The following is a 63,649-nucleotide window of genomic DNA, read 5'->3' as shown; positions in this document are numbered from 1 at the left end:
CCCTGTTCCTTCATATTACAGGCATTATGTCCCTGTTCCTTCATATTACCGGCATTATGTCGCTGTTCCTTCATATTACAGGCATTTTGTCCCTGTTCCTTCATATTAAAGACATGATGTCCCTGTTCCTACATATTACAGACATTATTTCCCTGTTCCATCATATTACCGGCATTATGGTGCTGTTCCTTCATATTACAGGCATTTTGTCCCTGTTCCTTCATATTACAGACATGATGTCCCTGTTCCATCATATTACCGGCATTATGTCCCTGTTCCTTCATATTACCGGCATAAAGCGCCTGTTCCTTCATATTACAGGCATTATGTCCCTGATCCTTCATATTACCGGCATTATGTCCCTGTTCCTTCATATTACCGGCAATACGTCCCTGTTCCTTCATATTACCGGCAATACGTCCCTGTTCCTTCATATTACCGGCATTACGACCCTGTTTCTTAATATTACCGGCATTACGTCCCGGCTCCTTCATATTATCGGCATTACGTCCCTGTTCCATCATCTTACCGACATTTATGTCCTTGTACTTTCATATTACCAGCATTATGTCCTTGTTCCTTCATATTACCGGCATTATGTCCCTGTTCCTTCATATTGCAGGCCTTATGTCCCTGTTCCTTCATATTACCGGCATTATGTCCCTGTTTCTTCATATTACAGGCATTATTTCCCTGTTCTTTCACATTACCGGCATTATGTCCTTGTTCCTCCATATTACAGGCATTATGTCCCTGTTCCTTCATCTTACCGGCATTATGTCCCAGTAAACTCATCTTACCGGCATTATGTACCTGATCCTTCATCTTACCGACATTATGTCCTTGTTCTTTCATATTACCGGCATAATGTGCCTGTCCCTTCATCTTATCGGCATTATGTCCCTGTTCCTTCATATTACCAGCATTATGTCCCTGTTCCTTCATATTACCGGCATTATGTCCATGTTCCTTCATATTACAGGCATTATGTCCCTGTTCCTTCATCTTACCGGCATTTTGTCCCTATTCACTCATCTTCCTGGCATTATGTCCCTGTTCCTTCATGTTACCAGCATTATGTCCCTGTTCCTTCATCTTACCAGCATTTTGTCCCTATTCACTCATCTTCCTGGCATTACGTCCCTGTTCCATCATATTACCGGCATTATGTCCTTGTTCCTTCATATTACAGGCATTATGTCCCTGTTCCTTTATCTTACCTGCATTTTGTCCCTATTCACTCATCTTCCTGGAATTATGTCCCTGTTCCTTCATATTACCAGCATTATGTCCCTGTTCCTACATATTACAGACATTATTTCCCTGTTCCATTATATTACCGGCATTATGTCCCTGTTCCTTCATATTACCGGCATAAAGCGCCTGTTCCTTCATATTACAGGCATTATGTCCCTGTTCCTTCATCTTACCGGCATTATGTCCCAGTAAACTCATCTTACCGGCATTATGTCCCTGTTCCTTCATATTACCAGCATTATGTCCTTGTTCTTTCATATTACCGGCATTATGTGCCTGTCCCTTCATCTTACCGGCATTATGTGCCTGTCCCTTCATCTTATCGGCATTATGTCCCTGTTCCTTCATCTTACCAGCATTTTGTCCCTATTCACTCATCTTCCTGGCATTACGTCCCTGTTCCATCATATTACCGGCATTATGTCCTTGTTCCTTTATATTACAGGCATTATGTCCCTGTTCCTTCATATTACCAGCATTATGTCCCTGTTCCTTCATCTTACCTGCATTTTGTCCCTATTCACTCATCTTCCTGGCATTATTTCCCTGTTCCATCATATTACCGGCATTATGTCCTTGTTCCTTCATATTACCGGCATTATGTCCCTGTTCCTTCATATTACAGGCATTATGTCCCTGTTCCTTCATATTACCGGCATTTTGTCCCTATTCACTCATCTTCCTGGCATTATGTCCCTGTACCTTCTTATTACCGGCATTATGTCCCTGTTCCCTCCTATTACCGCATTATGTCCCTATTCTATTACAGCGTGTAGAATAAACCAGAGACGGCTCCTCCAATAACCAGGCAATTACAATAACGACTAAACACACTAGAGTTTGCGGCTACAATAACCTTGCACCAAAAAAAAGAGAAAGCCAGTGGATTTTTCAAATGAATTCTGTTAACCCAAATGGCCTAAATGAGAGTTTTAATTTTGGTTGCTTTTTGTGAATAAGAATTTTTCAAAAAAACCCTTAAAAAACAAATAAATATTTTTGATATTTTTTTGATACATAAATAATTAATTAACCTCTACTGATAATTCATCGCAAGTACAGAAGAAGATACTTCAGTAATTCATTACGCTAAATAATTCATACCCCTACCTATTTCCTTTCTTTTCCTGTAAAAAATAAAAATTGGCTAAGTACTATTTATGGATGTCATTTCAGTATATGGAAGATGAATGGGAGATAAATATCCATATAATATATACATAAAAATCATGTACTTCAGATAATAAAATAAATATCAACAAATTAAGTACAGTAATCTTCTATAAATTCCATATATGATATTAGAGAAATCTTTCTCGTCATATCTGATTGATCGATGTACATATATATATGGAAAATAGTTTGATATGAATCAATTCGAGGTATAATTGATATCCATATATATTTTGGAAATTCACAATCTAAATAGATATAAGAAACTAAGAGCAATAGTTAATACTAGAATAATAACACCACTCAATAATGATTTTTCTCTGGTTTAGAGATAACCTTGAGCCTCAGGACAGATATTAGGAATTGATCTACCTGTCATTTACACACTCTTATAATCAAAACAATCCTATTGGCCCCCTTGACTGTCACTCAGCACACATGATATTTAAGGGCGTCAGAATCGGCGGGTCACACCCCAAGAGGAAGCCGGAATGCCGGCGAAACGCGCGTCGGGTGTCCAGTCATATTAATGAACTCAATGCATAAGGTCCTAGCCTAATCTAATGCTACTACCAACAATAAATAAATAATTAATAGTCAGCAAAGACTCACATGTAGAAGCGCTGCTCCCTGTAGGAGAGCGGGACGTGTATCTTGATAGACGCTGCAGGGTGAAATCCCTGACAGCGCGTACAAAGCCAGCTGACTTGCAGAGCGGGCTAATCAGACCACCAATAGTGCTGCTATTCACGGCTTTTTCCGTAAAAACGGAGATATAAGATAATAAAAAGCAAGCAGCCTACTAAGGGCATGCCCCCACGTGGCGGATTTCCTCCGCAACTGTCCGCATCAATGCCGCACCTAATCCGGGTTGCGGATTACGGCTGCGGATCTGCCCAAAATGTGCATTAAATTGATGCGGACTAGCTGCTGCGGACTGCGGGAAAAGTGCTTCCCTTCTCTCTATTATCAGTGCAGGATAGAGAGAAGGGACAGCACTTTCCCTAGTGAAAGTAAACGACTTTCATACTTACCGGCCGTTGTCTTGGGGACGCGTCCCTCTTTCGGCATCCAGCCCGACCTCCCTGGATGACGCGTCAGTCCATGTGACCGCTGCAGCCTGTGATTGGCTGCAGCCGTCACTTACACTGAAACGTCATCCTGAGAAGCCGGACTGGAGACAGAAGCAGGGAGTTCTCGGTAAGTATGAACTTCTATTTTTTTTACAGGTTGCTGTATATTGGGATCGGTAGTCACTGTCCAGTGACTGCCGATCGCTTAACTCTTTCAGCACCCTGGACAGTGACTATTTACTGACGTCTCCTAGCAACGCTCCCGTAATTACGGGAGCCCCATTGACTTCCTCAGTCTGGCTGTAGACCTAGAAATACATAGGTCCAGCCAGAATGAAGAAATGTCATGTCCAAAAAGCAAGACGCATCCGCAGCACACATGACATGTGCATGACAGCTGCGGACTTCATTGCGGAATTTAGAATCTCCATTGAAGTCAATGGAGAAATTCCGCCATGAGTCCGCAACCAGTCCGCCACTGGTCCGCAACAGACAGAGCATGCTGCGGACACCAAATTCTGCTCCGCAGCCTATGCTCCGCAGCGGAATTTTACGCATCGTCTAAACGAACACTTCTAAATAGAAGTGGAAGTCAATGGAGAAACGGCTCCGCTGCGGATTAATGCTGCGGAGCGTCCGCAGCGGAATTCAAGTGAAATTCCGCCACGTGTGAACCCAGCCTAAGAAAGCATACTACTAAGCGTAATCCTAATTGAATATACAGCGCTCACAAAGCACGATGATATACACAAGCGGCCTGGTCAGAACATAGCACGTTAATATATACAAGCGGCCTGGTCAGAATATTGTAATCTGCTGCTGTTCGCTGCCTTTCATAGAAAACAGACAGCAAGTAGCCCATAAATAAAGCAGATCATATAGTGACATTTTATCTGCAAATAAGCGAAACATATTGCTGCTGATCCCAACAATGAGGATCGGTGGTGCATGCTTTATACAACACACAAGCTATCCAGCCTAAATACCGCATAGTGCCACTGTGAACAGCCTCTTACAACTCAAGGAGGGAATTCATTAAGAGCACATCACAATCATAGCATTCTCTATAGTGCTCATTCACACAAGTTACCGCACCGTTACTACTTCTGTCAGAGGTAGCCAGCGTGGTGTAACAATACAATGTGGACTGCTGAAGGAAATGAAAAATTGTATAATAGACATAAATAAAAAATAAATACCGGCATTATAATTATTGCAACTCATCCTATTAATATGGATTAACAGCAAGTGCTGATATATGCAGTAAACATAAGAGAACTCTAAATAACTGACAATATCAATGAAATAGCAGGCTTATAGTGACACAATCGGTGCACAGCACAAAAGAATTAGATATAGTGTCTGTTTATCAATTGATAATGTCTCTAGACTAGTAAGCTTATAGTAACATATTCAGTGTACAGCACAGAAGGAATAGATACAATGCCTAGTTACTAATGGATAATATCTATAAAATGGCAAGCCTTTAGTAATACATTTAGTGCACAGCACAGGAAAAGAATTTGATACAATGTCTATTTACTAACAGCAAATATTGTAATTGTCAGTGCACACAAAACTGATACAATGTTTCATGATTGACAGCAAATACTGATTCACACAGTGCATACAATACACCAGTGTGATCAGATTTATACTTACCCCAGCAAGCAATAAAGTCCAACCTTATTGTTGTATGATAGTAGCATACATAAGACAAATGTTGTTCTTTAAGTGCAGGACAAGGGGTCCTCTGCACTGCTAAATATTTGACCTACATTGAGAAATATATAGAATTATTTTAGAATTATTTTAACTCCAATATATTAATAAAATTTATTATTTTCAATTTCTAATAGGAACTACAATTCTTTTCCCTATTTCCAAAATAATAAATAACATTAATTGGTGGTATACACCTTTGTGGTTCCCCAAAACTCACTTTGTATATATAAATAAGTGAGGGTATCTGCAAAATCTCTATTTTGACCAAAAAAAGAAACAACAACGTTTGCCCCACCTGTATTACAATAATCCGGAACAGACAAGAATCTATAGTCTGCTCCACCTGTAATACAATAACCCGGAACAGACTAGCAACTATAGTCTACTTCACCTGTAATACAATAACCCGGCACAGACAAGAAGCTATAGTCTGCTCCACCTGTATTACAATAACCCGGAACAGACGAGCAACTATAGTTTGCTTCACATGTAATACAATAACCCCGCACAGAATAGACACCAGAGTCTACTTCACCTGTATTCATAAAACCCAGCACATACGTATTGATTTAATACAGATGGAACAGATTCTAGTGTACTGTAACAGACAGGACATTAGAGTACGCTCCACCTGTGTTACAAGAACCCAAGTCCCAGCACATACAGTACGCTAGAATCTGCTCCACCTGTGTTACAATAACCCAAGTCCCGGCACATACAGTACGCTAGAATCTGCTCCACCTGTATTACAATAACCCAGCACAGGAAAGAAACCAGAGACTGCTCCTTTCGTAATAGAATGACCAGGCACATACAAGACACTATAGTCTGCTTCACCTGTATTCAAATTACCCAGCACAGACAAGACACCAGAATGCTCCTATTTTACTACAATGAGCCGGAAAAGACTAGAACTAGAGCAGGGGTGTCAAGCACTCGGCCTGCGGGACACAGAGCCGCTAATACAGGCTCTGCTCCGGGATTCTGTGGAATTCCCTGACATCGCTGTCCATATATGGACAGTGTTGTCAGGGTCTTCCCCAGAGCGGAGTCCCGGGCAGAGCGCTAGTATAAGCTCTGCTCCGGGATTCTGTGGAAATCCCTGACATCGCTGTCCATATATGGACAGTGTTGTCATGGTCTATCCCAGAGCGGAGTCCCTGGCAGAGCGCTAGTATAGGCTCTGCTCTGGGACTCTGTGGAATCCCCTAACATCGCTGTCCACATAAGGACAGTGATGTCAGGGGCACAGCTGGAGTCCCAGACAGATTGCTAGAATCGACTCTGCTCTGGGACTCCTGCTCTGGGCAAGCCCCTGACATCACTGTCCATATCAGGCACTGTGGCAGCATCTACCGAGGGCACCGTGGCAGCATCTACCGAGGGCACCGTGGCAGCATCTACCGAGGGCACTGTGGCAGCATCTACCGAGGGCAATGTGGCATTATCTAGGGGTGTGTGGCATTATCTACAGAAGGCACCGTGGCAGCATCTACAGAGGGCACTGTGGCAGCATCTACAGAGGGCACTGTGGCAGCATCTACAGAGGGCACTGTGGCAGCATCTATAGAGGGCACTGTGGCAGCATCTATAGAGGGCACTGTGGCAGCATCTATAGAGGGCACTGTGGCAGCATCTATAGAGGGCACTGTGGCATTATCTAGGGGTGTGTGGCATTATCTACAGACGGCACTGTGACAGCATCTTTAGAGGGCTCTGTGGCAGTATCTACAAAGGGCTCTGTGGCAGCATCTACAGAGGGCACTGTGGCAGCATCTACAGAGGGCACTGTGGCAGCATCTACAGAGGGCACTGTGGCAGCATCTATAGAGGGCACTGTGGCAGCATCTATAGAGGGCACTGTGGCATTATCTAGGGGTGTGTGGCATTATCTACAGACAGCACTGTGACAGCATCTTTAGAGGGCTCTGTGGCAGTATCTACAAAGGGCTCTGTGGCACCATCTTAAAAGGGGCTGCCCAATCATGACATTTGTGTGTCTGCCAAACGCTTAGCGACACTTAATTGCTGAAATGCAGCCCGTCAACTTCTATTTATTCATATATGTGGCCCACTTACCCGGCCGAGTTTGAGACCCCTGAACTGGAGGCTGTTCCACTTGTATTTGCAATTACTAGACGAGACACTAGAGTCTGCTGCTACTCTTCTACAATAAACCAGCACAGATAAGACACCAGTCTGCTCCGCCTGTACTACAATAACTTGACAGAGAACACACTTCAGTCTGCTTCACCTGTATCACAATTACACGACATACACTCAAGACACCAGAGTCTTCTTCACCTGGACCAATGAGGACAGCGCCACCATCTACACGAGGCAAAAGTGAATATATAGGTCATGAGTAACGCAGCAGTTCTGCACCCCCCAACCTCCCTACGGCTTCCTCTTCAATGTTTATCCCAGCTGTATATGAATTCATAATGGAGATTGTCGCCCCTTCCTGCTGGCTAGTTCTCTGTACAAGCAGAGCCACTTATCTGGCGCAGAACGTTTACATATCGGAGATCAGCGGTGAGAGCTCTGTTCTAAGGACCATGTGGGCGGCTCTTAAAAGAGCCTTTGTGGTTAAATGTGGGATAAGCGGCGAATGTTTATCTGAAGGGAAAGAGTGCCTTAGTGCTATACTTGCTGGCGAGTGATCCTCCGGCAGGAAAACACCTCCTCGTAGCGGCGCTGCCGGACGCCGTTTGTGCCGATGCCTGCACGTACAGGAGTGGCAGAAACTCACCGCTGAATATCCGCTCAGTTGCTCATAGCGCTGTATAAGCGCACGAGCAGTGGATCAAACAGCGGACTTGCGGTGTTGCTTCCTCGGCGTCCAGCTTGCTGCTGGGCAACGTGCTTTCCGCAATCCTTGGAGAGAGGGCCAGTGTTTTCTTAGCTGCTGTCACTGCTACTAATGTTACCAGATTCTTACAACAAACAATAAGTCTGTTACTGGGACCAACTTTGACACAAGTATCGGCTCGTATTGCTTCGTATCTCATTCTGCCGGACGGCTGGGATTAATAAGGCTGCTGGCAATAAATCTAGTAACCTCTAGTACTAATAATGAATCTGTCTGCTGTCCCTATATAGGACTCACTTTATTACAGTAACGCGTGCAGCTTCTTGCAGAGCAACATTTAGTGAGACGCATTCAATGAATGAAAAAGGAGAAACTGATGCAGCTGATACGGCATTTTACAAGAGTAAAACCCAATGTTGGAGGGGCCGTGTTTTCCAAGCTGCTCTCATTGCTACAAATGTTACGAACGAACAAACTAGCAATTTGTAGCACCAAGTTCCACATAAGTATGGACTTGCATTGTCTTGTATGTCACTTTGCCAGACTGCTGGTATAATCGCGCTGCTGGCAATACAATGACAGGAAACAGAATGCACCTATTTCTACTTCGTACTAACACTGTGCGTTGTCTATACTTAGGACTCCCCTCATCCCACTAACGCATGAAGTTGCTGCAGAGTAACATTTAGTGAGACTCATTAAAGAATGAAAAGGACAAATTGATGCAGCTCTATTCAGAAGTAACATCTAATATCAGAGCTCCAATAGTGCGGTACTTGAGGGAGACGAACATTACAGCCCAGTTTGTTCCCTTTATGCCCCCACTTTTGATATTTGATTTATGTACCTTTCCCTTTTATTCCCCTTCATCTACGATAAGTCACAATGCTGAATGGGATTTGTTCATTAAATGGGGTGTTCTCTACACAGGGACCGTTCACCCCTTCCCTGTTAGGTAGAATATACCTCTAAGCTCGTTGTTTTATTGATCTATAATTTTTCTTAATTCGAGAGATCCTTTGATCCGTGCGCTTCTTGCCCTTCTCTTCCCCTCCCTTTTTCATTTGTTCACATTTAGTTGGTGGTGTACACCAGGGCAGAATTAGAAGCTAAGAGTCCTTGAGAGGAATGGTTTGTTACCCGAATAGCGTCTCCTGTACATATAAAGCATTGCCGCAGACCCCTCGTAGGACTTCTCCTTTGTAGATTAGGAACTGCTCTTATCCGTACATGACGCGGGGATGGAATCTTAGCCTAAACACCTGGGATGATGGTGGTTATACTCCAGGAGGACCGATTTGTGACAAAGCTCTTGAGACTGGAAGATATAATTTAAGACACTATGTAGTCGGGGGCGAGTTGTAGATCATGAACATGAATCACTGGAGTAGTTGTACTATTAATGTGTTCTGTACAGTATAGTTAGTGCACCAATGAGGACAGCGCCACCATCTACACGAGGCAGTAGTTAACTACTGCACCGCTCACCAGCTCCTGTGATCGGATAGATTTAAATCCACCAACAGAGAACAGACTCGTGGGAACCACCAATTAGCTGCCCTGGGAGTGGCTTATGACGAATCCATAGGTCACATGACTTGATCTTCCAGTAGAACAGCGGTCAGACAGCGTTGCTCATTTGCATAGCCCGTGTATAAATACAGCAGCGGTGGGAGGGTAAAGTATTCCGTTATCTCAGTTGTGAGGAGATTGCAGTGTGTTATCATGCCTGAGCCCGCCAAGTCTGCCCCGGCGCCCAAGAAAGGCTCCAAGAAAGCCGTGACCAAGACACAGAAGAAGGACGGCAAGAAGCGGAGAAAGAGCAGGAAGGAAAGCTACGCCATTTACGTGTACAAGGTGCTCAAGCAGGTCCACCCTGACACCGGCATCTCGTCCAAGGCCATGGGCATCATGAACTCCTTCGTCAATGACATCTTCGAGCGCATCGCAGGGGAAGCCTCCCGCCTGGCTCACTACAACAAGCGCTCCACCATCACCTCCCGGGAGATCCAGACTGCCGTGCGCCTGCTGCTGCCTGGAGAGCTGGCCAAGCACGCCGTGTCCGAGGGCACCAAGGCCGTCACCAAGTACACCAGCGCCAAGTAATGTGCCCCGTCCCTGCAGTAAGAACACAAAGGCTCTTCTAAGAGCCACCCACCTTGTCTACAACAGAGCTGTGCCTGCTATTGTCTGGCCTCCCGCTAGTCCCCCTGTTCTATGTGCGGCCGCTCTCGTGTCGGTGCAGATGCTGCTTCATACATTATGTGGCTGCCGGACAGGGAGGGACATTGTCGCGTGTGATGAAGCCGGAACACGGATCCTGCGGGCAGATGACCCGTCATAACTGTCCAGAAGAAACGGAACATTGTACATTAGGAGACGGAAGGAAGCATGGGACATCTGTAAATAACAATGATGAGGGTAGTAGTCAGATTTATAACAGATGCCAGGGAAACTGCTTGACGCCGATAGAGAACAAGCAATCACACTGGCGAGGACTGGGTAAAGGGTGGTTATTGTAATACAGGTGGAGCAGACTCTGGTGTCTCCTCTGTGCCGGGTGTTGTAATACAAGTGGAGCAGACTCTGGTGTCTCCTCTGTGCCGGGTATTGTAATACAAGTGGAGCAGACTCTGGTGTCTCCTCTGTGCCGGGTATTGTAATACAAGTGGAGCAGACTCTGGTGTCTCCTCTGTGCCGGGTATTGTAATATGTCCCTGTTCCTTTTTATTACAGGCATTATGTCCCTGTTCCTTCTTATTACCGGCATTACGTCCCTATTCCTTCATATTACCGGCATTATGTCCCTGTTTCCTCATCTTACCGGCATCATATGAAGGAACAGGGACATAATGCCGGTAATATGAAGGAACAGGGATATAATGCCCGTAATATGAAGGAATAGGGACATAATGCCTGTAACATGAAGGAACATGGACATAATGCCTGTAATATGAAGGAACAGGGACAAGATGCCGGTAAGATGAGGGAACAGGGACAAGATGCCGGTAAGATGAGGGAACAGGGACCTAATGCCGGTAATATGAAGGAACAGGGACATAATGCGGATACTTTGAAGGAACAGGGACATAATGCCGGTAAGAGGAGGGAACAGGGACATAATGCCGGTAATATGAGGGAACAGGGACATATAACCGGCATTATGTCCATGTGCCCTCCTACAGGGGACATAATGGCAGTAATATGCGGGGACATGGACATAATGCCGGTAATATGAAGGAACAGGGACATAATGCCGGTAAGATTTGGGAACAGGGACATAATGCCGGTAATATGAAAGAACAAGGACATAATGCCGGTAATATGAAGGAACAGGGACATAATGGCTGTAATATGAGAGAACAGGGACATAAAGCCGGTAATATGAAGGAACAGGGACATAATGCCTGGAGGATGAGGGAACAAGGACATGTAACCGGCATTATGTCCCTGTGACCTCTTACAGGGGACATAATGCCAGTAATATGAAGGGACAGGGACATAAAGCCGGTAAAATGAAGGAACAGGGACTTAATGCCGATAATATGAAGGAACAAGGACATAATGCCGGTAAGATGAGGGAACAGGGACAAAATGGCGGTAATATGAAGGAACAAGAACATAATGCCTGTAATATGAAGGCACAGGGAAATAATGCCTGGAAGATTAGAGGGACAGGGACATATAACCAGCATTATGTCCCTGTGCCCTCATACAGGGAACAAAATGCCAGTAATATGAGGGGACAGGTATATATAGCAGGTAATATGAAGGAACAGGGACATATTGCCGGTATTATGAAGGAACAAGGACATAATCCCGGTAAGATGAAGGAACAGGGACGTAATGCCGGTAGGATGAGGGAACAGGGACATAATGCCGGTAATATGAGGGAACAAGGACATAATGCCGGTAAGATGAGGGGAAAGGGACATAATGCTGTGTAATGTGAGGGAACAAGGACATAATACCGGTAATATGAAAGAACAAGGACATAATGTCGTTAATATGAAGGAACAGGGAAATAATGCCGGTAATACGAAGGAACAGGGACATAAAGCCTGTAATATGAAGGAACAGGGACATAAAGCCTGTAATATGAGGGAACAGGGACATAATGCCTGTAATATGAAGGAACAGGGACATAATGCCGGTAATATGAAGGAACAGGGACATAATGCCTCGAAGATGAGGGAACAGGGACATATTACCGGCATTGTGTCCCTGTACCCTCCTACAGGGGACATAATGGCAGTAATATGTGGGGACACGGACAATACTACGGCGTCTTGTCTTTTGCCGGCTTAATGTAGTACAAGAGGAACAAACAGTGTCTGTTCCCTCCTCTGTGCCAGGTTCTAGTTATACAGGTGGAGAAGCCTCTAGTGTCCTGTCTGTGTCCGGGTAATGTACTGCTGGAGGAGCAGGTTCTGGGGTCTGGCCTGTGTCAGGTTATAGTTATACAGGTGGAGAAGTCTCTAGTGTCCTGGCTGTGTCCGGGTAATGTACTGCTGGAGGAGCAGGTTCTGGGGTCTGGCCTGTGTCAGGTTATAGTTATACAGGTGGAGTAGTCTCTAGTGTCCTGTCTGTTTCCGGGTAATGTACTGCTGGAGGAGCAGGTTCTGGGGTCTGGCCTGTGTCAGGTTATAGTTATACAGGTGGAGAAGTCTCTAGTGTCCTGTCTGTGTCCGGGTAATGTACTGCTGGAGGAGCAGGTTCTGGGGTCTGACCTGTGTCAGGTTATTTTAGTAAAGGAGGAGCAGACTTGTGTCTTTTCTGTGCTGGGAAATTGTAATACAGGTGGAGCAGACGCTGGTGTCCTGCCTGTGCCGAGTTATTGTAACATAAGTAGAGCAAACTCTGGTGTTTCCTCTGTGCTGGGTTATTGTAACACAGGTGGAGCAGTTTCTGGTGTCTCCTCTGTGCCAAGTTACAGTAAGACAGGCGGAAGACACTCCGACATCTCGTCTGTGCCGGGTTACCCTTCTGGGCTCTCTGCAGCTCCAGGTCGCCCCCGCATCGGACAATCAGCTTCCCGCACGTTAGACATTGTGGTAAAGAATCCTGTGATAGTGACAAGTGCCGGGAATACAGGGAACGAGCTCCCGCAAACACATTTATCTTGTCCGATCACAGCGATGTGCAGATCGGCAGAACTATGGCAGAGATCCCGGGGCCTCCTCCCGGCTCCTTCCCAGCATCTCTGCCAGTGAAGGCTAGAAATGAGTAGGGGGAATGTCAGGGAGGGGGAAGTCACGTAGTGAGCCCGCTCGCCCGGCCGCTTCTAGTCGGTAAAGGGCTCTTATCCCGGGCAGGGAAGCACAAGGGGAGAGCGGAGCTTCACTCCTGTCAGATGAGGAAAGGGAGGACATGTGATCAGTGTCAGCCAGTAGACGCTCAGGACAATCGCAGCCAATCACCGAGCAGCCGCTGTACATATAAGAGGCCCCAGCTCCGTCCTCAGTGTTTCCCTCGCAGGATTATTGTTTTAGTGTATTCCCGTGTTATACGATGGCAGAGACCGCACCAGCCGCCGCTGTCCCTCCCACCGAGCCGGCCGCCAAATCCAAGAAGCAGCCGAAAAAACCTGCAGCAGGGGGCGCCAAGAAAAACAAAAAACCCTCCGGTCCCAGCGTGTCCGAGCTCATCGTGAAAGCCGTGTCCGCCTCCAAAGAGCGCAGTGGGGTGTCTCTGGCCGCCCTGAAGAAGGCTCTGGCTGCTGGAGGATACGATGTAGACAAGAACAACAGCCGCCTGAAGATGGCGCTCAAGACTCTGGTGACCAAGGAAACCCTGCTCCAGGTGAAAGGCAGCGGCGCCTCCGGCTCCTTCAAGCTGAACAAGAAGCAGCAGGAGACTAAGGACAAGGCGGCCAAGAAGAAGCCGGCGGCTGCTGCCAAATCCCCGAAGAAGACTCCGGCCAAGAGCCTGACAAAGGCCAAGAGGCCTGCCGCTGGCAAGAAGGTGGCGAAGAGCCCCAAGAAGCCAAAACCTGCCCCCAAGAAAATAACAAAGAGCCCAGCAAAGAAGGCGGCCAAGCCCAAAGCTGCCAAGAGTCCGGCTAAGAAAGCTGCCAAGAGTCCGGCTAAGAAAGCTGCCAAGAGTCCGGCAAAGAAAGCGCCCAAAGCTGCCAAGAGTCCGGCTAAGAAAGCGTCTAAATCCAGGAAGACCGTGGCGAAGAAATAACCGAGAGCCGCCCGTTTCTTGTCCCACAAAGGCTCTTTTCAGAGCCACCACCTTCTCCCCGGCAGAGCTGTATGATCACTGGCCGCTGTTTCCTCCGGTACAGACAGCAGCGCGATCCTGAGATAAAGGAGGCGCCATCATCGCGTGTGCACGGAGGAGCTTCATGTCCCTGTTACTCTATGACACGGGTCATTTCTGGTCATTGCGCTGGACGCCATAGCTGCTGTATCCGGACCTCCACAGTGTCCGTCCCGTCACTATGGTGTAACATCCAGGCAGAGTTTATCAGGTCACAGTCCACCAGGTGTAATGTGTGAATAAGGACCGGGGCAGCAATAGACTTGTAGCTTACAGCACAGGATCCACGTGAAGGAGGCCGATGGTTTACACTCTCTCCGGTGTAAATAGAGCACAATGTCCCCTCCTCCTCCTCATTACACGTGGTGGATGGTGACCCTTATATGCTGCCTCTGGATGCGGGGCACAGTGTCCTGTGTAAGGATGGGGTGGGGGATTGTCCCTTTGTGTGATCTATAAAACTCTGCAGCGGCGGATGATGGGGAAGTAGTCTCTTATATAACGCTGTGTACGTGATCTGCGGACATGGAAATACAGTGAGCTGTTACTGATGACAACTATTTCGCAGAGCTGGAGAAATGATCTCATTAACGCCCCCTGCTGTACAAGCTGCGTCTGGACATCATGTAAACCGGTGTCCGCCTCTTCGGAGCGGTGATTGGTCGCGAATATCACATTTGCTTTGTCGGGCGCATATTTTTATGAAGAAGCCAATAGAATGTAGGGGTGTGCCTTTCATGGACCAATGAGGACACGCTCAAGTGTATAAATACTCTGCTCTGTCCTCTCCTCGTATCAGTCTACAAGTGTGCACGTTGTTCTAGAGCTATGGCCAGAACAAAGCAGACTGCGCGTAAATCCACCGGCGGGAAAGCGCCCCGCAAGCAGCTGGCTACTAAAGCTGCACGGAAGAGCGCTCCCGCTACCGGCGGAGTGAAGAAGCCTCATCGTTACCGCCCGGGCACAGTCGCTCTCCGTGAAATCCGCCGCTACCAGAAGTCCACGGAGCTTCTTATCCGTAAGCTGCCCTTCCAGCGCCTGGTGCGAGAGATCGCTCAGGACTTCAAGACCGATCTGCGCTTCCAGAGCTCAGCAGTCATGGCTCTGCAGGAGGCCAGCGAGGCTTATCTGGTCGGACTGTTTGAGGATACCAACCTGTGCGCCATCCACGCCAAGAGGGTCACTATCATGCCCAAAGACATTCAACTGGCCCGCAGGATCCGTGGTGAGAGGGCTTAGGTCTGAACCCGGCACCGACTACAACACAAAGGCTCTTTTCAGAGCCACCAAATCCTCCCTCAAACGAGCTTAATCCTTTTCCTCCGTTATTCTACCGCGACTCCCGCTGGCTTCTCGGTGCTCTGCTATTAATATGTGGAGATGCTATGTTAACCCTTTCAGTGCTTGGCGCCATTTACACTATAACCAGTCCCCGTCTCTAGCGCTCACGTTATCCGGCCCTTTCATCAGTCCTGTCATGTGTTATGCCGGGTGTCTGCGCTGTATTCATCACCTCCCTCTCCGGCTGTATCGTAGCGATAACCCGCCCCACTCCTCACTGATGACCGTACATCGCTCTTCCTATAATAACCTCCGCTGCTGCTGCTATGAATGACGCCGTTATGTGCGGCTAATGATCCACCGCTTACCAGTGTGTGCGGAGTCCTTGTTCCCTACTCCTTGTAAAGGCAAACCAGGCGCAGCGTGTAGGGTGGGGAGCAGGTATCCTCCGCCCGGTGTGAACACAAGCGCAGTGGAATTATACTCTTATTCTGTGAGGTCATGATCATCGGGTGTAGTCCCGGTCACCGTTGTAAATCAGAGATCTAAACTCATTAACACTGCCCGAGTCCTCTCCTCCCTATTCATTCTATAAAACCGTTGTGGTGCTGGTGGCCTAAGGGGTGATCTGCGGGCACACAAATCCTGAACCTGACGGCAGATGACGAGCAGCCGCCATACTAATCCAAGACGTCACGCTTGTTCCTTGTTTTCTTAACATTACTCTTTAGATTTGGGGCAGATAGAGATTACACAGCAGTCGCGCTATAAGCGGGAAAAGAGCGGCCGGTATTGTAAAATGTGAGTGAAATTCAAAATCTGAGTTAAGCCAATCAACGGGAGGGGGAGGGATTGGTAATGTGAATTTACTGAGAGAAACGCCCCGGAAGTGACATGTATTACAGTTCTCTCTCTGGTCCACCCAAGGTCTATATAAAGACGCACCCCGCGGTTGTCGGTACAATAGTTCTCTTTAGCTCCAGCTTACAGGATGTCTGGTCGTGGTAAAGGAGGAAAAGGACTCGGAAAGGGCGGTGCCAAGCGGCACAGGAAGGTGCTCCGTGATAACATCCAGGGCATCACCAAGCCTGCAATCCGCCGTCTAGCTCGCAGGGGAGGCGTCAAACGCATCTCCGGTCTCATCTATGAAGAGACTCGCGGCGTCCTGAAGGTTTTCCTGGAGAACGTCATCCGTGACGCCGTCACCTACACCGAGCACGCCAAGAGGAAGACCGTCACCGCTATGGACGTGGTGTACGCGCTCAAACGCCAGGGCCGCACTCTCTACGGCTTCGGAGGTTAATTCCGCTCCTGCTCAGCTCCATCTTACACAACACAAAGGCTCTTCTCAGAGCCGCCACATCCTCTATAGATCAGCTATGATGTCTGCTGGTGACCGCTCGTGTATCATCTGAGCAGTGACCTTCTACTTCTATATACACGGGGGTAGGGGCTTCAGTATCACGTCGGTCTTCCAGTGAGGAGCCGGATATGTGGACTGCACTATGTCCCCTAATAACGTCCTAGAAGCAGCTGCCTGAATTGGGTCTTAGACCAGGGAATGTTAATCTGAAGGGAAAGAGTGCCTTAGTGCTATACTTGCTGCCGAGTGATCCTCCGGCAGGAATACACCTCCTCGTAGCGGCGCTGCCGGACGCCGTTTGTGCCGATGACTGCACGTACACGAGTGGCAGAAACTCACCGCTGAATATCCGCTCAGTTGCTCATAGCGCTGTATAAGCGCACGAGCAGTGGATCAAACAGCGGACTTGCGGTGTTGCTTCTTCGGCGTCCAGCTTGCTGCTGGGCAACGTGCTTTCCGCAATCCTTGGAGAGAGGGCCAGTGTTTTCTTAGCTGCTGTCACTGCTACTAATGTTACCAGATTCTTACAACAAACAATAAATCTGTTACTGGGACCAACTTTGACACAAGTATCGGCTCGGCCCGTATCTCATTCTGCCGGACGGCTGGGATTAATAAGGCTGCTGGCAATAAATCTGTTAACCTCTAGTACTAATAATGACTCTGTCTGCTGTCCCTATATAGGACTCACTTTATTACAGTAACGCGTGCAGTTTCTTGCAGAGCAACATTTAGTGAGACGCATTCAATGAATGGAAAAGGACAAACTGATGCAGCTGATACGGCATTTTACAAGAGCAAAACCCAATGTTGGAGGGGCCGTGTTTTCCAAGCTGCTCTCATTGCTACAAATGTTACGAGATTTTCAAAACAAACTAGCAATTTGTAGCACCAAGTTCCACATAAGTATGGACTTGCATTGTCTTGTATGTCACTTTGCCAGACTGCTGGTATAATCGCGCTGCTGGCAATACAATGACAGGAAACAGAATGCACCTAATTCTACTTCGTACTAACACTGTGCGTTGTCTATACTTAGGACTCCCCTCATCCCACTAACGCATGAAGTTGCTGCAGAGTAACATTTACTGAGACGCATTCGAAGAATCCAGTGAGACTGGAAGATATAATTAAAGACACTATGTAGTCGGGGGCGAGTTGTAGATCATGAACATGAATCACTGGAGTAGTTGTACTATTAATGTGTTCTGTACAGTATAGTTAGTGCATCAATGAGGACAGCGCCACCATCCGCACGAGGCAGTAGTTAATGTGTAGGTCATAAGTAATGCAGCAGTTGTATACCCCGACCCTTACTCATCAGAGATCAGCGGTGACAGCTCTGTTCTAAGGACCATGTGGGCGGCTCTTAAAAGAGCCTTTGTGGTTAAATGTGGGATAAGCGGCGCTCACTTGCTCTTGGCGCTTTTGCTGCTTTCGGTCTTCTTGGGCAGCAGAACGGCCTGGATGTTGGGCAGGACGCCTCCCTGAGCGATGGTCACACCACCCAGCAGTTTGTTGAGCTCCTCCTCGTCATTGAGCACGGCCAGCTGCAGTTGACGGGGGATGATTCGGGTCTTTTTGTTGTCCCGGGCGGCATTTCCGGCCAGTTCAAGGATCTCAGTGGTCAGATATTCCAACACAGCGGCCAGGTAGATCGGAGCGCCGTCGCCGACCCTCTCAGCGTATTTGCCCTTGCGGAGAAGTCTGTGCACACGACCGACAGGGAACTGAAGTCCTGCCCGGGATAAAAATAATATTACATCTTTGTAATTTAATGGTCTCATTTATTTTTCTACTTGATTTATATTGACTCCTGCACCCTATAACGAAGCAGTTAGGTGCTGAGTTCAGTAACACTACAGTGCCAGCCCATGCACCTGGGTTTGAAGCTTGCTGCGTGCCGCTGGTGTGGTAGATGGCATTCTCCTTACTTATGCAAGTTTCCTGGGGATAGAACCTGCATGTTCCTGACTCTTCTGCTGGCAGAGAACTTTACCAGTGCGCTACCTCTACTGTTGAGAGCCAGCTGCAAAATATTCCAAAGATGACATGTTCTTATTCCTGCTGGAAGTGATCTTTACATTTGGTCTTGTGGGGACAATAAGAAAGTCCAAATATCAACCAGTGCTGGTGGCAGGGTGCATGATCAGTGTGTAGCCAGTGAGTGTCTTCTGTGTGGTCTCTGGTTCAAATCCTAATGTGTGGCCTTAACCAAAAGATACCTTGATGGGTGGTGTTTATAGTGGTGTGGATGCAGCACAATGAGATTGTCACTGCTTAAGAAAGTTACTTATGTGAAGAATGTTACATATACAGCTGTCACTTTTTTGAGAAAGCTGTACTTAGCTACTTTTTCTAACAGTATTCTCACTCTCACAGGTATCATAACCCAATACTCCTTAGGAAAGGGGGAAGTACCCCAAGGTCACCAGGAGGACAACATGGGGATTAGAACCCACATTGTACAGCAGTGACCCCTGCACTCAACTCAGATCACACAAGCTGTGAGCCAGCTGGACAGCAGATACACAATAACACATTTATCAACTCTTTAAAAATCAGGGGTAATCAGACTTTCAACAAGAGAAACGCTACATCTCATTAGCGCTTTTAAGACTGGAGACACAAGGTGGAGATCCTGGGGATAGAACCTGTATGTCCCTGACTCATCAGCTTCCTGCTAATTCACGAGCAGATAACTTTACCAGTGCGCTACCTCTGCTGTCGAGAGACAGTCGCGAATTCTTCCAAAGGTGACGTTCTTATTCCTGCTGGAAGTGATATTACATTTGGTCTAATGGGAACAATAAGAAGCTCTAGCGAATAACCTGAGCTGGTCGTGTGGTACTTAACCAGTGACTAAACAGTGAGAGTCTTCTGTGCAGATCCTGGTACAATTCCTGATGTGTAGCCTTGTCTGAAAGGATACCTTACTGTGTGCAGGCAGAATAATGAGGAGGTTACTGCATGAGAAAGGTACTTATGCTGCTGAACCATCTTACTTTTCTACTACATTATTGCAGATTTCAGCAATATCCTCATCACTGAAACAAGTGTCACATTTCATCACGCCATAGATGGTGCTCTATGGGAAAGGGGGAAAGTTGAATTATGAGCACATAAGCTGTGAGCTCGCTGCTCAGTGGCTCCACCAGAACATATTATTCATTCATAGAAAAGCGCAGTAACCTGACATTCAACAGAACTCACTTTAGACCGAATCAGGGAACAAGTGGGCTGCGGGCTGCGGACTGCGTGCTGGGGGGCTTAGGGTTTAAGTGCTTAGGCCAGGAACCCTGCAATGTTAGTGCATGTCCCTGTCTTAGATCAGCTAGAATCTCTAGTAGTATTCTGACATTTCACGTTCTTAAAATATAGTAGAGATAATGATTTATTTCAACCTTTATTTCTTTCATCGCATTCCCAGTGGCTCAGACGTTTAAATACACCAAGTTTTTTTTTTTTTTTTTTCAATTCTATTTTTATTAAAACGTTTTTTTTATTACAGATAAATAGACAAACAATGGAGCACAAAGTCATTTGCTGACCCCGCAGGGCGGCTTAAAAAACACATGATATCTCAAAAGCCTGTGTAGCTAAGAAATCTTATGTACCAATAACAATAGTTGAACAAAAGCAAAAGTAAAAATACAAAAAACACAATTGTATAGACATATATTTTATATAGTACGGAGTACAAAATGCGGTCGAGACCAGACCGCTTAATAAAACATAATGAAAAGAAATGGAAGCAAAATAAAAAGACGGAGGGCGACCTCCAATCAAGGTGTCGTCTGTTATGGAAGATTATTAGAAGTAGCAGGAAGGTAAATATGTAGCATCAATAACCATAGAATTAGAATACCCAAGGTTATAGGCCAAAGAGATATCATTATATGTCGCTATATGAGTAGGTGGGAAGGACAGCACACAGGTTATAAAACAATCAGTCTAGATAGTGAGAGAAGGAGTATGAGAAGCCCCATCCTGTACATTTTATACTTAATCTACCTGTCCCATGTGCGGAAGATCTTTAGTCTATTACCAGATTCCCCCCAAAAAAGTTCTTAGAACCTCCTTCGATCCAACATTGGCGGGAAAAGGTCCATTAGTTATACAGATGTCTCCACTCCTCCAGAGCCAACTTGATGGCCAGTAACTCCCGATCCCCAATAGAGTAATTGCGCTCTGCAGAGGAGAAAAGTCTCGAGTAATAGCCACATACTACTGCCTTTCCCTTGAGGCTTCTCTGGAACAGAAGTGCACCTGCACCAACAGAAGAAGCGTCCACCTCCAACGAGAACTGCCGAGTCACGTCAGGATGATGGATGATGGAGGATCGAGGCTGAAATGAAGGCATTTTTGAGGCTATTGAATTCGGATTCTGCATCTGGAGTCCACACCTTGGCGTTTATACCTTTCTTGGTAAGGGTAGAGATGGGGGCCGTCAGTGAAGAGAAGTTTGGGATGTATTGCCAGTAGAAGTTTTGTACGGTGTATGGACCGCAGGCCCTGAGGACGTGGCCACCCCGGAATGGACTTTACTTTCTCAGGATACATCTTGAGACCCTGATCCGAGATGATGTAGCCCAAGAAGGGCAGAAAATTATTTTCAAAAGTGCATTACTCCAACTTGGCATACAGGCAATTCCCCCTTAAATCACAACAGGGCTTGACGGACATGCCTCCGATGTGTCATCTGATTTGGGGAGAAAATCAAAATGTCATCGAGATAGACCACAACAAAAACATAGAGGAGATCTCAGAAGATACAATTCACAAATTCTTGGAAGACCGCTGGAGCATTACACAGGCCGAAGGGCATCACCAGGTATTTATAGTGCCCGTCCCGGGTGTTAAATGCCATCTTCCACTCATCACCTTGATGGATTCGGATTAAGTTGTAGGCCCCGGGGGGCGTGGCTTAGGCATGGCAGTGTGAAGACGTGTGTCTCTGCAGCTCCGGACTCACCCAGCCGAAAATCGCCTGACAGGGCTCACTCACCAGTCCCCGACTCAGCATGACCAGGGGGAAATATCGCAGGAACCTTCCAGACACCTCGGGCACCTCGTCAATCGGCCGGTTCCTCCGGTCCACGCTGGACGGCGTTCCTCAGCGGTCCTCTTCTTCTCCTCCTGCAGGCCGCACCCAGACCCCGCCGCCTCGTGGGCACACTCCGCCTTCTTCCTCTGCTGATCAGATGCCAACCGGCAGCTGCTCCCGCGCCCCTGGAGGGGAGATGGCACCTGTGGAGAGAGGTCAGCGTGGGTCAGAATTTCGAGGGCCGTCCCCAGGGGAGGCTGTTCCCCTTCTCCAGCCCCAGAAAACACCCGGACACGGGGTGACGACCATGGCGCCACCAAGCAGGGTGCATGAGGCAACATTTTTACTGCCCGCCCAGCGGCAGGCGACAACGCAGGATAGCCAGCAGAGTCAGGGAATGCCAGACATTTTCAGGGGGACCCCCACCCTCACCCCACCGGTACACCTGGGGGAATATCACACCGGCCCGTCCCTGGCCTCCCACTCTCCATGGAACGGACCCTGGCGGAACTTTGGGAGATGGTCAAAGTACTCCCCACCAAAACCGACTTGGATCTCCGCCTCAACCGGTTGGAGGAGAAACATGACAGGGCCATTGGCGCGGTCACACAAGACGTGCGTGATCTGGCCACGAGGGTGGAAACCTTGGAGTGCCAGCATTCTATATCCTCCCTGGACATCTCGGTCCTCTCTCAATCTTTGGCTACTCAGGGTACGCAACTACGTGACCTCTCCCTGCATTTGAATGATGTCGAGAATAGGCGGAGGCGTAACAATTTGAAACTACGGGGTTTTCCGGAGTCTGTACCCCCAGATGGACTTTATGATGCTGTGACACACATTTTCAACAAACTCCTAGATCGCCCGCGGGATATGCCCATAGGAATGGACATAGTTCACAGGCTGGCGGGCCCCCGGAACAAAGAATGTAACCGACCCAGAGATGTTATCTGTAGAGTGCATTTCTACAAACAGAAAGAGGAGATTGCCCAGAGAGCTTGGGAAAAGGGGGCTGTTCCTTTCAACGGTACCGAGATAACAGTCCTGCCAGACATCTCAAGGCTGACACTCTCCATGCGCAGAACTATCCGCCCATTATTGGAAGCAACAAAGGCGGCAGGAGCAACCTACAGGTGGGGATACCCCTTCCACATCATCCTTCGCAGACAGGGAATGTCATTTGCGGTCCGTTCTAAAGATTACCTAGAGGAGGCCTTCCGGTTCCTGGAGATCCCACCAGTGCGGTTACCAGACTGGACTGAACCCCCAGCACCGTTTGCTCTGAGAGGAGGACCATACCCAGACTCGGTGTCTCATCTTCCGTCTCGCCCAGGAGCTGAGCCGACTGAACCCCGATCTCCAGAACGTCGATCCCCGCACCGAGACCGTGAAAGCGGGCTCGTTGACCCTCGTCCTCCAGGACGGCGTTCTCCGCGGAGGGACTGACTGATCTTTGGCGTTCTTATGTGGACATTTATTTGTCACTCACTCCACCTTTTTCTTCCATAGGGCTCTTGGAGGGCAGTGAAGACAGAGTCGTTGTTGGTGTTGCTCTTAGGCCATTTGTATTGCTGTGGGCCTGTGGGGAGGGGTGGTCTTTTCCGGTTGGGGATGTTTTAATTGTTTCACCTGTTTCACCAAGGAGGGGATGGTGGGCTCCGGTAATAGTTGATTTGGTGAGTCCGGGGCTGGGATGCAATTTATTTGAGATATCTAGTTGACTACTGGTTTACTGAAACGCTGTCTTTGCATTGCTGTCTTTCCTCGTTCTCTGTTAGGGTTCCGTGTAGCTGTGTCGTACTCAGAGGTCTTCTGTGGGTGACATAGCACACGTTGAGTAGTGGAGAGATTTCGAACTCCGACTTTAGAGAACTTGTGTTTTCTGGCACCTTCTGTACTGCTGCTCATGTACAGGAGCTTTTCTTCTTCTTTTTCTTCTTCTCATTCTTTTTCTCTCTCCCCCTTCCCCTCTGTCCATTCCTAAGTCCGCTATCATGTCTGACATTACGGTTGTCTCCCTGAATACGCAGGGTCTGAATATTCCTGAAAAGAGGTCCTCCATTCTCCGACTTCTGTGGAAAAGAAAAGCACACGTGGCCTTTCTGCAGGAAACCCACTTTCGGGCGGACTGCATACCGAAGCTCACGGACTCCAACTATCCTGATGGGTATCATAGTGTATCCCCTGACTCCAAGTCCAAGGGGGTCTCCATCCTGATCTCGCGTTCTCCCCATTGGGAACATGTGGAGACTTGCACGGATGGAGTGGGCCGGTACCTTTTCGTGAAGGGTAAGTTGGATAACACATTGTACACACTGGCCTCATACTAACTCCCTAACACTGGTCAAGTGGCCTTCTTGGATAGAGTTTTAGGGGTACTGGAAGGCTTTCTGGAAGGCACCTTAATACTGGGGGGGGATTTAAATGTCACATTGGATCCCGTATTTGACACCTCGCGAGGGCACTCCTCTCTACCCAGGGCAGCTCACCGTCGTATATGACGATTGCTGCATGAGCACCAACTCGTAGATGCGTGGCGGGTCCTGCATCCCTCAACCAAACACTACATGTTTTATTGAATTATTTGAATTTATTAAATGATAGTTTTCCTAAATAAAAAACACTGCTGTAATCTACATCGCAGCGCCGATCACATCATGTACAAGATAGGCCACTTATAATGTGGTGACAGCCTCTTTATTACTAGGACCACTGTTATCTACATTACAGCGCCGATCACATCATGTACAAGATAGGGCACTTATAATGTGGTGACAGCCTCTTTATTACTAGGACCACTGTTATCTACATTACAGCGCCAATCACATCATGTACAAGATAGGCCACTTATAATGTGGTGACAGACTCTTTATTACTAGGACCACTGTTCTCTAGATTACAGCGCCGATCACATCATGTACAAGATAGGCCACTTATAATGTGGTGACAGCCTCTTTATTACTAGGACCACTGTTCTCTACATTACAGCGCCGATCACATCATGTACAAGATAGGCCACTTATAATGTGGTGACAGAGCCGCTTTATTACTAGAACCACTGTTATCTACATTACATCACCGATCACATCATATACAAGATAGGCCACTTATAATGTGGTGACAGCCTCTTTATTACTAGAACCACTGTTATCTACATTACATCACCGATCACATCATATACAAGATAGGCCACTTATAATGTGGTGACAGCCTCTTTATTACTAGGACCACTGTTATCTACATTACAGCGCCCATCACATCATGTACAAGATAGGCCACTTATAATGTGGTGATAGCCTCTTTATTACTAGGACCACTGTTATCTACATTACAGCGCCGATCACATCATGTACAAGATAGGCCACTTATAATGTGGTGACAGACTCTTTATTACTAGGACCACTGTTATCTACATTACAGCGCCCATCACATCATGTACAAGATAGGCCACTTATAATGTGGTGACAGCCTCTTTATTACTAGGACCACTGTTATCTACATTACAGCGCCGATCACATCATGTACAAGATAGGGCACTTATAATGTGGTGACAGCCTCTTTATTACTAGGACCACTGTTATCTACATTACAGCGCCAATCACATCATGTACAAGATAGGCCACTTATAATGTGGTGACAGACTCTTTATTACTAGGACCACTGTTCTCTAGATTACAGCGCCGATCACATCATGTACAAGATAGGCCACTTATAATGTGGTGACAGCCTCTTTATTACTAGGACCACTGTTCTCTACATTACAGCGCCGATCACATCATGTACAAGATAGGCCACTTATAATGTGGTGACAGACTCTTTATTACTAGGACCACTGTTCTCTAGATTACAGCGCCGATCACATCATGTACAAGATAGGCCACTTATAATGTGGTGACAGCCTCTTTATTACTAGGACCACTGTTCTCTACATTACAGCGCCGATCACATCATGTACAAGATAGGCCACTTATAATGTGGTGACAGAGCCGCTTTATTACTAGAACCACTGTTATCTACATTACATCACCGATAACATCATATACAAGATAGGCCACTTATAATGTGGTGACAGCCTCTTTATTACTAGAACCACTGTTATCTACATTACATCACCGATCACATCATATACAAGATAGGCCACTTATAATGTGGTGACAGCCTCTTTATTACTAGGACCACTGTTATCTACATTACAGCGCCCATCACATCATGTACAAGATAGGCCACTTATAATGTGGTGACAGCCTCTTTATTACTAGGACCACTGTTATCTACATTACAGCGCCGATCACATCATGTACAAGATAGGCCACTTATAATGTGGTGACAGACTCTTTATTACTAGGACCACTGTTATCTACATTACAGCGCCCATCACATCATGTACAAGATAGGCCACTTATAATGTGGTGACAGCCTCTTTATTACTAGGACCACTGTTATCTACATTACAGCGCCAATCACATCATGTACAAGATAGGCCACTTATAATGTGGTGACAGACTCTTTATTACTAGGACCACTGTTCTCTACATTACAGCGCCGATCACATCATGTACAAGATAGGCCACTTATAATGTGGTGACAGCCTCTTTATTACTAGGACCACTGTTCTCTACATTACAGCGCCGATCACATCATGTACAAGATAGGCCACTTATAATGTGGTGACAGAGCCGCTTTATTACTAGAACCACTGTTATCTACATTACATCACCGATCACATCATATACAAGATAGGCCACTTATAATGTGGTGACAGCCTCTTTATTACTAGAACCACTGTTATCTACATTACATCACCGATCACATCATATACAAGATAGGCCACTTATAATGTGGTGACAGCCTCTTTATTACTAGGACCACTGTTATCTACATTACAGCGCCCATCACATCATGTACAAGATAGGCCACTTATAATGTGGTGATAGCCTCTTTATTACTAGGACCACTGTTATCTACATTACAGCGCCGATCACATCATGTACAAGATAGGCCACTTATAATGTGGTGACAGACTCTTTATTACTAGGACCACTGTTATCTACATTACAGCGCCCATCACATCATGTACAAGATAGGCCACTTATAATGTGGTGACAGCCTCTTTATTACTAGGACCACTGTTATCTACATTACAGCGCCGATCACATCATGTACAAGATAGGGCACTTATAATGTGGTGACAGCCTCTTTATTACTAGGACCACTGTTATCTACATTACAGCGCCAATCACATCATGTACAAGATAGGCCACTTATAATGTGGTGACAGACTCTTTATTACTAGGACCACTGTTCTCTAGATTACAGCGCCGATCACATCATGTACAAGATAGGCCACTTATAATGTGGTGACAGCCTCTTTATTACTAGGACCACTGTTCTCTACATTACAGCGCCGATCACATCATGTACAAGATAGGCCACTTATAATGTGGTGACAGACTCTTTATTACTAGGACCACTGTTCTCTAGATTACAGCGCCGATCACATCATGTACAAGATAGGCCACTTATAATGTGGTGACAGCCTCTTTATTACTAGGACCACTGTTCTCTACATTACAGCGCCGATCACATCATGTACAAGATAGGCCACTTATAATGTGGTGACAGAGCCGCTTTATTACTAGAACCACTGTTATCTACATTACATCACCGATAACATCATATACAAGATAGGCCACTTATAATGTGGTGACAGCCTCTTTATTACTAGAACCACTGTTATCTACATTACATCACCGATCACATCATATACAAGATAGGCCACTTATAATGTGGTGACAGCCTCTTTATTACTAGGACCACTGTTATCTACATTACAGCGCCCATCACATCATGTACAAGATAGGCCACTTATAATGTGGTGACAGCCTCTTTATTACTAGGACCACTGTTATCTACATTACAGCGCCGATCACATCATGTACAAGATAGGCCACTTATAATGTGGTGACAGACTCTTTATTACTAGGACCACTGTTATCTACATTACAGCGCCCATCACATCATGTACAAGATAGGCCACTTATAATGTGGTGACAGCCTCTTTATTACTAGGACCACTGTTATCTACATTACAGCGCCAATCACATCATGTACAAGATAGGCCACTTATAATGTGGTGACAGACTCTTTATTACTAGGACCACTGTTCTCTACATTACAGCGCCGATCACATCATGTACAAGATAGGCCACTTATAATGTGGTGACAGCCTCTTTATTACTAGGACCACTGTTATCTACATTACAGCGCCGATCACATCATGTACAAGATAGGCCACTTATAATGTGGTGACAGCCTCTTTATTACTAGGACCACTGTTATCTACATTACAGCGCCGATCACATCATGTACAAGATAGGCCACTTATAATGTGGTGACAGACTCTTTATTACTAGGACCACTGTTATCTACATTACAGCGCCCATCACATCATGTACAAGATAGGCCACTTATAATGTGGTGACAGACTCTTTATTACTAGGACCACTGTTATCTACATTACAGCGCCGATCACATCATGTACAAGATAGGCCACTTATAATGTGGTGACAGACTCTTTATTACTAGGACCACTGTTATCTACATTACAGCGCCAATCACATTATGTACAAGATAGGCCACTTATAATGTGGTGACAGCCTCTTTATTACTAGGACCACTGTTATCTACATTACAGCGCCAATCACATCATGTACAAGATAGGCCACTTATAATGTGGTGACAGACTCTTTATTACTAGGACCACTGTTATCTACATTACAGCGCCCATCACATCATGTACAAGATAGGCCACTTATAATGTGGTGACAGACTCTTTATTACTAGGACCACTGTTATCTACAGTACAGCGCCGATCACATCATGTACAAGATAGGGCACTTATAATGAGGTGACAGACTCTTTATTACTAGGACCACTGTTATCTACATTACAGCGCCGATCACATCATGTACAAGATAGGCCACTTATAATGTGGTGACAGACTCTTTATTACTAGGACCACTGTTATCTACATTACAGCGCCCATCACATCATGTACAAGATAGGCCACTTATAATGTGGTGACAGACTCTTTATTACTAGGACCACTGTTATCTACATTACAGCGCCGATCACATCATGTACAAGATAGGCCACTTATAATGTGGTGACAGACTCTTTATTACTAGGACCACTGTTATCTACATTACAGCGCCAATCACATTATGTACAAGATAGGCCACTTATAATGTGGTGACAGACTCTTTATTACTAGGACCACTGTTATCTACATTACAGCGCCAATCACATTATGTAGGAGACAGGGCACTTATAATGAGGTGACAGAGCCTCTTTAACCCCTTAAGGACGCAGACACTTTTAGACCATATGACACAGCCTCATTTTTTAAATCTGACATGTGTCGTCACTTCATGTCGTAATAACTCTGGAATGCTTTTACCTATCCAAGCGATTCTGAGATTGTTTTCTCGTGACATATTGTACTTTATGTTAGTGAAAAAATTTCGTCAATAAAGTCAATATTTTTTGTGAAAAATACCAAAAATTAGAGAAAATTTGCAAAAATTAGCATTTTTCTAAATTTAAATGTATCTGCTTGTAAGACAGATAGTAATACCACACAAAATAGTGACTAGTTAATATTTCCCTTATGTCTACTTTATGTCTTTTCCATTTTTTGAACATCTTTTTATTTTTCTAGGACGTTATTAGGCTTATAAGTTTAGCAACAATTTCTCATATTTTCAAGAAAATTTCAAAAGGCTATTTTTTTTAGGGAACAGTTCAGATCTGAAGTGGCTTTGAGGGCCTTATATATTAGGAACCCCACAAATCACCCCATTTTAAAAACTGCACCCCTTAAAGTATTCAAAACAGCATTTAGAAAGTTTCTTAACCCTTTATGCGTGTCACAAGAATTAAAGAACAGTGGAAGGGAAATTTGCAAATTTCATTTTTTTTTTTGCAGTAATTCCATTTGAATCAATTTTTCCTGTAATACTGAAGGTAAATACAAGAGAAACACAACTGAATATTTATTGCCCTGATTCTGCAGTTTTTAGAAATATCCCACATGTGGCCCTAATGTGCTACGGGCCTGAAACAAAGGCCCCAGTAGCAAAGGAGCACCTAGAGGATTTTTCGACCTTCCTTTTCTTAAATTATATTTCAGGCACCATGTCCGGTTAGAAGAGGTCTTGTGGTGCAAAAACAAAGGAAACCCCCCAAAAGCGACTCCATTTGGGAAACTACACCGCTTGAGGAATTCATCTAGGGGTGTAGTGAGCATTTTGACCACACAGGTATTTCATAGATTTCTTTAGAATTGGGCAGTGAAAATGAAAAATTACATTATTTTCCAATAGGATGTAGCTTTACCTCAAAATGTTGAATTTGTTTAACAAAAAAATAAGGAAAAGCACCCCAACATTTGTAAAGCAACTTCTCCCGAGTACGGAAATACGCCAACATGTGGTCATAAACTGCTGTTTGGGCAAGCAGCAGGACTCAGAAGGGAAGGAGCGCCATTTAGCTTTTGGAGTACAGATTTTGCTGGTTTGATTTCTCGGCACCATGTCGCATTTGTAAAGCTCCTAAGGTACCAGTACAGTGGAAACCCCCCAAAAGTGACTCTATTTGGGAAACTACACCCCTAGAGGAATTCATCTAGGGGTGTAGTGAGCATTTTGACCCCCCCCCCAGGTGTTTCATAGATTTCATTAGAATTGGGCAGTAAACATAATACGTCCCTGTTCCTTCATATTACAGGCTTTATGTCCCTGTTCCTTCTTATCATCGGAATTAAGTCCCTGTTCCTTCATGTTACATGCATTATGTCCCTGTTCCTTCATGTTACAGCCATTTTGTCCCTGTTCCTTCATATTACAGGCATTATGTCCCTGTTCCCTCATCTGAACCGGCATTATGTGCTTGTTCCTTCATCTTACCGGCATTATGTCCCTGTTCCTTCATCTGTACCGGCATTATGTGCCTGTCCCTTCATCTTACCGGCATTATGTCCCTGTTCCTTCATACTATCGGCATTACGTCCCTGTTCCTTCATATTACCGGCATTACGTCCCTGTTCCCTCATATTACAGGCATTATGTCCCTGATCCTTCATATTACAGGCATTATGTCCCTTTTCCATCATATTACTGCCATTATGTCCCTGTTCCTTCATATTACAGGCACTATATTCCCGTTCCTTCATATTACCGGCATTATGTCCCTGTTCCTTCATATTACCGGCATTATGTCCCTGTTCCTTCATATTACAGCCATGATGTCCCTTTTCCTTCATATTACCGGCATTATGTCCCTGTTACTTCATATTACAGGAATGATGTCCCTGTTCCTTCATATTACCGGCATTATGTTCCTGTTCCTTCATATTACCTGCATTATGTCCCTGTTCCGTCATATTACAGGCATTATGTCCCTGTTCCTTCATATTACAGGCATTATTTCCCTGTTCCTTCATATTACCGGCATTATGTCCCTGTTCCTTCATATTACAGGCATTATGTTCCTGTTCCTTCATATTACTGGCATTATGTCCCTGTTCCATCATATTACCGGCATTATGGCCCTGTTCCTTCATATTACAGGCATTATGTCCCTGTTCCATCATATTACCGGCATTATGTCCCTGTTCCTTCATATTACAGGCATTATGTCCCTGTTCCTTAATATTACTGGCATTATGTCCCTGTTCCTTCATATTACTGGCATTATGTCCCTGTTCCATCATATTACCGGCATTATGGCACTGTTCCTTCATATTACAGGCATTATGTCCCTGTTCCCTCATATGACCGGCATTATTTCCCTGTTCCTTCATATTACCGGCATTATGTCCCTGTTCCTTCATATTACCGGCATAAAGCGCCTGTTCCTTCATATTACAGGCATTATGTCCCTGATCCTTCATATTACCGGCATTATGTCCCTGTTCCTTCATATTAAAGGCATTATTTCCCTTTTCCTTCATATTACCGGCATTATGTCCCTGTTCCTTCATATTACCGGCATTATGTCCCTGTTCCTTCATATTACAGGCATTATATCCCTGTTCCTTCATATTACCGGCATTATTTCCCTGTTCCTTCATATCACTGGCATTATGTCCCTGTTCCTTCATATTACAGGCACTATATTCCCGTTCCTTCATATTACCAGCATTATGTCCCTGTTCCTTCATATTACCGGCATTATATCCCTGTTCCTTCATATTGCAGGCCTTATGTCCCTTTTCCTTCATATTACAGGCACTATATCCCCGTTCCTTCATATTACCGGCATTATGTCCCTGTTCCTTTATATTACCGGCATTATTTCCCTGTTCCTTCATATTACATGCATTATGTCCCTGTTCCTTCATATTACCGCATTATGTCCCTGTTCCTTCATATTACAGGCATTATTTCCCTGTTCCTTCATATTACTGCCATTATGTCCCTGTTCCTTCATATTACAGGCACTATATCCCCGTTCATTCATATTACCGGCATTATGTTCCTGTTCCTTCATATTACAGGAATGATGTCCCTGTTCCTTCATATTACAGGCATTATGTCCCTGTTCCTTCATATTACAGGCATTATGTCCCTGTTCCTTCATATTACCGGCATTATGTCCCTGTTCCTTCATATTACAGGCATTATGTCCCTGTTCCTTCATATTACAGGCATTATGTCCCTTTTCCTTCATATTACCGGCATTATGTCCCTGTTCCTTCATATTACCTGCATTATGTCCCTGTTCCGTCATATTACAGGCATTATGTCCCTGTTCCTTCATATTACAGGCATTATTTCCCTGTTCCTTCATATTACCGGCATTATGTCCCTGTTCCTTCATATTACAGGCATTATGTCCCTGTTCCTTCATATTACTGGCATTATGTCCCTGTTCCATCATATTACCGGCATTATGGCCCTGTTCCTTAATATTACAGGCATTATGTCCCTGTTCCATCATATTACCGGCATTATGTCCCTGTATCTTCATATTACAGGCATTATGTCCCTGTTCCTTCATATTACTGACATTATGTCCCTGTTCCTTCATATTACTGGCATTATGTCCCTGTTCCATCATATTACCGGCATTATGGCCCTGTTCCTTCATATTACAGGCATTATGTCCCTGTTCCCTCATATGACCGGCATTATTTCCCTGTTCCTTCATATTACCGGCATTATGTCCCTGTTCCTTCATATTACCGGCATAAAGCGCCTGTTCCTTCATATTACAGGCATTATGTCCCTGATCCTTCATATTACCGGCATTATGTCCCTGTTCCTTCATATTAAAGGCATTATTTCCCTTTTCCTTCATATTACCGGCATTATGTCCCTGTTCCTTCATATTACCGGCATTATGTCCCTGTTCCTTCATATTACAGGCATTATATCCCTGTTCCTTCATATTACCGGCATTATTTCCCTGTTCCTTCATATCACTGGCATTATGTCCCTGTTCCTTCATATTACAGGCACTATATTCCCGTTCCTTCATATTACCAGCATTATGTCCCTGTTCCTTCATATTACCGGCATTATATCCCTGTTCCTTCATATTGCAGGCCTTATGTCCCTTTTCCTTCATATTACAGGCACTATATCCCCGTTCCTTCATATTACCGGCATTATGTCCCTGTTCCTTCATATTACCGGCATTATTTCCCTGTTCCTTCATATTACCGGCATTATTTCCCTGTTCCTTCATATTACAGGCATTATGTCCCTGTTCCTTCATATTACCGGCATTATGTCCCTGTTCCTTCATATTACCGCATTATGTCCCTGTTCCTTCATATTACCGGCATTATGTCCCTGTTCCTTCATATTACAGGAATTATGTCTCTGTTCCTTCATATTACCAGCATTATTTCCCTGTTCCTTCATATTACATGCATTATGTCCCTGTTCCTTCATATTACCGCATTATGTCCCTGTTCCTTCATATTACCGGCATTATGTCCCTGTTCCTTCATATTACAGGAATTATGTCTCTGTTCCTTCATATTACCAGCATTATGTCCCTGTTCCTTCATATTACAGGAATGATGTCCCTGTTCCTTCATATTACAGGCATTATGTCCCTGTTCCTTCATATTACCGGCATTATATCCCTGTTCCTTCATATTACCGGCATTATGTCCCTGTTCCGTCATATTACAGGCATTATGTCCCTGTTCCTTCATATTACCGGCATTATGTCCCTGTTCCTTCATATTACCGGCATTATATCCCTGTTCCTTCATATTACCGGCATTATGTCCCTGTTCCGTCATATTACAGGCATTATGTCCCTGTTCCTTCATATTACATGCATTATGTCCCTGTTCCTTCATATTACCGCATTATGTCCCTGTTCCTTCATATAACCGGCATTATGTCCCTGTTCCTTCATATTACAGGAATTATGTCTCTGTTCCTTCATATTACCAGCATTATGTCCCTGTTCCTTCATATTACAGGAATGATGTCCCTGTTCCTTCATATTACAAGCATTATGTCCCTGTTCCTTCATATTACAGGCATTATGTCCCTGTTCCTTCATATTACCGGCATTATGTCCCTGTTCCTTCATATTACAGGCATTATGTCCCTTTTCCATCATATTACTGCCATTATGTCCCTGTTCCTTCATATTACAGGCACTATATTCCCGTTCCTTCATATTACCGGCATTATGTCCCTGTTCCTTCATATTACTGGCATTATGTCCCTGTTCTTTCATATTACAGCCATTATGTCCCTGTTCCTTCATATTACCGGCATTATTTCCCTGTTCCTTCATATTACCGGCATTATGTCCCTGCTCCTTCATATTACCGGCATTATGTCCCTGCTCCTTCATATTACCGGCATTATGTCCCTGCTCCTTCATATTACCGGCATTATATCCCTGTTACTTCATATTGCAGGCCTTATGTCCTTTTTCCTTCATATTACAGGCACTATATCCCCGTTCCTTCATATTACCGGCATTATGTCCCTGTTCCTTAATATTACCGGCATTATTTCCCTGTTCATTCATATTACCGCATTATGTCCCTGTTCCTTCATATTACCGGCATTATGTCCCTGTTCCTTCATATTACAGGAATTATGTCTCTGTTCCTTCATATTACCAGCATTATGTCCCTGTTCCTTCATATTACAGGAATGATGTCCCTGTTCCTTCATATTACAGGCATTATGTCCCTGTTGCTTCATATTACAGGCATTATGTCCCTGTTCCTTCATATTACCGGCATTATGTCCCTGTTCCTTCATATTACAGGCATTATGTCCCTTTTCCTTCATATTACCGGCATTATGTCTCTGTTCCTTCATATTACAGGCCTTATGTCCCTTTTCCTTCATATTACCGCCATTATGTCCCTTTTCCTTCATATTACCGGCATTATGTCCCTGTTCCTTCATATTACAGGCATGATGTCCCTTTTCCTTCATATTACCGGCATTATGTCCCTGTTCCTTCATATTACCTGCATTATGTCCCTGTTCCGTCATATTACAGGCATTATGTCCCTGTTCCTTCATATTACAGGCATTATTTCCCTGTTCCTTCATATTACCGGCATTATGTCCCTGTTCCTTCATATTACAGGCATTATGTCCCTGTTCCTTCATATTACTGGCATTATGTCCCTGTTCCATCATATTACCGGCATTATGTCCCTGTTCCTTCATATTACAGGCATTATGTCCCTGTTCCATCATATTACCGGCATTATGTCCCTGTTCCTTCATATTACAGGCATTATGTCCCTGCTCCTTCATATTACCGGCATTATGTCGCTGTTCCTTCATATTACAGGCATTATGTCCCTGTTCCTTCATATTACAGACATGATGTCCCTGTTCCTACATATTACAGACATTTCCCTGTTCCATCATATTACCGGCATTATGTCCCTGTTCCTTCATATTACCGGCATTATGTCCCTGTTCCTTCATATTACCGGCATTATGTCCCTGTTCCTTCATATTACAGGCATTATGTCCCTGTTCCTTCATATTACCGGCATTATGTCGCTGTTCCTTCATATTACAGGCATTATGTCCCTGTTCCTTCATATTACAGACATGATGTCCCTGTTCCTTCATATTACTGGCATTATGTCCCTGTTCCTTCATATTACCGGCATTATGTCCCTGTTCCTTCATATTACCGGCATAAAGCACCTGTTCCTTCATATTACTGGCATTATGTCCCTGTTCCTTCATATTACAGGCATTATATCCCTGTTCCTTCATATTACCAGCATTATTTCCCTGTTCCTTCATATCACTGGCATTATGTCCCTGTTCCTTCATATTACAGGCACTATATTCCCGTTCCTTCATATTACCGGCATTATGTCCCTGTTCCTTCATATTACCGGCATTATATACCTGTTCCTTCATATTGCAGGCCTTATGTCCCTTTTCCTTCATATTACAGGCACTATATCCCCGTTCCTTCATATTACCGGCATTATGTCCCTGTTCCTTCATATTACCGGCATTATGTCCCTGTTCATTCATATTACCGCATTATGTCCCTGTTTCTTCATATTACCGGCATTATGTCCCCGTTCCTTCATATTACCAGCATTATGTCCCTGTTCCTTCATATTACCTGCATTATGTCCCTGTTCCGTCATATTACAGGCATTATTTCCCTGTTCATTCATATTACCGCATTATGTCCCTGTTTCTTCTTATTACCGGCATTATGTCCCTGTTCCTTCATATTACCGGCATTATTTCCCTGTTCATTCATATTACCGCATTATGTCCCTGTTTCTTCATATTACCGGCATTATGTCCCTGTTCCTTCATATTACAGGAATTATGTCTCTGTTCCTTCATATTACCAGCATTATGTCCCTGTTCCTTCATATTACAGGCATTATGTCCCTGTTCCTTCAAATTACCGGCATTATGTCCCTGTTCCTTCATATTACAGGCATTATGTCCCTTTTCCTTCATATTACCGGTATTATGTCCATGTTCCTTCATATTACAGGCCTTATGTCCCTTTTCCTTCATATTACCGGCATTATGTCCCTTTTCCTTCATATTACTGGCATTATGTCCCTGTTCCTTCATATTACAGGCATGATGTCCCTTTTCCTTCATATTACAGGCATTATGTCCCTGTTCCTTTTTATTACCTGCATTATGTCCCTGTTCCGTCATATTACAGGCATTATGTCCCTGTTCCTTCATATTACAGGCATTATTTCCCTGTTCCTTCATATTACAGGAATGATGTCCCTGTTCCTTCATATTACCGGCATTATGTCCCTGTTCCTTCATATTACAGGCATTATTTCCCTGTTCCTTCATATTACTGCCATTATGTCCCTGTTCCTTCATATTACAGGCACTATATTCCCGTTCCTTCATATTACCGGCATTATGTCCCTGTTCCTTCATATTACCGGCATTATGTCCCTGTTCTTTCATATTACAGGCATTATGTCCCTGTTCCTTCATATTACCGGCATTATGTCCCTGCTCCTTCATATTACCGGCATTATGTCCCTGCTCCTTCATATTACCGGCATTATTTCCCTGTTCCTTCATATTACAGGAATGATGTCCCTGTTCCTTCATATTACCGGCATTATGTCCCTGTTCCTTCATATTACAGGAATGATGTCCCTGTTCCTTCATATTACCGGCATTATGTCCCTGTTCCTTCATATTACAGGCATTATTTCCCTGTTCTTTCATATTACTGCCATTATGTCCCTGTTCCTTCATATTACAGGCACTATATTCCCGTTCCTTCATATTACCGGCATTATGTCCCTGTTCCTTCATATTACCGGCATTATGTCCCTGTTCTTTCATATTACAGGCATTATGTCCCTGTTCCTTCATATTACCGGCATTATGTCCCTGCTCCTTCATATTACCGGCATTATGTCCCTGCTCCTTCATATTACCGGCATTATATCCCTGTTACTTCATATTGCAGGCCTTATGTCCCTTTTCCTTCATATTACAGGCACTATATCCCCGTTCCTTCATATTACCGGCATTATGTCCCTGTTCCTTCATATTACCGGCATTATTTCCCTGTTCATTCATATTACCGGCATTATGTCCCTGTTCCTTCATATTACAGGCATTATTTCCCTGTTCCTTCATATTACAGGAATGATGTCCCTGTTCCTTCATATTACCGCCATTATGTCCCTGTTCCTTCATATTACAGGCATTATTTCCCTGTTCCTTCATATTACTGCCATTATGTCCCTGTTCCTTCATATTACAGGCACTATATTCCCGTTCCTTCATATTACCGGCATTATGTCCCTGTTCCTTCATATTACCGGCATTATGTCCCTGTTCTTTCATATTACAGGCATTATGTCCCTGTTCCTTCATATTACCGGCATTATGTCCCTGCTCCTTCATATTCCCGGCATTATGTCCCTGCTCCTTCATATTACCGGCATTATTTCCCTGTTCCTTCATATTACAGGAATGATGTCCCTGTTCCTTCATATTACCGGCATTATGTCCCTGTTCCTTCATATTACAGGAATGATGTCCCTGTTCCTTCATATTACCGGCATTATGTCCCTGTTCCTTCATATTACAGGCATTATTTCCCTGTTCTTTCATATTACTGCCATTATGTCCCTGTTCCTTCATATTACAGGCACTATATTCCCGTTCCTTCATATTACCGGCATTATGTCCCTGTTCCTTCATATTACCGGCATTATGTCCCTGTTCTTTCATATTACAGGCATTATGTCCCTGTTCCTTCATATTACCGGCATTATGTCCCTGCTCCTTCATATTACCGGCATTATGTCCCTGCTCCTTCATATTACCGGCATTATATCCCTGTTACTTCATATTGCAGGCCTTATGTCCCTTTTCCTTCATATTACAGGCACTATATCCCCGTTCCTTCATATTACCGGCATTATGTCCCTGTTCCTTCATATTACCGGCATTATTTCCCTGTTCATTCATATTACCGGCATTATGTCCCTGTTCCTTCATATTACCGGCATTATGTCCCTGTTCCTTCATATTACAGGAATTATGTCTCTGTTCCTTCATATTACCGGCATTATATCCCTGTTACTTCATATTGCAGGCCTTATGTCCCTTTTCCTTCATATTACAGGCACTATATCCCCGTTCCTTCATATTACCGGCATTATGTCCCTGTTCCTTCATATTACCGGCATTATTTCCCTGTTCATTCATATTACCGGCATTATGTCCCTGTTCCTTCATATTACAGGCATTATGTCCCTTTTCCTTCATATTACCGGCATTATGTCCCCGTTCCTTCATATTACCAGCATTATGTCCCTGTTCCTTCATATTACCTGCATTATGTCCCTGTTCCGTCATATTACAGGCATTATGTCCCTGTTCCTTCATATTACAGGCATTATTTCCCTGTTCCTTCATATTACCGGCATTATGTCCCTGTTCCTTCATATTACAGGCATTATGTCCCTGTTCCTTCATATTACTGGCATTATGTCCCTGTTCCATCATATTACCGGCATTATGTCACTGTTCCTTCATATTACAGGCATTATGTCCCTGTTCCATCATATTACCGGCATTATGTCCCTGTTCCTTCATATTACAGGCTTTATGTCCCTGTTCCTTCATATTACCAGCATTATGTCCCTGTTCCATCATATTACCGGCATTATGTCCCTGTTCCTTCATATTACAGGCATTATGTCCCTGTTCCATCATATTACCGCCATTATGTCGCTGTTCCTTCATATTACAGGCATTATGTCCCTGTTCCTTCATATTACAGACATGATGTCCCTGTTCCTACATATTACAGACATTATTTCCCTGTTCCATCATATTACCGGCATTATGTTCCTGTTCCTTCATATTACAGGTATTATGTCCCTGTTCCTTCATATTACCGGCATTATGTCCCTGTTCCATCATATTACCGGCATTATGTCCCTGTTCCTTCATATTACAGGCATTATGTCCCTGTTCCTTCATATTAAAGGCATTATTTCCCTTTTCCTTCATATTACCGGCATTATGTCCCTGTTCCTTCATATTACCGGCATTATTTCCCTGTTCCTTCATATCACTGGCATTATGTCCCTGTTCCTTCATATTACCGGCATTATGTCCCTGTTCCTTCATATTACCGGCATTATATCCCTGTTCCTTCATATTGCAGGCCTTATGTCCCTGTTCCTTCATATTGCAGGCCTTATGTCCCTGTTCCTTCATATTACATGCATTACGTCCCCGTTCCTTCATATTACCGGCATTATGTCCCTGTTCCTTCATATTACCGGCATTATTTCCCTGTTCATTCATATTACCGCATTATGTCCCTGTTCCTTCATATTACCGGCATTATGTCCCTGTTCCTTCATATTACAGGAATTATGTCTCTGTTCCTTCATATTACCAGCATTATGTCCCTGTTCCTTCATATTACAGGAATGATGTCCCTGTTCCTTAATATTACAGGCATTATGTCCCTGTTCCTTCATATTACAGGCATTATGTCCCTGTTCCTTCATATTACCGGCATTATGTCCCTGTTCCTTCATATTACAGGCATTATGTCCCTTTTCCTTCATATTACCGGCATTATGTCCCTGTTCCTTCATATTACAGGCCTTATGTCCCTTTTCCTTCATATTACCGGCATTATGTCCCTTTTCCTTCATATTACCGGCATTATGTCCCTGTTCCTTCATATTACAGGCATGATGTCCCTTTTCCTTCATATTACCGGCATTATGTCCCTGTTCCTTCATATTACCTGCATTATGTCCCTGTTCCGACATATTACAGGCATTATGTCCCTGTTCCTTCATATTACAGGCATTATTTCCCTGTTCCTTCATATTACCGGCATTATGTCCCTGTTCCTTCATATTACAGGCATTATGTCCCTGTTCCTTCATATTACTGGCATTATGTCCCTGTTCCATCATATTACCGGCATTATGTCCCTGTTCCTTCATATTACCGGCATTATATCCCTGTTCCTTCATATTACCGGCATTATGTCCCTGTTCTTTCATATTACAGGCATTATGTCCCTGTTCCTTCATATTACCGGCATTATGGCCCTGTTCCTTCATATTACCGGCATTATGTCCCTGTTCTTTCATATTACAGGCATTATGTCCCTGTTCCTTCATATTACCGGCATTATGTCCCTGCTCCTTCATATTACCGGCATTATGTCCCTGCTCCTTCATATTACCGGCATTATGTCCCTGCTCCTTCATATTACAGGCATTATGTCGCTGTTCCTTCATATTACCGGCATTATGTCCCTGTTCCTTTATATTACAGGAATTATGTCTCTGTTCCTTCATATTACCAGCATTATGTCCCTGTTCCTTCATATTACCTGCATTATGTCCCTGTTCCGTCATATTACAGGCATTATGTCCCTGTTCCTTCATATTACAGGCATTATTTCCCTGTTCCTTCATATTACAGGAATTATGTCCCTGTTCCTTCATATTACAGGCATTATGTCCCTGTTCCTTCATATTACTGGCATTATGTCCCTGTTCCATCATATTACCGGCATTATGTCCCTGTTCCTTCATATTACAGGCATTATGTCCCTGCTCCTTCATATTACCGGCATTATGTCCCTGCTCCTTCATATTACCGGCATTATATCCCTGTTACTTCATATTGCAGGCCTTATGTCCCTTTTCCTTCATATTACAGGCACTATATCCCCGTTCCTTCATATTACCGGCATTATGTCCCTGTTCCTTCATATTACCGGCATTATTTCCCTGTTCATTCATATTACCGGCATTATGTCCCTGTTCCTTCATATTACCGGCATTATGTCCCTGTTCCTTTATATTACAGGAATTATGTCTCTGTTCCTTCATATTACCAGCATTATGTCCCTGTTCCTTCATATTACCTGCATTATGTCCCTGTTCCGTCATATTACAGGCATTATGTCCCTGTTCCTTCATATTACAGGCCTTATGTCCCTTTTCCTTCATATTACCGGCATTATGTCCCTTTTCCTTCATATTACCGGCATTATGTCCCTGTTCCTTCATATTACAGGCATGATGTCCCTTTTCCTTCATATTACCGGCATTATGTCCCTGTTCCTTCATATTACCTGCATTATGTCCCTGTTCCTTCATATTACTGGCATTATGTCCCTGTTCCATCATATTACCGGCATTATGTCCCTGTTCCTTCATATTACAGGCATTATGTCCCTGTTCCATCATATTACCGGCATTATGTCCCTGTTCCTTCATATTACAGGCATTATGTCGCTGTTCCTTCATATTACCAGCATTATGTCCCTGTTCCTTCATATTACAGGAATGATGTCCCTGTTCCTTCATATTACCGGCATTATGTCCCTGTTCCTTCATATTACAGGCATTATTTCCCTGTTCCTTCATATTACTGCCATTATGTCCCTGTTCCTTCATATTACAGGCACTATATTCCCGTTCCTTCATATTACCGGCATTATGTCCCTGTTCCTTCATATTACCGGCATTATGTCCCTGTTCTTTCATATTACAGGCATTATGTCCCTGTTCCTTCATATTACCGGCATTATGTCCCTGCTCCTTCATATTACCGGCATTATGTCCCTGCTCCTTCATATTACCGGCATTATGTCCCTGCTCCTTCATATTACCGGCATTATATCCCTGTTACTTCATATTGCAGGCCTTATGTCCCTTTTCCTTCATATTACAGGCACTATATCCCCGTTCCTTCATATTACCGGCATTATGTCCCTGTTCCTTCATATTACCGCCATTATTTCCCTGTTCATTCATATTACCGGCATTATGTCCCTGTTCCTTCATATTACCGGCATTATGTCCCTGTTCCTTTATATTACAGGAATTATGTCTCTGTTCCTTCATATTACCAGCATTATGTCCCTGTTCCGTCATATTACAGGCATTATTTCCCTGTTCATTCATATTACCGCATTATGTCCCTGTTTCTTCATATTACAGGCATTATGTCCCTGTTCCCTCATATTACCGGCATTATTTCCCTGTTCATTCATATTACCGCATTATGTCCCTGTTTCTTCATATTACCTGCATTATGTCCCTGTTCCTTCATATTACAGGCATTATGTCCCTGTTCCTTAATATTACTGGCATTATGTCCCTGTTCCTTCATATTACTGGCATTATGTCCCTGTTCCATCATATTACCGGCATTATGGCACTGTTCCTTCATATTACAGGCATTATGTCCCTGTTCCCTCATATGACCGGCATTATTTCCCTGTTCCTTCATATTACCGGCATTATGTCCCTGTTCCTTCATATTACCGGCATAAAGCGCCTGTTCCTTCATATTACAGGCATTATGTCCCTGATCCTTCATATTACCGGCATTATGTCCCTGTTCCTTCATATTAAAGGCATTATTTCCCTTTTCCTTCATATTACCGGCATTATGTCCCTGTTCCTTCATATTACCGGCATTATGTCCCTGTTCCTTCATATTACAGGCATTATATCCCTGTTCCTTCATATTACCGGCATTATTTCCCTGTTCCTTCATATCACTGGCATTATGTCCCTGTTCCTTCATATTACAGGCACTATATTCCCGTTCCTTCATATTACCAGCATTATGTCCCTGTTCCTTCATATTACCGGCATTATATCCCTGTTCCTTCATATTGCAGGCCTTATGTCCCTTTTCCTTCATATTACAGGCACTATATCCCCGTTCCTTCATATTACCGGCATTATGTCCCTGTTCCTTTATATTACCGGCATTATTTCCCTGTTCCTTCATATTATATGCATTATGTCCCTGTTCCTTCATATTACCGCATTATGTCCCTGTTCCTTCATATTACAGGCATTATTTCCCTGTTCCTTCATATTACTGCCATTATGTCCCTGTTCCTTCATATTACAGGCACTATATCCCCGTTCATTCATATTACCGGCATTATGTTCCTGTTCCTTCATATTACAGGAATGATGTCCCTGTTCCTTCATATTACAGGCATTATGTCCCTGTTCCTTCATATTACAGGCATTATGTCCCTGTTCCTTAATATTACTGGCATTATGTCCCTGTTCCTTCATATTACTGGCATTATGTCCCTGTTCCATCATATTACCGGCATTATGGCACTGTTCCTTCATATTACAGGCATTATGTCCCTGTTCCCTCATATGACCGGCATTATTTCCCTGTTCCTTCATATTACCGGCATTATGTCCCTGTTCCTTCATACTACCGGCATAAAGCGCCTGTTCCTTCATATTACAGGCATTATGTCCCTGATCCTTCATATTACCGGCATTATGTCCCTGTTCCTTCATATTAAAGGCATTATTTCCCTTTTCCTTCATATTACCGGCATTATGTCCCTGTTCCTTCATATTACCGGCATTATGTCCCTGTTCCTTCATATTACAGGCATTATATCCCTGTTCCTTCATATTACCGGCATTATTTCCCTGTTCCTTCATATCACTGGCATTATGTCCCTGTTCCTTCATATTACAGGCACTATATTCCCGTTCCTTCATATTACCAGCATTATGTCCCTGTTCCTTCATATTACCGGCATTATATCCCTGTTCCTTCATATTGCAGGCCTTATGTCCCTTTTCCTTCATATTACAGGCACAATATCCCCGTTCCTTCATATTACCGGCATTATGTCCCTGTTCCTTTATATTACCGGCATTATTTCCCTGTTCCTTCATATTACATGCATTATGTCCCTGTTCCTTCATATTACCGCATTATGTCCCTGTTCCTTCATATTACAGGCATTATTTCCCTGTTCCTTCATATTACTGCCATTATGTCCCTGTTCCTTCATATTACAGGCACTATATCCCCGTTCATTCATATTACCGGCATTATGTTCCTGTTCCTTCATATTACAGGAATGATGTCCCTGTTCCTTCATATTACAGGCATTATGTCCCTGTTCCTTCATATTACAGGCATTATGTCCCTGTTCCTTCATATTACCGGCATTATGTCCCTGTTCCTTCATATTACAGGCATTATGTCCCTGTTCCTTCATATTACAGGCATTATGTCCCTTTTCCTTCATATTACCGGCATTATGTCCCTGTTCCTTCATATTACCTGCATTATGTCCCTGTTCCGTCATATTACAGGCATTATGTCCCTGTTCCTTCATATTACAGGCATTATTTCCCTGTTCCTTCATATTACCGGCATTATGTCCCTGTTCCTTCATATTACAGGCATTATGTCCCTGTTCCTTCATATTACTGGCATTATGTCCCTGTTCCATCATATTACCGGCATTATGGCCCTGTTCCTTCATATTACAGGCATTATGTCCCTGTTCCATCATATTACCGGCATTATGTCCCTGTATCTTCATATTACAGGCATTATGTCCCTGTTCCTTCATATTACTGGCATTATGTCCCTGTTCCTTCATATTACTGGCATTATGTCCCTGTTCCATCATATTACCGGCATTATGGCCCTGTTCCTTCATATTACAGGCATTATGTCCCTGTTCCCTCATATGACCGGCATTATTTCCCTGTTCCTTCATATTACCGGCATTATGTCCCTGTTCCTTCATATTACCGGCATAAAGCGCCTGTTCCTTCATATTACAGGCATTATGTCCCTGATCCTTCATATTACCGGCATTATGTCCCTGTTCCTTCATATTAAAGGCATTATTTCCCTTTTCCTTCATATTACCGGCATTATGTCCCTGTTCCTTCATATTACCGGCATTATGTCCCTGTTCCTTCATATTACAGGCATTATATCCCTGTTCCTTCATATTACCGGCATTATTTCCCTGTTCCTTCATATCACTGGCATTATGTCCCTGTTCCTTCATATTACAGGCACTATATTCCCGTTCCTTCATATTACCAGCATTATGTCCCTGTTCCTTCATATTACCGGCATTATATCCCTGTTCCTTCATATTGCAGGCCTTATGTCCCTTTTCCTTCATATTACAGGCACTATATCCCCGTTCCTTCATATTACCGGCATTATGTCCCTGTTCCTTCATATTACCGCCATTATTTCCCTGTTCCTTCATATTACCGGCATTATTTCCCTGTTCCTTCATATTACAGGCATTATGTCCCTGTTCCTTCATATTACCGGCATTATGTCCCTGTTCCTTCATATTACCGCATTATGTCCCTGTTCCTTCATATTACCGGCATTATGTCCCTGTTCCTTCATATTACAGGAATTATGTCTCTGTTCCTTCATATTACCAGCATTATTTCCCTGTTCCTTCATATTACATGCATTATGTCCCTGTTCCTTCATATTACCGCATTATGTCCCTGTTCCTTCATATTACCGGCATTATGTCCCTGTTCCTTCATATTACAGGAATTATGTCTCTGTTCCTTCATATTACCAGCATTATGTCCCTGTTCCTTCATATTACAGGAATGATGTCCCTGTTCCTTCATATTACAGGCATTATGTCCCTGTTCCTTCATATTACCGGCATTATATCCCTGTTCCTTCATATTACCGGCATTATGTCCCTGTTCCTTCATATTACCTGCATTATATCCCTGTTCCGTCATATTACAGGCATTATTTCCCTGTTCATTCATATTACCGCATTATGTCCCTGTTTCTTCATATTACAGGCATTATGTCCCTGTTCCCTCATATTACCGGCATTATTTCCCTGTTCATTCATATTACCGCATTATGTCCCTGTTTCTTCATATTACCTGCATTATGTCCCTGTTCCGTCATATTACAGGCATTATTTCCCTGTTCATTCATATTACCGCATTATGTCCCTGTTTCTTCTTATTACCGGCATTATGTCCCTGTTCCTTCATATTACCGGCATTATTTCCCTGTTCATTCATATTACCGCATTATGTCCCTGTTTCTTCATATTACCGGCATTATGTCCCTGTTCCTTCATATTACAGGAATTATGTCTCTGTTCCTTCATATTACCAGCATTATGTCCCTGTTCCTTCATATTACAGGCATTATGTCCCTGTTCCTTCAAATTACCGGCATTATGTCCCTGTTCCTTCATATTACAGGCATTATGTCCCTTTTCCTTCATATTACCGGTATTATGTCCATGTTCCTTCATATTACAGGCCTTATGTCCCTTTTCCTTCATATTACCGGCATTATGTCCCTTTTCCTTCATATTACTGGCATTATGTCCCTGTTCCTTCATATTACAGGCATGATGTCCCTTTTCCTTCATATTACAGGCATTATGTCCCTGTTCCTTTTTATTACCTGCATTATGTCCCTGTTCCGTCATATTACAGGCATTATGTCCCTGTTCCTTCATATTACAGGCATTATTTCCCTGTTCCTTCATATTACAGGAATGATGTCCCTGTTCCTTCATATTACCGGCATTATGTCCCTGTTCCTTCATATTACAGGCATTATTTCCCTGTTCCTTCATATTACTGCCATTATGTCCCTGTTCCTTCATATTACAGGCACTATATTCCCGTTCCTTCATATTACCGGCATTATGTCCCTGTTCCTTCTTATTACCGGCATTATGTCCCTGTTCTTTCATATTACAGGCATTATGTCCCTGTTCCTTCATATTACCGGCATTATGTCCCTGCTCCTTCATATTACCGGCATTATGTCCCTGCTCCTTCATATTACCGGCATTATTTCCCTGTTCCTTCATATTACAGGAATGATGTCCCTGTTCCTTCATATTACCGGCATTATGTCCCTGTTCCTTCATATTACAGGAATGATGTCCCTGTTCCTTCATATTACCGGCATTATGTCCCTGTTCCTTCATATTACAGGCATTATTTCCCTGTTCTTTCATATTACTGCCATTATGTCCCTGTTCCTTCATATTACAGGCACTATATTCCCGTTCCTTCATATTACCGGCATTATGTCCCTGTTCCTTCATATTACCGGCATTATGTCCCTGTTCTTTCATATTACAGGCATTATGTCCCTGTTCCTTCATATTACCGGCATTATGTCCCTGCTCCTTCATATTACCGGCATTATGTCCCTGCTCCTTCATATTACCGGCATTATATCCCTGTTACTTCATATTGCAGGCCTTATGTCCCTTTTCCTTCATATTACAGGCACTATATCCCCGTTCCTTCATATTACCGGCATTATGTCCCTGTTCCTTCATATTACCGGCATTATTTCCCTGTTCATTCATATTACCGGCATTATGTCCCTGTTCCTTCATATTACCGGCATTATGTCCCTGTTCCTTCATATTACAGGAATTATGTCTCTGTTCCTTCATATTACCGGCATTATATCCCTGTTACTTCATATTGCAGGCCTTATGTCCCTTTTCCTTCATATTACAGGCACTATATCCCCGTTCCTTCATATTACCGGCATTATGTCCCTGTTCCTTCATATTACCGGCATTATTTCCCTGTTCATTCATATTACCGGCATTATGTCCCTGTTCCTTCATATTACAGGCATTATGTCCCTTTTCCTTCATATTACCGGCATTATGTCCCCGTTCCTTCATATTACCAGCATTATGTCCCTGTTCCTTCATATTACCTGCATTATGTCCCTGTTCCGTCATATTACAGGCATTATGTCCCTGTTCCTTCATATTACAGGCATTATTTCCCTGTTCCTTCATATTACCGGCATTATGTCCCTGTTCCTTCATATTACAGGCATTATGTCCCTGTTCCTTCATATTACTGGCATTATGTCCCTGTTCCATCATATTACCGGTATTATGTCACTGTTCCTTCATATTACAGGCATTATGTCCCTGTTCCATCATATTACCGGCATTATGTCCCTGTTCCTTCATATTACAGGCTTTATGTCCCTGTTCCTTCATATTACCAGCATTATGTCCCTGTTCCATCATATTACCGGCATTATGTCCCTGTTCCTTCATATTACAGGCATTATGTCCCTGTTCCATCATATTACCGCCATTATGTCGCTGTTCCTTCATATTACAGGCATTATGTCCCTGTTCCTTCATATTACAGACATGATGTCCCTGTTCCTACATATTACAGACATTATTTCCCTGTTCCATCATATTACCGGCATTATGTTCCTGTTCCTTCATATTACAGGTATTATGTCCCTGTTCCTTCATATTACCGGCATTATGTCCCTGTTCCATCATATTACCGGCATTATGTCCCTGTTCCTTCATATTACAGGCATTATGTCCCTGTTCCTTCATATTAAAGGCATTATTTCCCTTTTCCTTCATATTACCGGCATTATGTCCCTGTTCCTTCATATTACCGGCATTATTTCCCTGTTCCTTCATATCACTGGCATTATGTCCCTGTTCCTTCATATTACCGGCATTATGTCCCTGTTCCTTCATATTACCGGCATTATATCCCTGTTCCTTCATATTGCAGGCCTTATGTCCCTGTTCCTTCATATTGCAGGCCTTATGTCCCTGTTCCTTCATATTACATGCATTATGTCCCCGTTCCTTCATATTACCGGCATTATGTCCCTGTTCCTTCATATTACCGGCATTATTTCCCTGTTCATTCATATTACCGCATTATGTCCCTGTTCCTTCATATTACCGGCATTATGTCCCTGTTCCTTCATATTACAGGAATTATGTCTCTGTTCCTTCATATTACCAGCATTATGTCCCTGTTCCTTCATATTACAGGAATGATGTCCCTGTTCCTTAATATTACAGGCATTATGTCCCTGTTCCTTCATATTACAGGCATTATGTCCCTGTTCCTTCATATTACCGGCATTATGTCCCTGTTCCTTCATATTACAGGCATTATGTCCCTTTTCCTTCATATTACCGGCATTATGTCCCTGTTCCTTCATATTACAGGCCTTATGTCCCTTTTCCTTCATATTACCGGCATTATGTCCCTTTTCCTTCATATTACCGGCATTATGTCCCTGTTCCTTCATATTACAGGCATGATGTCCCTTTTCCTTCATATTACCGGCATTATGTCCCTGTTCCTTCATATTACCTGCATTATGTCCCTGTTCCGACATATTACAGGCATTATGTCCCTGTTCCTTCATATTACAGGCATTATTTCCCTGTTCCTTCATATTACCGGCATTATGTCCCTGTTCCTTCATATTACAGGCATTATGTCCCTGTTCCTTCATATTACTGGCATTATGTCCCTGTTCCATCATATTACCGGCATTATGTCCCTGTTCCTTCATATTACCGGCATTATATCCCTGTTCCATCATATTACCGGCATTATGTCCCTGTTCTTTCATATTACAGGCATTATGTCCCTGTTCCTTCATATTACCGGCATTATGTCCCTGTTCCTTCATATTACCGGCATTATGTCCCTGTTCTTTCATATTACAGGCATTATGTCCCTGTTCCTTCATATTACCGGCATTATGTCCCTGCTCCTTCATATTACCGGCATTATGTCCCTGCTCCTTCATATTACCGGCATTATGTCCCTGCTCCTTCATATTACAGCCATTATGTCGCTGTTCCTTCATATTACCGGCATTATGTCCCTGTTCCTTCATATTACAGGAATGATGTCCCTGTTCCTTCATATTACCGGCATTATGTCCCTGTTCCTTCATATTACAGGCATTATTTCCCTGTTCCTTCATATTACTGCCATTATGTCCCTGTTCCTTCATATTACAGGCACTATATTCCCGTTCCTTCATATTACCGGCATTATGTCCCTGTTCCTTCATATTACCGGCATTATGTCCCTGTTCTTTCATATTACAGGCATTATGTCCCTGTTCCTTCATATTACAGGCACTATATTCCCGTTCCTTCATATTACCGGCATTATGTCCCTGTTCCTTCATATTACCGGCATTATGTCCCTGTTCCTTCATATTACCGGCATTATGTTCCTGTTCCTTCATATTACTGGCATTATGTCCCTGTTCCATCATATTACCGGCATTATGTCCCTGTTCCTTCATATTACAGGCATTATGTCCCTGTTCCATCATATTACCGGCATTATGTCCCTGTTCCTTCATATTACAGGCATTATGTCGCTGTTCCTTCATATTACCAGCATTATGTCCCTGTTCCTTCATATTACAGGAATGATGTCCCTGTTCCTTCATATTACCGGCATTATGTCCCTGTTCCTTCATATTACAGGCATTATTTCCCTGTTCCTTCATATTACTGCCATTATGTCCCTGTTCCTTCATATTACAGGCACTATATTCCCGTTCCTTCATATTACCGGCATTATGTCCCTGTTCCTTCATATTACCGGCATTATGTCCCTGTTCTTTCATATTACAGGCATTATGTCCCTGTTCCTTCATATTACCGGCATTATGTCCCTGCTCCTTCATATTACCGGCATTATGTCCCTGCTCCTTCATATTACCGGCATTATGTCCCTGCTCCTTCATATTACCGGCATTATATCCCTGTTACTTCATATTGCAGGCCTTATGTCCCTTTTCCTTCATATTACAGGCACTATATCCCCGTTCCTTCATATTACCGGCATTATGTCCCTGTTCCTTCATATTACCGGCATTATTTCCCTGTTCATTCATATTACCGGCATTATGTCCCTGTTCCTTCATATTACCGGCATTATGTCCCTGTTCCTTTATATTACAGGAATTATGTCTCTGTTCCTTCATATTACCAGCATTATGTCCCTGTTCCTTCATATTACCTGCATTATGTCCCTGTTCCGTCATATTACAGGCATTATGTCCCTGTTCCTTCATATTACAGGCATTATTTCCCTGTTCCTTCATATTACAGGAATTATGTCCCTGTTCCTTCATATTACAGGCATTATGTCCCTGTTCCTTCATATTACTGGCATTATGTCCCTGTTCCATCATATTACCGGCATTATGTCCCTGTTCCTTCATATTACAGGCATTATGTCCCTGCTCCTTCATATTACCGGCATTATGTCCCTGCTCCTTCATATTACCGGCATTATATCCCTGTTACTTCATATTGCAGGCCTTATGTCCCTTTTCCTTCATATTACAGGCACTATATCCCCGTTCCTTCATATTACCGGCATTATGTCCCTGTTCCTTCATATTACCGGCATTATTTCCCTGTTCATTCATATTACCGGCATTATGTCCCTGTTCCTTCATATTACCGGCATTATGTCCCTGTTCCTTTATATTACAGGAATTATGTCTCTGTTCCTTCATATTACCAGCATTATGTCCCTGTTCCTTCATATTACCTGCATTATGTCCCTGTTCCGTCATATTACAGGCATTATGTCCCTGTTCCTTCATATTACAGGCATTATGTCCCTGTTCCTTCATATTACTGGCATTATGTCCCTGTTCCATCATATTACAGGCATTATGTCCCTGTTCCTTCATATTACCTGCATTATGTCCCTGTTCCGTCATATTACAGGCATTATGTCCCTGTTCCTTCATATTACAGGCATTATGTCCCTGTTCCTTCATATTACTGGCATTATGTCCCTGTTCCTTCATATTACAGGCATTATGTCCCTGTTCCATCATATTACCGGCATTATGTCCCTGTTCCTTCATATTACAGGCATTATGTCCCTGTTCCTTCATATTACCGGCATTATGTCGCTGTTCCTTCATATTACAGGCATTATGTCCCTGTTTCTTCATATTAAAGGCATTATTTCCCTTTTCCTTCATATTACCGGCATTATGTCCCTGTTCCTTCATATTACCGGCATTATGTCCCTGTTCCTTCATATTACAGGCATTATATCCCTGTTCCTTCATATTACCGGCATTATTTCCCTGTTCCTTCATATCACTGTCATTATGTCCCTGTTCCTTCATATTAAAGGCACTATATTCCCGTTCCTTCATATTACCGGCATTATGTCCCTGTTCCTTCATATTACCGGCATTATATCCCTGTTCCTTCATATTACCGGCATTATGTCCCTGTTCCTTCATATTACAGGCATTATTTCCCTGTTCCTTCATATTACTGCCATTATGTCCCTGTTCCTTCATATTACAGGCACTATATTCCCGTTCCTTCATATTACCGGCATTATGTCCCTGTTCCTTCATATTACAGGCACTATATTCCCGTTCCTTCATATTACCGGCATTATGTCCCTGTTCTTTCATATTACAGGCATTATGTCCCTGTTCCTTCATATTACCGGCATTATTTCCCTGTTCCTTCATATTACCGGCATTATGTCCCTGCTCCTTCATATTACCGCCATTATGTCCCTGCTCCTTCATATTACCGCCATTATGTCCCTGCTCCTTCATATTACCGGCATTATATCCCTGTTACTTCATATTGCAGGAATGATGTCCCTGTTCCTTCATATTACAGGCATTATGTCCCTGTTCCTTCATATTACAGGAATGATGTCCCTGTTCCTTCATATTACAGGCATTATGTCCCTGTTCCTTCATATTACCGCCATTATGTCCCTGTTCCTTCATATTACAGGAATGATGTCCCTGTTCCTTCATATTACAGGCATTATGTCCCTGTTCCTTCATATTACAGGAATGATGTCCCTGTTCCTTCATATTACAGGCATTATGTCCCTGTTCCTTCATATTACAGGCATTATGTCCCTGTTCCTTCATATTACCGGCATTATGTCCCTGTTCCTTCATATTACAGGCATTATGTCCCTTTTCCTTCATATTACCGGCATTATGTCCCTGTTCCTTCATATTACAGGCCTTATGTCCCTTTTCCTTCATATTACCGGCATTATGTCCCTTTTCCTTCATATTACCGGCATTATGTCCCTGTTCCTTCATATTACAGGCATGATGTCCCTTTTCCTTCATATTACCTGCATTATGTCCCTGTTCCTTCATATTACTGGCATTATGTCCCTGTTCCATCATATTACCGGCATTATGTCCCTGTTCCTTCATATTACAGGCATTATGTCCCTGTTCCATCATATTACCGGCATTATGTCCCTGTTCCTTCATATTACAGGCATTATGTCGCTGTTCCTTCATATTACCAGCATTATGTCCCTGTTCCTTCATATTACAGGAATGATGTCCCTGTTCCTTCATATTACCGGCATTATGTCCCTGTTCCTTCATATTACAGGCATTATTTCCCTGTTCCTTCATATTACTGTCATTATGTCCCTGTTCCTTCATATTACAGGCACTATATTCCCGTTCCTTCATATTACCGGCATTATGTCCCTGTTCCTTCATATTACCGGCATTATGTCCCTGTTCTTTCATATTACAGGCATTATGTCCCTGTTCCTTCATATTACCGGCATTATGTCCCTGCTCCTTCATATTACCGGCATTATGTCCCTGCTCCTTCATATTACCGGCATTATGTCCCTGCTCCTTCATATTACCGGCATTATATCCCTGTTACTTCATATTGCAGGCCTTATGTCCCTTTTCCTTCATATTACAGGCACTATATCCCCGTTCCTTCATATTACCGGCATTATGTCCCTGTTCCTTCATATTACCGGCATTATTTCCCTGTTCATTCATATTACCGGCATTATGTCCCTGTTCCTTCATATTACCGGCATTATGTCCCTGTTCCTTTATATTACAGGAATTATGTCTCTGTTCCTTCATATTACCAGCATTATGTCCCTGTTCCTTCATATTACCTGCATTATGTCCCTGTTCCGTCATATTACAGGCATTATGTCCCTGTTCCTTCATATTACAGGCATTATTTCCCTGTTCCTTCATATTACAGGAATTATGTCCCTTTTCCTTCATATTACAGGCATTATGTCCCTGTTCCTTCATATTATTGGCATTATGTCCCTGTTCCATCATATTACCGGCATTATGTCCCTGTTCCTTCATATTACAGGCATTATGTCCCTGCTCCTTCATATTACCGGCATTATGTCCCTGCTCCTTCATATTACCGGCATTATATCCCTGTTACTTCATATTGCAGGCCTTATGTCCCTTTTCCTTCATATTACAGGCACTATATCCCCGTTCCTTCATATTACCGGCATTATGTCCCTGTTCCTTCATATTACCGGCATTATTTCCCTGTTCATTCATATTACCGGCATTATGTCCCTGTTCCTTCATATTACCGGCATTATGTCCCTGTTCCTTTATATTACAGGAATTATGTCTCTGTTCCTTCATATTACCAGCATTATGTCCCTGTTCCTTCATATTACCTGCATTATGTCCCTGTTCCGTCATATTACAGGCATTATGTCCCTGTTCCTTCATATTACAGGCATTATGTCCCTGTTCCTTCATATTACTGGCATTATGTCCCTGTTCCATCATATTACAGGCATTATGTCCCTGTTCCTTCATATTACCTGCATTATGTCCCTGTTCCGTCATATTACAGGCATTATGTCCCTGTTCCTTCATATTACAGGCATTATGTCCCTGTTCCTTCATATTACTGGCATTATGTCCCTGTTCCTTCATATTACAGGCATTATGTCCCTGTTCCATCATATTACCGGCATTATGTCCCTGTTCCTTCATATTACAGGCATTATGTCCCTGTTCCTTCATATTACCGGCATTATGTCGCTGTTCCTTCATATTACAGGCATTATGTCCCTGTTCCGTCATATTACAGGCATTATGTCCCTGTTCCTTCATATCACTGGCATTATGTCCCTGTTCCTTCATATTACAGACATGATGTCCCTGTTCCTACATAGTACAGACATTATTTCCCTGTTCCATCATAATACCGGCATTATGTCCCTGTTCCTTCATATTACCGGCATAAAGCGCCTGTTCCTTCATATTACAGGCATTATGTCCCTGATCCTTCATATTACCGGCATTATGTCCCTGTTTCTTCATATTAAAGGCATTATTTCCCTTTTCCTTCATATTACCGGCATTATGTCCCTGTTCCTTCATATTACCGGCATTATGTCCCTGTTCCTTCATATTACAGGCATTATATCCCTGTTCCTTCATATTACCGGCATTATTTCCCTGTTCCTTCATATCACTGTCATTATGTCCCTGTTCCTTCATATTACAGGCACTATATTCCCGTTCCTTCATATTACCGGCATTATGTCCCTGTTCCTTCATATTACCGGCATTATATCCCTGTTCCTTCATATTACCGGCATTATGTCCCTGTTCCTTCATATTACAGGCATTATTTCCCTGTTCCTTCATATTACTGCCATTATGTCCCTGTTCCTTCATATTACAGGCACTATATTCCCGTTCCTTCATATTACCGGCATTATGTCCCTGTTCCTTCATATTACCGGCATTATGTCCCTGTTCTTTCATATTACAGGCATTATGTCCCTGTTCCTTCATATTACCGGCATTATTTCCCTGTTCCTTCATATTACCGGCATTATGTCCCTGCTCCTTCATATTACCGCCATTATGTCCCTGCTCCTTCATATTACCGGCATTATGTCCCTGCTCCTTCATATTACCGGCATTATATCCCTGTTACTTCATATTGCAGGCCTTATGTCCCTTTTCCTTCATATTACAGGCACTATATCCCCGTTCCTTCATATTACCGGCATTATGTCCCTGTTCATTCATATTACCGCATCATGTCCCTGTTCCTTCATATTACCGGCATTATGTCCCTGTTCCTTCATATTACAGGAATTATGTCTCTGTTCCTTCATATTACCAGCATTATGTCCCTGTTCCTTCATATTACAGGAATGATGTCCCTGTTCCTTCATATTACAGGCATTATGTCCCTGTTCCTTCATATTACAGGCATTATGTCCCTGTTCCTTCATATTACCGGCATTATGTCCCTGTTCCTTCATATTACAGGCATTATGTCCCTTTTCCTTCATATTACCGGCATTATGTCCCTGTTCCTTCATATTACAGGCCTTATGTCCCTTTTCCTTCATATTACCGGCATTATGTCCCTTTTCCTTCATATTACCGGCATTATGTCCCTGTTCCTTCATATTACAGGCATGATGTCCCTTTTCCTTCATATTACCGGCATTATGTCCCTGTTCCTTCATATTACCTGCATTATGTCCCTGTTCCGTCATATTACAGGCATTATGTCCCTGTTCCTTCATATTACAGGCATTATTTCCCTGTTCCTTCATATTACCGGCATTATGTCCCTGTTCCTTCATATTACAGGCATTATGTCCCTGTTCCTTCATATTACTGGCATTATGTCCCTGTTCCATCATATTACCGGCATTATGTCCCTGTTCCTTCATATTAAAGGCATTATTTCCCTTTTCCTTCATATTACCGGCATTATGTCCCTGTTCCTTCATATTACCGGCATTATGTCCCTGTTCCTTCATATTACCTGCATTATGTCCCTGTTCCGTCATATTACAGGCATTATGTCCCTGTTCCTTCATATTACAGGAATGATGTCCCTGTTCCTTCATATTACAGGCATTATGTCCCTGTTCCTTCATATTACAGGCATTATGTCCTTGTTCCTTCATATTACCGGCATTATGTCCCTGTTCCTTCATATTACAGGAATGATGTCCCTGTTCCTTCATATTACAGGAATGATGTCCCTGTTCCTTCATATTACAGGCATTATGTCCCTGTTCCTTCATATTACCGGCATTATGTCCCTGTTCCTTCATATTACCGGCATTATGTCCGTGTTCCTTCATATTACAGGCATTATGTTCCTTTTCCTTCATATTACCGGCATTATGTCCCTGTTCCTTCATATTACAGGCCTTATGTCCCTTTTCCTTCATATTACCTGCATTATGTCCCTTTTCCTTCATATTACCGGCATTATGTCCCTGTTCCTTCATATTACAGGCATGATGTCCCTTTTCCTTCATATTACCGGCATTATGTCCCTGTTCCTTCATATTACCTGCATTATGTCCCTGTTCCGTCATATTACAGGCATTATGTCCCTGTTCCTTCATATTACTGGCATTATGTCCCTGTTCCATCATATTACCGGCATTATGTCCCTGTTCCTTCATATTACAGGCATTATGTCCCTGTTCCTTCATATTACAGACATGATGTCCCTGTTCCTACATATTACAGACATTATTTCCCTGTTCCATCATATTACCGGCATTATGTCCCTGTTCCTTCATATTACAGGCATTATGTCCCTGTTCCTTCATATTACAGACATGATGTCCCTGTTCCTACATATTACAGACATTATTTCCCTGTTCCTTCATATTACAGACATTATGTCCCTGTTCCTTCATATTACCGGCATTATGTCCCTGTTCCTTCATATTACAGGAATGATGTCCCTGTTCCTTCATATTACCGGCATTATGTCCCTGTTCCTTCATATTACAGGCATTATTTCCCTGTTCCTTCATATTACTGCCATTATGTCCCTGTTCCTTCATATTACAGGCACTATATTCCCGTTCCTTCATATTACCGGCATTATGTCCCTGTTCATTCATATTACCGGCATTATGTCCCTGTTCTTTCATATTACAGGCATTATGTCCCTGTTCCTTCATATTACCGGCATTATGTCCCTGCTCCTTCATATTACCGGCATTATGTCCCTGTTCCTTCATATTACCGGCATTATGTCCCTGCTCCTTCATATTACCGGCATTATGTCCCTGTTCCTTCATATTACCGGCATTATGTCCCTGCTCCTTCATATTACCGGCATTATGTCCCTGCTCCTTCATATTACCGGCATTATGTCCCTGCTCCTTCATATTACCGGCATTATATCCCTGTTACTTCATATTACAGGAATGATGTCCCTGTTCCTTCAAATTACCGGCATTATGTCCCTGTTCCTTCATATTACAGGCATTATTTCCCTGTTCCTTCATATTACTGCCATTATGTCCCTGTTCCTTCATATTACAGGCACTATATCCCCGTTCATTCATATTACCGGCATTATGTCCCTGTTCCTTCATATTACCGGCATTATGTCCCTGTTCCTTCATATTACAGGAATTACGTCTCTGTTCCTTCATATTACCAGCATTATGTCCCTGTTCCTTCATATTACAGGAATGATGTCCCTGTTCCTTCATATTACAGGAATGATGTCCCTGTTCCTTCATATTACCGGCATTATGTCCCTGTTCCTTCATATTACAGGCATTATGTCCCTGTTCCTTCATATTACCGGCATTATGTCCCTGTTCCTTCATATTACCGGCATTATGTCCCTGTTCCTTCATATTACAGGCATTATGTCCCTTTTCCTTCATATTACCGGCATTATGTCCCTGTTCCGTCATATTACAGGCATTATGTCCCTGTTCCTTCATATTACAGGCATTATTTCCCTGTTCCTTCATATTACCGGCATTATGTCCCTGTTCCTTCATATTACCGGCATTATGTCCCTGTTCCTTCATATTACAGGCATTATGTCCCTGTTCCTTCATATTACCTGCATTATGTCCCTGTTCCGTCATATTACAGGCATTATGTCCCTGTTCCTTCATATTACAGGCATTATTTCCCTGTTCCTTCATATTACCGGCATTATGTCCCTGTTCCTTCATATTACAGGCATTATGTCCCTGTTCCATTATATTACCGGCATTATGGCCCTGTTCCTTCATATTACAGGCATTATGTCCCTGTTCCATCATATTACCGGCATTATGTCCCTGTTCCTTCATATTACAGGCATTATGTCCCTGTTCCTTCATATTACTGGCATTATGTCCCTGTTCCTTCATATTACTGGCATTATGTCCCTGTTCCATCATATTACCGGCATTATGGCCCTGTTCCTTCATATTACAGGCATTATGTCCCTGTTCCCTCATATGACCGGCATTATTTCCCTGTTCCTTCATATTACCGGCATTATGTCCCTGTTCCTTCATATTACCGGCATAAAGCGCCTGTTCCTTCATATTACTGGCATTATGTCCCTGATCCTTCATATTACCGGCATTATGTCCCTGTTCCTTCATATTAAAGGCATTATTTCCCTTTTCCTTCATATTACCGGCATTATGTCCCTGTTCCTTCATATTACCGGCATTATGTCCCTGTTCCTTCATATTACCGGCATTATGTCCCTGTTCCTTCATATTACAGGCATTATATCCCTGTTCCTTCATATTACCGGCATTATTTCCCTGTTCCTTCATATCACTGGCATTATGTCCCTGTTCCTTCATATTACAGGCACTATATTCCCGTTCCTTCATATTACCAGCATTATGTCCCTGCTCCTTCATATTACCGGCATTATGTCCCTGTTCCTTCATATTACCGGCATTATATCCCTGTTCCTTCATATTGCAGGCCTTATGTCCCTTTTCCTTCATATTACAGGCACTATATCCCCGTTCCTTCATATTACCGGCATTATGTCCCTGTTCCTTCATATTACCGCATTATGTCCCTGTTCCTTCATATTACCGGCATTATGTCCCTGTTCCTTCATATTACAGGAATTATGTCTCTGTTCCTTCATATTACCAGCATTATGTCCCTGCTCCTTCATATTACCGGCATTATGTCCCTGTTCCTTCATATTACCGGCATTATGTCCCTGTTCCTTCATATTACCGGCATTATGTCCCTGTTCCTTCATATTACCGGCATTATGTCCCTGTTCCTTCATATTACAGGCATTATATCCCTGTTCCTTCATATTACCGGCATTATTTCCCTGTTCCTTCATATCACTGGCATTATGTCCCTTTTCCTTCATATTACAGGCACTATATTCCCGTTCCTTCATATTACCAGCATTATGTCCCTGCTCCTTCATATTACCGGCATTATGTCCCTGTTCCTTCATATTACCGGCATTATATCCCTGTTCCTTCATATTGCAGGCCTTATGTCCCTTTTCCTTCATATTACAGGCACTATATCCCCGTTCCTTCATATTACCGGCATTATGTCCCTGTTCCTTCATATTACCGCATTATGTCCCTGTTCCTTCATATTACCGGCATTATGTCCCTGTTCCTTCATATTACAGGAATTATGTCTCTGTTCCTTCATATTACCAGCATTATGTCCCTGTTCCTTCATATTACAGGAATGATGTCCCTGTTCCTTCATATTACAGGCATTATGTCCCTGTTCCTTCATATTACAGGCATTATGTCCCTGTTCCTTCATATTACATGCATTATGTCCCTGTTCCTTCATATTACCGCATTATGTCCCTGTTCCTTCATATTACCGGCATTATGTCCCTGTTCCTTCATATTACAGGAATTATGTCTCTGTTCCTTCATATTACCAGCATTATGTCCCTGTTCCTTCATATTACAGGAATGATGTCCCTGTTCCTTCATATTACATGCATTATGTCCCTGTTCCTTCATATTACCGGCATTATGTCCCTGTTCCTTCATATTACAGGCATTATGTCCCTTTTCCTTCATATTACTGCCATTATGTCCCTGTTCCTTCATATTACAGGCACTATATTCCCGTTCCTTCATATTACCGGCATTATGTCCCTGTTCCTTCTTATTACCGGCATTATGTCCCTGTTCTTTCATATTACAGGCATTATGTCCCTTTTCCTTCATATTACTGCCATTATGTCCCTGTTCCTTCATATTACAGGCACTATATTCCCGTTCCTTCATATTACCGGCATTATGTCCCTGTTCCTTCTTATTACCGGCATTATGTCCCTGTTCTTTCATATTACAGGCATTATGTCCCTGTTCCTTCATATTACCGGCATTATTTCCCTGTTCCTTCATATTACCGGCATTATGTCCCTGCTCCTTCATATTACCGGCATTATGTCCCTGCTCCTTCATATTACCGGCATTATGTCCCTGCTCCTTCATATTACCGGCATTATATCCCTGTTACTTCATATTGCAGGCCTTATGTCCCTTTTCCTTCATATTACAGGCACTATATCCCCGTTCCTTCATATTACCGGCATTATGTCCCCGTTCCTTCATATTACCGGCATTATGTCCCTGTTCCTTAATATTACCGGCATTATTTCCCTGTTCATTCATATTACCGCATTATGTCCCTGTTCCTTCATATTACCGGCATTATGTCCCTGTTCCTTCATATTACAGGAATGATGTCCCTGTTCCTTCATATTACAGGAATGATGTCCCTGTTCCTTCATATTACAGGAATGATGTCCCTGTTCCTTCATATTACAGGCATTATGTCCCTGTTCCTTCATATTACAGGCATTATGTCCCTGTTCCTTCATATTACCGGCATTATGTCCCTGTTCCTTCATATTACAGGCATTATGTCCCTTTTCCTTCATATTACCGGCATTATGTCTCTGTTCCTTCATATTACAGGCCTTATGTCCCTTTTCCTTCATATTACCGCCATTATGTCCCTTTTCCTTCATATTACCGGCATTATGTCCCTGTTCCTTCATATTACAGGCATGATTTCCCTTTTCCTTCATATTACCGGCATTATGTCCCTGTTCCTTCATATTACAGGCATTATGTCCCTGTTCCTTCAAATTACCGGCATTATGTCCCTGTTCCTTCATATTACAGGCATTATGTCCCTTTTCCTTCATATTACCGGTATTATGTCCCTGTTCCTTAATATTACCGGCATTATTTCCCTGTTCATTCATATTACCGCATTATGTCCCTGTTCCTTCATATTACCGGCATTATGTCCCTGTTCCTTCATATTACAGGAATGATGTCCCTGTTCCTTCATATTACAGGAATGATGTCCCTGTTCCTTCATATTACAGGAATGATGTCCCTGTTCCTTCATATTACAGGAATGATGTCCCTGTTCCTTCATATTACAGGCATTATGTCCCTGTTCCTTCATATTACAGGCATTATGTCCCTGTTCCTTCATATTACCGGCATTATGTCTCTGTTCCTTCATATTACAGGCCTTATGTCCCTTTTCCTTCATATTACCGCCATTATGTCCCTTTTCCTTCATATTACCGGCATTATGTCCCTGTTCCTTCATATTACAGGCATGATGTCCCTTTTCCTTCATATTACCGGCATTATGTCCCTGTTCCTTCATATTACCTGCATTATGTCCCTGTTCCGTCATATTACAGGCATTATGTCCCTGTTCCTTCATATTACAGGCATTATTTCCCTGTTCCTTCATATTACCGGCATTATGTCCCTGTTCCTTCATATTACAGGCATTATGTCCCTGTTCCTTCATATTACTGGCATTATGTCCCTGTTCCATCATATTACCGGCATTATGTCCCTGTTCCTTCATATTACAGGCATTATGTCCCTGTTCCATCATATTACCGGCATTATGTCCCTGTTCCTTCATATTACAGGCATTATGTCCCTGTTCCTTCATATTACCGGCATTATGTCGCTGTTCCTTCATATTACAGGCATTATGTCCCTGTTCCTTCATATTACAGACATGATGTCCCTGTTCCTACATATTACAGACATTATTTCCCTGTTCCATCATATTACCGGCATTATGTCCCTGTTCCTTCATATTACCGGCATTATGTCCCTGTTCCTTCATATTACCGGCATTATGTCCCTGTTCCTTCATATTACAGGCATTATGTCCCTGTTCCTTCATATTACCGGCATTATGTCGCTGTTCCTTCATATTACCGGCATTATGTCCCTGTTCCTTCATATTACCGGCATAAAGCGCCTGTTCCTTCATATTACAGGCATTATGTCCCTG

At 43.3% G+C, this 63,649-nt stretch overlaps 4 protein-coding genes across 4 annotated transcripts; 3 read left to right on the top strand and 1 right to left on the bottom strand.

Moving 5' to 3' along the window:
- Positions 1-9,755: 9,755 nt before the first annotated feature.
- Positions 9,756-10,146, top strand: LOC142730616 (histone H2B 1.1). The gene has a single exon (XM_075849369.1). It carries the CDS (start codon positions 9,766-9,768, stop codon positions 10,144-10,146), a length of 381 nt encoding a protein of 126 aa, XP_075705484.1. The 5' UTR covers positions 9,756-9,765.
- Positions 10,147-13,551: 3,405 nt separating this feature from the next.
- On the top strand, positions 13,552-14,252 carry LOC142730615 (histone H1.01-like). Its single transcript, XM_075849368.1, has one exon. It carries the CDS (start codon positions 13,552-13,554, stop codon positions 14,224-14,226), a length of 675 nt encoding a protein of 224 aa, XP_075705483.1. The 3' UTR covers positions 14,227-14,252.
- Positions 14,253-15,132: 880 nt separating this feature from the next.
- Positions 15,133-15,543, top strand: LOC142730614 (histone H3). The gene has a single exon (XM_075849367.1). The coding sequence runs from the start codon at positions 15,133-15,135 to the stop codon at positions 15,541-15,543; it is 411 nt and encodes a 136-aa protein (XP_075705482.1).
- Positions 15,544-18,357: 2,814 nt separating this feature from the next.
- Positions 18,358-21,974, bottom strand: LOC142730617 (histone H2A type 1-like). Its single transcript, XM_075849370.1, has 3 exons — positions 21,957-21,974; positions 19,954-20,036; positions 18,358-18,655 (listed from the first exon to the last, which is right to left on the bottom strand). Exons 1-3 carry the CDS (start codon positions 21,972-21,974, stop codon positions 18,358-18,360), a joined length of 399 nt encoding a protein of 132 aa, XP_075705485.1.
- Between the last annotated feature and the right edge of the window lie 41,675 nt (positions 21,975-63,649).

This window comes from Rhinoderma darwinii, unplaced genomic scaffold (assembly GCF_050947455.1).
Source record: "Rhinoderma darwinii isolate aRhiDar2 unplaced genomic scaffold, aRhiDar2.hap1 Scaffold_766, whole genome shotgun sequence".
NCBI classification, from domain to species: Eukaryota; Metazoa; Chordata; class Amphibia; order Anura; family Rhinodermatidae; genus Rhinoderma; species Rhinoderma darwinii.
The sequence above is the reverse complement of the archived record's forward strand: the minus strand, read 5'-3'. Positions and strand labels throughout refer to the sequence as shown.

Coding starts and splice junctions, on each gene's coding strand:
- LOC142730617 (XM_075849370.1), bottom strand. Junction 18,656..19,953: donor TGCAATAATGTAGTAGAAAA/GTAAGATGGTTC, acceptor TCGTGTGCACAG/ACTTCTCCGCAAGGGCAAAT.
- LOC142730616 (XM_075849369.1), top strand. CDS start 9,766: ATGCCTGAGCCCGCCAAGTCTGCCCCGGCGCCCAAGAAAGGCTCCAAG.
- LOC142730614 (XM_075849367.1), top strand. CDS start 15,133: ATGGCCAGAACAAAGCAGACTGCGCGTAAATCCACCGGCGGGAAAGCG.
- LOC142730615 (XM_075849368.1), top strand. CDS start 13,552: ATGGCAGAGACCGCACCAGCCGCCGCTGTCCCTCCCACCGAGCCGGCC.